This window comes from Zingiber officinale, chromosome 1A (genome assembly GCF_018446385.1).
Source record: "Zingiber officinale cultivar Zhangliang chromosome 1A, Zo_v1.1, whole genome shotgun sequence".
NCBI classification, from domain to species: Eukaryota; Viridiplantae; Streptophyta; class Magnoliopsida; order Zingiberales; family Zingiberaceae; genus Zingiber; species Zingiber officinale.
The window spans coordinates 131,037,160-131,109,248 of NC_055987.1; the positions used below are offsets into that span (position 1 = coordinate 131,037,160).

The window sequence follows — 72,089 nt, forward strand, 5'->3', positions numbered from 1 at the left end:
TTCAATTTGAAAGGAGAAGTAGTTGAACTAAAACAACTACTAGAAAAATTCACAACTTGATCCAAGTACCTAGATATGATACTTGGATTACAATGAGATGTGTATAAGTCTAGACTCGGATACGAGTCTAGCTCAACTAATAAAATATTTATATCTCTAGTCACTCAAAATAAAATTTAAACTAAGGTCTGGATTCCAAAAGCGTATCTAACTACGCAAGTAGAACCCAACCAATACTATGTACCAAAAATTAACATTCACTACATGAATCAAAATAAATCAAATAACTCACTCTCAATCCCCAAAACTAAAATTTTAAACTAAAAGAATAAAATCAAATAAAATAAACTTAAATTAAATAAAAAAATTGACCTAAACTTAAACTACAACCAAGTCTATTATAACTATAAAATAAATCGACATAAACCCAAAACATAAAAGGTCAATAATTTAGGGGGAGACTCGAAATTAACTGACACCTCCAAAATAACAGTTCAGGTAATTAGGATTAGGTCAAAAAGGGACAAAAATTTAACTTAAAAAATAGCACCGGAGAAGTTTTAGATGATTGTGGGTTAGGGAAGCTCTGTCTATGCAGGTCTAGGAAGATATGGCTTTGACTTGGTGTATTTGATTTAGTGGAACTAACTAAAGCTACCCCTTATCAATCCTAGCTAATTCAGCGGATAGAACTATTTTGAAAAACTCGAAGGCATGGTTATTATAATGATGTCCAAGTGACTCACTACAACTTAGAAGTTTATCCAAAAAATATCTGTTTGCTGAACTTAAAGCCAAATTTGAATCTAACATAAAATTAAATCAAACCCTAAAATTTAACTTAACTCATCTCACAAAATCATATGACTCCCTAATTGAAAACATAGATTGGGTGAGATGAATAATAATTAAATTAAACATATGCTAATTAATGTATTTTAAAAATACTTCTAAAATTATTTTAAAAATATTTTTAAAAATTATTTTAAATCATTTTAAAAATTATTATAAAAATTATTATAAAAAATCTTTTAAAAATTCTTTCAAAAATGTTTTAAAAATTATTTATAAAAAAATATTTTTAAAATCATTTTAAAAATTATTTTATAAATATTTTAAAAATGTTTTGAAAATCATTTTATCAATCTTTTTAGAATCATTTTAAAAATATTTTTAAAATAATTTTTAAATGTTTTAAAAAATATTTAATAAATATTTTTAAAAATTATTTTAAAAATTATTTTATAAATATTTTAAAAAAATATTTTGAAAATTATTTTTAAAATGATTTTAAAAATGTTTTAAGGATTATTTTTAAATTATTTTTAAAATCATTTTAAAAATATTTTTAAAATGTTTTAAAAATTATTTTTTAAATCTTTTAAAAATGTTTTAACATTTTTTGAAAATTATTTTAAAATCTTTTAAATCATTTTAAAAATTCTTTGAAAAATTATTGTAAAAATTATTTTTAAATTATTTTAAAAAAATTCTTTTAAAAATTATTTTTAAATCCTTTTAAGACTTAGGCATTAAACTTAAAACTTAAGACTTAATTAAATAAATAATATTAAATCAATTAAAATTTAATTAAATTAAACCTTAAACTAAATTAAATAATTAATAAGTAAATAATTAAAACTTAATTGAATTTAAAACTTAAAATATTAATCGAAATCTTAACTTTACTTTAATTAAATCATAATTTATCTTAATTAAAGATTGACTCAAATTGAACCTTAATTGACTTAACTTTGTTTATTAACTTTAATAAATTAACTCTAAATTAATTCTAAATTACAACTTAGTTAATCCTATCTCAACTTTAAATCAATAATTTGTTTAAGTTAAACCTAATCAAAACTTAAAATTAACTCAATCAATTTAAATAAATTAAAATAAAATTAAAACTAATTATTTCATTAGTCAATTAACTCAATTAGTTAATATGAAATGTAAGTTGTTTTAATCAAATATGTATTGAATTATTAAATTGAGTCAAGTAAAATTTAAACAATAAACCATTGGTAATGATTAACCATTATTGAGGTAGTAACAAATTATTTCATTTAATCTGAAACTTAATTTTAACTTAATACACCTAAATCTAAAGTTATTTTTTATTATTAATGATTAATAAAACTTAAGTGAACAATCATATAAAGTGTAAATAATATATTTGATGAATATTAGTGTTACCAATAGTAAATTCTCTAGGCATTAAGATAGAAATTCTTGTTGCTAACAAAAATAACCAGAAGGTGCTAAATTAAGGGGGAGCAAGAGCCTTAAAAATGTGTTACACAATTTAACATGCTCAAACCCTAGTATAAATTAAGGGGAAGTGTTAACTTAAGGGGGAGAAAGGGTTTAACTATCTTGAAAATATTTTGAAGCATTGATTTGAAAAACCTTTTCTTTTAAAATTTGTAACTTATGAAAAATTATTTGCTTTAAGAAAGTCTTTGAAAAATCAAATCATTTTTAACTTGAAAAATTATTTCTTACTTAAATATTTTTTGAAAGCATTTTTTTTAGAAAATTTTTCTTTAAAATTATTTTGAAAAATATTTTCACTTTATTCTAAAATATAGTTTGATAATATTTTCAAAATTAATTTGTTGAATTTCTTTGAAACATTAATCTATTGAATCTTGTTTGAAAAATATATAATGTTTCAAAACTAATTTGCTTAAACTGTTTGAAATGTTTTTCAAAATTATTGCAAAGTTTAATTTCTTTTAAAAATTGTATGTTTGAAATTTTAAAGAGACTAAACTTTTAAAAATTACAAAATTACTTTGAAAATGGATGACCTAGAAAGTGTTTTTGAAAACTGCTTTAACTTATCCTTTGAAAACCTTTTATTAAATTATGCATTCAGACATGTTTTTAATACTTTTTGAAAACTTTCTTGAAAATATTTCAAAATTCTCTTGAAAAACATTTGAATCTCCTTCATTCTTTGAACTTATTTAAAAATCTTTTGTAAATTTTGAGAAGATTGCTTTCAAATTACTTTAAATTTTTTATTTATTCCAACCTAAAATAAACCTGAGTTATTACCTTTGTAAAATTTTTTGCAAAGATAGTACTTTCTATTTGAGGTAGTTGGTTTTCAAAACCTTGTTTTCTAAATTCTTTGAAGTACTTAACATAATTGTTTGTAAATTTACATGAAAAACTAAGTTTGCAAAGTCATTTTTTTGCTAAACCTTTATTTAATTATTTATGCTTTATGCATTTATTTTTTGATGTATGCCAAAAGGGGAGGATAGTGGGTTAGGTTAGAAAAATTAACTCACTTTAAACATTTCATGCTTAATAGTTAATTACATTTATTTTTCTAACTTTAACCCAGGTTATTATCACAACAAAAAGGGAAAGATTATTGGTGCAGGTTGTACTAATAATCTGATTTTGATATATGACAAATATGTTAAAGTTAGATGTATTGTTTGTTTAACTACTTTACCAAGTGTGCAGGAATTGATGAGTCTGGAGGACCAGACATCAGGCTAAAATCTAGCTAGGTCTGCAGGACTAGATAGCTGGTGTGAAGTCCAGATAGGTCAACAAGATGACTTGATATCTGACAAGAAGTCCGGTGGACAACCGGCAGAAGTCCAATTGGGTCTGCGACCTGACAACTGGCATGAAGACTTGGTAGGTCAAGAGGCGAGTTAAACCGATTGCAAGTTGGTAACTAAAGGTAAGTCACTAGAGAAGAGTGACTTGGTGAGGGCGCGTCCCGGTTGAGGGATAGTAGACATCAGTCCAGTTTAGGACTATTTCGGTTCCTTAAATTGAAACTTTGACTAGATCTTGGTCTCAAGGAGACAGAGTCTAATTACTACTCAGTATTATTGTGCTAACACTTGTCTTACAGGTTATTATTTGGTTTCTTGGACTAACACGCTTTGCAGGATAAGAAGAGCACAAAAAGCCTTGAATGAACAGTACCTGAGGTGTCTTCCAAGGGATTCAATCACTGAAGGCGCTTTGGCACTATTCATAGAAGGCGCCTTAAATTCTTTGAAGGCGCCTTCCGCGAGATAAATTTTGGATCTCGTCGCAGATAAAGCACAACAAAGTTGGGATAAAGTTTGTCACATTGAAGGCGCCTTCCACACCCTTTATAAGGGGGACTCGACCAAGCTTCAACATACAACACTCATACAATCATCTACGCTTCCGATTGGACTTCCGAATGCTCCGGTTTCCTGCTACAACTCTGCTGTGACGCTACCACGCTTGTCTACTGCTAAGAAGCCGACCAAACACCAAGCTCAAGCCAACCCTATTGAAAGAGTATTTGGTAATATTTTTCATTTGTGTACTTAATTACTGCAAAGGAATAAGTGTAGTGTATTGCACTTGTTCCAAATTTTTTTGTACTTGATTCTCTCTTTCGGAGGTACCAGAAGAGGTATTTTAGTGGATTACTGATAACTATCATTTTATCATAACATTTTGATCCATATAGGCATACATTTTAATCTTCTCATATGTTAAAGTCATGTTTACACCATGTTTCATGAGTTAGAGTCATTTGTGGACTTAATTACAAATTATATCATATTTGTGGTATTTGATGCTAATATTTGGATATAATCTTTGTAGGCATCAAGGGATCATGGATCCGAGGTTGATCAAACCAGATTGAACTCAAATCCGAGCTTGAATGGGAAGATCAAGCTTTGAAGCCACATGAACCGTTCGTTCAAGATTAAGAGAGATCTGACAGATCCGTGAAGAATCTAATCCATCCAAGCCAAGGGAAGTAGATCACGGCCATCGATCAAGATCCAAAGCTTTTGGATCAGATTTTGAGCAACTTCCACCATTGGATCGATCATGAGAAATCTCAACCGTCCATTCAGATATCAGATCTGATTTAAAAGGGAGAAGCTACAGTGTTCCTTCGTTAACTCCTCTTTTCCTCGCGTCAAAAACAGAGGCGCGCGCCAGCGATCGGGATTCTGATCTTCCACCGCCGGTGATCTACGAGGTCAAGGGCGACCCTTCCTCCAACTGAGATCCGTCCGAAATCAATCGGCGATGCCACTTCATCCTCCTGTTCCAGATCTGACTGCAACTGTAGCCGCGACTTCGTGCAAGGAGGAAGCATCAAAGAAGGTGAAGCAATTCGGTGGTTTGAGCCAATCTCTTCGTTTTCCGGCCGGTGATCTTCCTTTCTTGAAGCTCCGCAACCATTTCTGTCCTTCCCTCTGATCCTGTTCCATTCTAGCTGAGTTTACATTCTCTGTTACCTTTATCGTCGAGTTTTTCATCCGATGCACACCGAATCTAAGCTAGGGTTTCTTAGTTTGATTAGTGAAAATCTTTTGGATGCTAGTTTTCTTATCTCTATTTGAATTGTTGTTCTGTTGTAGTTTATCATGGCATAGTTGATTCAAATTCCCTTGCTATTAGTTTGGAACCTTTGATTAATACCAATGCTCTTGATTCTTGATGTCTACACAATTTAGATTTGCTTAATTGTTGCATTAGGTTATTCTTGTTTACCATTTCTCCCAATGCAGTAGTTTAGATTAGTTAGCTTCTTTGTTTGTTAATTTCCATGAGTTGAATTTACAAATGTAGCATAGTTTGAGGTCCTTACTTCTTCTCTTTGTTCAAGAGTCAATTCTGAAATTTCCAAATTATCCAAAAAACCCCAAGCCAACAATAATCGATCCTAAGACTATCATCCTACTGTTTACATTCGTTGGGAGACAACCCGAGTCATCTTTATGCTACATTAGTGTAGAATGAATTCGGTCACTTTATTCTTTTGATACCCATTTCACGACAAAATTAGGGTGTATCAATTACCCATCGATAGGCTTGTGGAACCTGAGTCTTGGAGTAGGAGTCGCTGAAGGCTCAGAACCAAATACACCGACCGTGTCCGTTTCTGTCTTCTTAATTGCTTTTGATTTTCATGTTTTTACACTGCGTTTACTTTGATCTCAAAATGAAAGCAAAGTTTTTCAAAACTACGTGATTCACCCCTCTTTCACGTGTGTCTCAATCCAACAAGAAACACTCGACATTTTATACTATCCGTATATTAGTGAAGGAGGGCGGCATTTTCAAACTTTAGGAGATAGTCCTCTGGGTATGTATACCCTGTATATTCCCCTATCACCAAGGGATGGTAGTGTTTGGGCAACTTGTCTAGCACCCTATGGCAGAACAACGTACTAATCCGTTCGAGAGAGCTGATTGCCATCGAGGCTTTTCCTTTGCGTAGAGCTCGAGCAGGTGGGTCCTCAGAAGACGATCCTTGGGGTCGCTCCTCTTGTCCCATATGCTCGGGCGGTGTGTAAAATAATGTCTGATGATATGCAGGTGATTGGGGCATGAACGGTAAGTGGATTGGTGGGGCATACAAAGGCATCAAGCCAACTGCTGGAGGGACTAGCTGCGTTCCGTTGTGTTAGAGTGTATACTAAAAGTCTAGCTTTTGTATAAACATTTATTTTGAAATAAAAATTACATTGGTCAAATGTCTACATTTATGTTAAGTGTAGTTGTCTATTTAATTTATATTGTAGATAACATGGTGTGTGGTGCCACACAGAAGATCATGTTATCAGTTCCTTATAAATTATAAATAGTAGCTCACAACCAAGATGAAATGGGACAAACCATTGGAGTGGTTATAATGTAATTTGGTATTAGTTTATCTCGACTATAAAATTACACTAGTACACTATGAGTGTATTGAGCAGGACCATTTGAGGTAGTTTCTTTTTATACTGACTACATAAAAGAACAAAACCTATGTTATTATGGAAGTACGTACTCTTAATCATGATATAATAACAAGCACGTATACTTAATATTTATTTCTTTAATTTATCAAAGGATGAGATTTAGTTCGTTAAATCAATAGGCCCGATAAGTTGGGAAGTAATAGTATTTATATGGTGTGTTATTGATTATAGAATGAAACTGTGTCATAGTAATTTAGGTTGATGATGTCCCCTTGAGGAGCTCATAAGGATTTTCATGTAAATCCTATAGGTGGACGTAATCCAACATGATAATAAGGTTGAGTGGTACTACTCTTGGAGCTAGATATTAATTAAGTGAGTTGTCAGTAACTCATTTAATTAGTGAGCATTCGATATCTTAACCACAAGGAGACTAATGCACTCATGATAAGAAGGAACCCATATTGTAATATGGGATTGGTGCGGTAGTGCAATAATAACTCTTTAGTGGTATGAGTTATTATTGATGAACTTGAGTTGGGTGTTCGGGGCGAACACGGGAAGCTCAAGCTCATCGGGGGACCAAAACCAATTCCTCCTCTCGGTCCCTGTTGTAGCCTCTTATTTATAAAGTCTTATATCCACTTAAAGTCAAGCTTCTTACCCATCTTGTTGTGGTCGGCCAAGCCAAGCTTGGAGCCCAAGCTAGGGTCGACCAAGCCAAGGGATGGAGCCAAGTTGTGGCCGACCAAGCTTGGAACCCAAGCTAGGTGGCCGACCACATAAAATATAAAAAGGTATTTTAAATTTTAAAATATTTCCTTTTGTGGAAGTCATGGTTTTAAAAGAGAGTTTTAAAATTTTAAAATCTTTCCTTTTATAGTTTTCTACAAAGGATTAAGAGAGAGGTTTGATATCTTTCCTTATTTGTAGTTAAAAGAAAGATTTTAATTTTTTGATAAAACTTTCATTTTTTGTAACCATCCACATGCTTTAAAAAGAGAGATTTTAATTTAAAAATTTTTTATTTTATAACCAACAAGGGATTTAAAATAAAAATTTTTTATTAAAAATTTTTTACCGGAAACAAATAAGGAAGTTTTAATTTTATGTTTAAAACTTTCCTTATTTAGAGCACATGTGTAGGGCCGACCATGATAAGCATTAAAAGGAAGTTTTAATTTTTTATTTTAAAACTTTCCTTTTTAGTCATTGGCAAGTAAAATAAGGAAGTTTTAATTATATTTAAACTTTCCTTTTTTGCCAAGACCAAGGATTATAAAAGAGATGGAGGGGGTGCCTCATGAGATAACACATCTTCTATTCCTCTCTTCCAATCCTTTGGTGGCCAACCCTTATCCTTTTCTCTTCTCCTTTTGTTTCTCTCTTAGAGGGCGGCGGCATCAAGCATTGCTTTCTCTTGGTGGCCAGTTGCTTGAAGGAGAAGAAGGAGAGAAGGAAGCTCTCTTATCTAGCATCCCTTGGAGGTTAGTTGGTGGCCGAATCTTGGAAGCAAAGGAAGAAGTTTGGGTGGATCTCATCTTGGAAGATCGTCGCCCATACGACGTCCAAGAAAAGGAGAGGAATACAGCAGAAGATCAAGAGATCTATAAACTACAAAAGGTATAACTAGTTATTAGTTTCCACATCATAACTAGTTCATCTTTTGTATAGATCTTGAAAAACCAAACACAAGAGGTTATCGGTTTTAGGTTATCGTTTTGTTATCAATTTTATTTTTCAATTTCATGTTTCGATATTGTGTTTCTATTGAGTTCTCTGTAGTTAAACCTAGTTTACTGTAAGAAGTTAAATATCTGATTTCTTTGAAAGGCTTTGTCTTAGAAGTGGTGGATGATCTCATACCCAAGAAGGCCTAGTGCCTTGCCATGTTTAACCTGGAAGCCGATCTTTGAAATAGATATTTGATTGACTTCTGTAATATGGTTTAACTTAGGAAGATCACATCGGTTAAACTTGGAGTAAAAATGTTAAGTATCGTTTCCAATCCAAGTTTAACTTCTGAAGGACAATTTGGATTAATAATGTTAAGCATTATTTGCAATCCAAATTTAACTTCAGTAGAGTACATGGGTAGCTAGGATAGTTCTATGCTTGTACAAAATTTTTGTACAGGGAAACTAAAATGGTATTCCGAGTAGCAACTAACACGTTGAACCTCCCACCTAGGCCCCTCGCTCAGTATGAGGGCTGGTTGTCAACGCAGCGAGGTTGTGAGGAAAAGTACCACCAGTTGCTACTTGTTGTTGTTGCCGCATTAGTTTCTGCACTCAGGTGTTGATTAATATTTCTAGCTCCTCTTGTGTCAAGGTAACCATGGTGAGTCGTCCAACTTCCTCTATCTTTGAGTTTTATATTCAAGCAAAGATTTCCACAAACATCGCCAAATATGATCATGTCTGAAAGTTTAAAATAATGCGTTGGGCAGGTGACTTGAATGTTGAGTAGACGAAGACTTTAAATTGGACATGATATCCTTCCCACTGGAATGAAAAATCCTCTCTACATACAATAAAATGAGCAGACATACGTCAATGCCAAAAACTAGGGAAGGAGTCCTTGGTGAAGGTCTTCTGATGTTTAAATCAGTATAGCGTCTAAGCAGGAAGAGCAATAGTAGTTGAACAACGAGAGTTCACGCGTAGTGAAATATGTGCTAAAAGTGTACCTTCCCAATAGAGAGGGCCCCCCTTTATATATCATCTCTCATAACCTCCATAATCATGCATGAGGTGGTAGAGAATGTCGAGTGTCAGAAGTTGTCACACTATTAATGAGGTGATTCAAGGAATATACTGTCAGCTGATAGAAGAGGTATAATCACCTTCGAAAAAGGTTCTAATGGATACTCATATTACATAGGAGAATATTCTCTAACAAACAGTTGTTATTCTTTGATAAGGTATTATGATTCTCTGACACTGTTTTCTCCTGGGTATATCTTGGTCGAATGATTAGTCGTCTTGGTATGTATTGATAGAGTAGTGAACGAGTAGAGTTCCTAGTATAATAAGACCACCCGGTCCATAAGTCAGACGACCATGTGTTGTATCACACTGGCCTTTCTGTTAGTGAAGCAATACGAAGGTTAGTCCCTTAGGTCCGGTTGGTTCCATGACCAATTGGACACATACTGGGATACTTACCTTTGAGATAGCTTGAGTTAAGGCAGTTTAACTAGTCTTTTAGTTGACTGACTACATTTTGTAGCGGCAGATCGATATGTAGGTGAGATACTGGATCCCGTAGGGACACTAGACTTTTAAGGATGCCCTGATATATATCACATGACATATGAGGTTTAATTGTGGAGTAAAATAGAAAACCAAGCCCCCTAGATCCTAGCAGTTATTTGACCGAATGACCATATGTAGGGATATTATTCTTGAATAATGTGAAGGATCAAAGTGAAGCGATAGAGGGGAGGATGAATATTACTCGTTAAAACTTTTTCTTTTTATATTGATTCGTAAAACAAATATCAAAGCAGCAATGAAATATAAAAGTAAAAGCAATATAGATGACTCAGTTGGCTACTTGGTTTGGAGCCTATGTCGGCTCCGACTCTATGACCCGCGATTCTTGATTGCATCGATGAGTAATCCATTATAACTCTTCTTTCTGAAATCCTTTGGAAAGAAGCAATGCGTACAATATGAAGAATGTAAGATAGCAACTCACTACTATCTTTTGGAAATTAAAACAATGTAAGCTTTAGCTAAAATTATACCGATACTAGGTAGAAGATGAAGCTCGGTCGGTACTTATGGATGGAGCAACTTGCTTGTGAAGATGAAGCACAGAGTAACAGAATGAATAGGAGCTTTGAACACAGTTGACTTGAAAATTGATACCTTGTCTCGGACCTCGAGCTCTGCTTATATAAGTATTTATCGGTCGACTGATAAACCGTTCGGCCGACTGATAGGTTCGGTCAACTAAACCTCCGATCGATCAACTAAACTACTTTACTTCCTTCTTCGCCGAGATATGATCTTCGCGCAATTATAAGCAATTAATGTTCAGTCAACTGATCCCCTTGATAGGTCGACTGATCGGTGCAGTTTTCTTGCTCGCCGAGATTCTCCATCAATGAGCCTTTAATTGCATTTAATGTTCAGTCGACCAATCCCTGTGTTCGGTTGACCGATCAGACTGGCTTCTAACTTTTCTTTTGATCGATTTGATCTATGCCACGTCGACTTGGTTCGGTCGACCGATCAATCAACTTACCAACTTTGCTTTCAAGCTGATCTCTACTTTGTATCAACTTGGTTTGGTCGACTGATCCCTGGATTCGATCGACCGATCTGGCTGGTTCTTGTAAAACAGTGTTAAACATAACATTCTTGTAAAACAAAGTTAGGATAGTAATATAAGAGGCATGAGTAGTAAAATATAGTAGAACTGTCTTAATTTTAACTTAGAAATCTTCCCGATTTCTTCAGTTAGATCAGCGATCTAGGGTTTTGTTCCTTTCTGGAACACGACCTCACTGTTGCTACTCTGCAGTTGCTTACCTCAACCTACTTGCCAAACATTGGTCCTCCAGACCTGTTTGGACTTTGCCGCTTAGCATCGGATTGACTCACCAAGACTTTCTCTCGATTTTTGGTCCTCCAAACTTATCGAGCTTCCCTACTAAGAGTTAAATCTTTTCGATCCACTTGGGCTTTTGCCTGACTTCCACGATTTGCTAAGACTTTCCCGGTCGAGTAAATATTCTACACACTTAGTTTAACTTGTTAGATCATAACAAGATTTAACTTGAACCTTTGATAACATCAATACTCAAGTTCGATTCTAGTACACCCTGCACCAACATAATGGAGAATTAAACCTCAAGAGACTTGATTGGTGCTTTCAGCGATTATCCTTATATCTGGAGGCCTATCCTTGGCCGGTAAAGCAATATCTTGAGCTTTATGAACTCGATTGGGTTTCTTGGATAACACAGAGTCCTGTAACTCTAGTCAACTTTATACCCATCCACCTATACACAAGAGGATGAGGAAATGAATAGTGAAAGTCCATATGTGTGACTAGCTGTATATTAAATTGTGCTTTAAGTGGAAGGCTAGATCATTGAGACTCGGACGAATATATTCCTGAACGACCTTATGGTAGGCCGGTCCATTCTTAAACCTAAATGGATGATGGTTGACCGAATATATGCTAAGTGCCTTAATATAGGCAAGGAGCAATAAACCCTTTTGGTTCGACCGACACATAGGTCGGTCGTCCTTACATTGAGCATCTTAGCACTAGACGAGGAGCCAAGCCTGATTAAGAGTAACATTTTGACTATCATAATCCCTTGACTTTAACTATCTCGTCATCTTTACTCTAATTATCACATTATATTTAGATCCGCCTATAACATTCCTTATCAATGCATGTAACAAAGTGTTTGTTGATAGTGATTTCGGTGTAGTCTTTTTTTTTTTTTCGGCAAGTATTTATATTTAAGTAAAAGATTAATATTTTTAGGGAGGAAATGACAGGAAAATATATATCATAATTTTAATGAGAAATATACGATAAAGTTATACATGAACTTGAGAAAATAAACTTTAGCATTATAAATTGTTGCGGTAGAACAACAAATTCTGACACCATATAAATAGTTAATTTTAAATTTTATGATTTTATTGGAAAATTATGCAGCTATAAGACAACATTTTATTGATAATTTATATATAATAATAATCTTTTCTATTGCTGTAATTATTACTCCAAGCTTCGACCGGCCTTGGTTTAAAAAAAAAAAAATCGGTAGTACAAGCAACAAGTACAGCCACACGCTAATTCTCTAGCCGATAGGGATTCCTATACACCACTTTCTTATCGTACCCAAGCCTTACACATGACCAATACCTATATGACACGAAAGGAAAACCAAGTCGGGGCCATCTGAGGGTAGTTTCTGCGTCACGCGAGAGGCGAGGGAGACGTGTGTGAAGGAGGGGAGGGGGAGGGGAGAAAAGAACAGAAAAGAAAGGGAAAGGGAAAGGAAAAGGAAAAGGACGGAAGGCGAAGTCGGCGCATTTGTCTTTGCCGACCAATCATCTCATCGCTTCCGCCTCTCCTTCTTCGCGATTAGAAAGAAGTTCGAGATTTCGATCGCTTCCTACTACTTCCTTGCTTCTTTCTAATCTTCCTTCTCCTTCGACTGCACCCATCTTCCTTTCCGATAACCCGTATTTTTTTCCCGTTATCGGAAAGGCTTATACCTGATCTCATCAATCTCTAGATCTAGGGTTTGTTGCCTTTGTCCTCCTTCTTGAACTTCTTGTTTTTTTTTCTCTCTCCCTTTTCCGGTCCTTTTATTTGGGTTTTTTTTGGTGCCCTTTCTCTGGTGAGATTCAAATCGAGGCATGAAAGCGTTGGACGAGCAGGTGGCGGCTGCTGCTGCTGCGAAGGAAGTAGATAAGGAGAAGAAGCAACGGCGGCGGCGGCAGAATCGGCGCCCCACCAAGCCGAGCCTGGATATGCTACCTGGTTGGCTTCTTTTTATCATCGGTTTTTCTCCAGAGTTATTTCCTAGCGAGTTAAAGACGGGATTTTGTCGGCGATTTTCTTCTTGTCTGATGCCAGTTGGGGTGGTTGGGAAGGTGCAGGATGCAGCTTGGTGGACGCAGCTTGCGGGTCGGAGAAGTGGAGTGGCATAATCGGTTCTGCACCTAACAACGCATCTGAAATCGCCTTCAATTCACTGCCGACGATGCATTTTAATGGCACCGGCAGTGTTTTAGGCTTGGATATTGCATCCGGTGCTGCCGACAGAGGGGAGATTTCAAAATCCTGTCCTTTTCCAGGTTTCTATTTTCCGGTGGAGGAAGTTCCTTCTGGAGGGCCAGCTCTATCGGGCAATTCAAAGAAATATTTTGATCCGCATTGGTCGGATATGTCTGTTGAAGAAGCGATCAAGGTAAACTTTTGACTTTGTAAAGTGGGATCAGAATTAAAGTGAGAAGCATGGTGCTCAATCGCTTGTTTTTTCTTTTTTATTTTAATTTCACAGAAGGGTCGAGCGTTTAAAGCAACATTTCGTGTCAATGCACACAATCGGCTTGAGGTGATGAACATGCACTTGTTTTTGAAAAGTTGCCCTAAAATTTCAAACATCGTGGGATTCATTATTGGAAATTATTTTCTCTTTGCTTTAGGCCTACTGTACCATAGATGGCCTACCTGTGGATGTTCTTATCAACGGAGTTCCAGCCCAAAATAGAGCGGTATGTTTATTTTAGACCATTTCACAGTTTCCAACCAACAACCTAAATATTGAGGCTTCTGTTTCATTTGATTTCCATTTTTGCACCATCAGTTGGAAGCTCAGATAAAGATTAAAATGAAGTTTAGCAATGTGGATATGCTATGTGAATGATTATTAGTTCATCTTTGTTGATTCATAGGATCCCTCCCTCTAATGCCCTCTAATGTTATGTTTTTAAGTATTTATCGATTGTGTATTTTGGTTATCCAACCTAAACTGATTGGTTAGAAGACAATTAGTAGTCAAATTTTGGTCTGTGTCATGGATTGTTTTGGTGAATTGTCAAATCATAAACAAAATTTTAAGAGGCATCTAGTTGGTAGTCATTATATCTGTTAAGGATTTCGTTTATTGCTGTTAATATGCTTCTGATGTTAGATGTTCAAGTTATGCAGTAGCATTATATGCAGTTCCTTTTATGACAGAAGTTCGGTATTTTTACTTACTTATCTAAAAAGGTCATCCCATCAATTTCATTCTTCACAGGTTACTGAATCCTGTTTAGAAATCTGGCAAGCGCATGGTTTTTTTTTCCTGTATGTCTACCTTTTGTCAATTAATTGCTTTACATCTTAACCTGCAAAGTAGTCGGAAGTTGTAATTGTTGATTTAAATTCTGTGTGCATCCCTAGGCTCTTTTCTTGATTGATGAATCATCTTCTCAGATTTGTGTGTTGTATTTTGTACATAGAATAACTAAATAATCTCTCATGTGTATATTACCTTCAAGATTCATGGAAAGACTCATCTTTAATGGTTATCCTTCTTTTAGATAGAAGGTGATATTGTTGCTATTGTGTTGGATCCTGTTGCAAATTGGGTAAAGTTGAAAGGAGTAAGTGTTCGTAGTAGTCTTATTCCGTCAGATGGTGTTGACAATATAACTGAGGCCAGAGAAGTGATTGACTATAATGATGTACATAAAGAAATAGTTGATCTCTACTGCAAATCTTCTATTCCCAGTACTAATACTCTCCCTTCAGACAATGGGTACCATAATCATGAAAACAGTGGTTTATTTGAAGCTGTTATTAGTGATTTTGAAAATGGATCCGTCGTGTGTGATAAACTGTCAAATTCAGTTAAAAATTGGGAATTGGAACACAGAGAAGCTGCTATTGCTTTAGAGAGAATATGTGCAATGATTAGTTCTAATCAGTCAAAGCGTCCTACTGGTAGGGTATTGTCCATCATCCGGAACTCTCCTCGACGTGATGCAGTGATTGGTTTTCTTGCTTTGAAGCCATGGGTTCCTGAAGGGGAAGAAAACAGAAGGCAGAGTAATGACCAATTGCTTAAGAAAAGTAAGGAACCTGTACTCTTAGCTGGTTTGGACTATATACAATTGATACCTTTGGATTCCAAGTTCCCAAAGATGGTGGTTAATGTGGAAAGCCTTCCAGATTGTGCAAAGGACAGGCTTAAAAATGGCGATCTATCAATTGAAAGGGAACTAATAGCTGCTCGAGTAGATGACTGGAATGAAGAAAGCCTTTGCCCCAAAGCCCAAGTTATTCGTATGTTGGGGCAAGGTGGGGAAACTGAGGCACAAATGAGTGCTATATTGTTCAAACATAGAATAAACTATTTTGACTTTTCTGCTGAATCTTTGGCTTGTCTTCCAGATCTACCTTGGAAGGTCCCTGAGGAGGAACTTAAAATAAGAAAGGACCTTAGGAATATGTGCACATTTACAATTGACCCTTCTTCTGCAATGGAGTTGGATGATGCATTTTCCGTAGAACAGTTATCTGATAAAACATTCAGAATTGGTGTTCACATTGCAGATGTTTCATACTTTGTTCTCCCAGATACAGCATTAGATACTGAAGCCCAAGTGAGGTCAACCAGTGTGTATATTCCACAATGTAAACTGTCAATGCTGCCTTCGAAACTTTCTCAAGAAGTGTGCTCACTTTTACCGGGTCTTGATAGGCTTGCCTTCTCAATTATTTGGGAAATTGATGATTCTGGCAGCATCATGCAACATTGGATTGGCCGATCAGTGATTTGTTCTTGCTGCAAACTATCTTATGATAATGTAGATGATCTCATGCACATAGGATTTGGCATTGATAGACTAATTCATTTTGAGAAATTATTTCCTGAATTGCATGGACATTTTGAATGGAAGGATGTTGTGGACTCTCTTCGAATTCTTCAGGTTATCTCTATGAAACTGAGGGAATCTAGATTCAGAGGAGGAGCTCTCGAGCTTGAGAATCCTAAGCTTGCTATCTTGTTTGATGAGAATGGATCTCCATCTGATAGTTTTCTTGACAAGAGGAAAGAATCTGGTTCTCTTGTTGAGGAGTTTATGTTGCTGGCTAACAAATCAGTTGCAGAGGTTATCTCTAGGGTTTTGCCAGATTCTGCTCTGCTTCGCAGGCACCCTGAGCCCAATTTAAGGAAGCTTAAGGAGTTCAAAGTGTTTTGTGCAAAACATGGTTTTGACTTGGATGCTTCAACTTCTGGCAAACTGTACCTCTCATTATCTAAAATCAAAGAGAAACTAAGAAATGATCCAGTTCTGTTTGATATTGTTCTCTCCTATGCGTCAAAAGCTATGCAGACTGCATCCTATGTTTGTTCTAGAGATTTCAGGGGCAAGGAAGATGAATGGGCTCATTATGGGCTATCATTTCCACATTTCACACATTTCACTTCTCCATTGCGAAGATATCCTGATATTGTTGTACATAGAACTTTATCAGCAATACTTGAAGCTGAAAATATTTATGCGAAGCTAATACAGACTTCAGTTACGGCTAGCAATGAACAAATACCTGAGCAAAAAATTGCTTATGGATTCTTTACCGGCCTTCTCTTTGATAAGGATGCTGCAGAATCTGAGCAAGGTGGAAAAGCGTTATCCTTGGCTGTTTTGAAACATAAAGTTCCAGGGTCTGAAATGCTTGCAGAAATTGCTTCATATTGCAATGAGAGACAGCTTGCTAGCAAGCATGCTGAGGGAGCTGGAGTGGAGCTGTACCTTTGGACTCTACTGAAGAAGAGGGAGGTAATTTCTATTTTGCTCTTATGTACTAGTATCCTAGTAATTACCATTTCTTGATAAAGGCTTCGACTAGGGAATAAGCCATTTATGAAATGATAGGCATATGGATAAGATGTTGCATCTCACAGGAACAAGCTGTGTTTGTCACAAATGTTGGGGACATAAACTCAAGCGGGATAAGGTTCATGTAGAGTCAAGTAAGGAATCATGTCTTGAACGAGTTGATGTATTAGGGTTGTAGGTATCAGAGCGAAATCTAGTAAAAATTTAAAGATTAGATGTTATCAGTGATATAATCTTTCACATAGTTTTGATTATATTTTCAATTTTATATATTAACCAATACCTTTTGATTTTCATAATCTAAAATTGTTCAAAATGATTGTGCTTCTGCTATCTTTGCATACACTGGTGGGGATTCACATTAGTTCTTGCAGATCATTGGCCATGTTCACATATAAACACTAATAAGTAGTTATTCTCCATTTCTATCTATGTTTGAGCTTTTTTCCCATCATTATTGCAGGTGCTCTTTTCCAGTGCTAGGGTTCTGGCATTAGGACCCAGATTCATGACAATTTACATTAACAGTTATGCTGTAAGAATTCCAACCTCACCTATACCGCACTTCTTATCCAAACTTTCTCATTGTTCTCTCTCTCTCTCTTTTTTAACAGATTGAGAAGCGGATATATTATGATGAAGTTGAAGGATTGGTTGTCGAGTGGCTAGAGGCTACCAACACATTGGTTCTCAACCTATCGAAGACTAAACCTTTCCAACGGAGGGGTATTCCAGGGAAGTCTCGTGCCATGGAAGATGTAGCATTAGTGCTTAACACATCTGAGCTAGTGCTAGTAGAAGAAGATGATGAACACCCTACTTTTGGCTCTGCAACTTCTAGTACTTCCTCCACAGAAAACAAAATTTTTCCTTCGTGCTTCCCTTTGGTGCTTCAAACTTTTTCCACTATCCCGGTGGCTCTCTATGCAGTTGGGGGGTACGATGGTCCCATAGATGTCACTCCAAGGCTTTACATGTGCTCATACCTCAAGTAAGGCTAGGTTACTCTCAGAAGATAAATGAATAAGCTCAAAGTGGAGGCATGATTTCGTCAATACTCCATTAAGTTAAAAAGGGCTCTTATCAATAGATATAGCACCCAAGTGTAGTAGTAGCAATATTAGGAATATTGTAAGCATAGGGAGGTGGACTAGATCGATTGTCTTGTTGACAATTTGCTATGGAATTGTTAGTTCATGGATTGAGGTAGGAGTTAGTTTTGCTTTTGGGGCATTTTAAGTGGCTTTGCTCTATTTTTAATCAGTAAGCTGCTTTCTGGAGTTGGGATTTTGCCTTAATGCTATGTTTTTAAAAGCTGGGCAATGATCCACCAGGGATGCTCCTGGCCCCTCTCTCTCTCCCCCAGGATTCAAGCAGTCAACTTGTGGTCCATTTGTGCTTTTTTTTTTTTGATTGTGGCCTTGTGGGTCTTTTAATGTAATTGTTCTATTTCACAAGAGTTTGGAAGTTTGCATGATCAGGCAAGACGGTGCATGGTGTTACTTTTATGTTGAGATGCAAATTTAGTGCTTGATGTGGCTTGATAGTGTGCTGATCAAGTTGCTGCTATTTTACGCTTCTTTGGTGGGATGTTTGCTTCATTTGTTGGTCAATTCATTATATAGGTTTCTTATTTTTGTATAAATAAGTTTGTTTTTATAAATCATTCTTCAATAAATCTTTTAATAAGAAAATATTGATGATTTTTTCTTTCTTTGGTTAGATGTAAGGAAAAAAAAAGTTCATTACTCTCTTCCCCACCTCTCCTCTTTTTCTTGCCTTTATTGTTGTTAACTCCCAGAATCGTTCAGAATTAGCGTCCTGCTGAATCGATTGCTCGTGGCTTTGCTTACTGGCCTTTCCTGAGATCCAGCGATTCATTCCCCACCACGCCCTGTCACAGTGAAGGATCAACAGGACTGGAAGATTCCTCCTTGCATCTCAAATTGGAAAACCCCAAAAGGTTATACAATTCCTTTGGACAAGCGGTTGGCGGCGGATGGTAGGGGTCTTCAGGACGTTCAAATCAATGACAACTTTGCTAAGCATTCTAAGGCTTTGTATGTAGCCGAGCAGAAGTCAAGAGAGGAAGTTGAGGTCAAAAGTCCAGAAGGAGTTGACGCTGAAAGAGAAGGAAAGAAAGGAGCAAGAGCTTCGTGCCTTGGCGCAAAAGGCAAGGCCTGCACCAGCTCAGAGAAAGTCGGTATTGCTCCAGCACCTGCTGCTCCTTGTCTACGGAGAAGGCTATGTTGGATGATGTTGAAATGGGAGAACCTCAAGAACAACGGAGGGAAACTAGGGAGGAAAGAGAAGAACGGCTGCAGCCTGATAAGATTCGTGAAGAGCGGAGGCGTGAGAGGTAGCGCGAAAGAAGGTTGGCGAGCAGGGATGCTGCAATGGGGAAAAAGAATAAGATCACTAGGTATAGGGACCGTGATATTAGTGAACAGGTTGCACTTGGCATGGCTAATAACGGTGCTGGACGTACCAAGGAGGTCATGTATGATCAGAGATAAAGGAATAGATTCTAGGTTTGCGCATGGTTATCAGTACAACGTTTGCGATAAGGGTGTCTTTACTGCACAGCCCACGCTTTCTACGCAGACCCAAAATAGACGCTGATGCAGATATGTATGGAGGTGCAGACAAGCAGCTTGAGAAGGACCTGAAGACTGAAAGATTCAAGCCTGACAAGGCATTCACGGGTGCTTCTGAGAGGTTATCTGGTAGCAAGAGAGAAGGGCCAGTGGAGTTCGATAGGCATGAAGAAAATGATCCTTTTGGTTTGGATCGTTTATTGACGGAAGTGAAAGGGGGTAAAGAAAGCACTCGATAAGATTGGTTTCTCCCCTATTCCTCCTCTCCTCTTTCTCCATTTATTTATCTAAAAGTTGGAGTGATGGTGCTTTGGGTAGATGATTGTACGGTTGACTAGGAAAAGACCGTGAGTCGGAGAAAAAGGGATATCTTTTTCTTCTCTATACACACCAAAGAGAGTAGACAAAATATCAGTGCCAAAACCAGGAGAAGGTTCCTTAGCATGGGCTCTTCGACGTTCAAATTAGTACGGTGTCTAAGCGGAAAAATGGATAGATGAATATTAAAATGTGTGCGTAAATAAGACTACAGTAAGACTTGCACCTCGCCAATGGAGAGCATTATCTTTATATATCACCTCTCATAACCTCCATAATCATGAGGTGGTAAAGAATGTCGAATGTCAGAGGTTGTCGGGTAAGGAAAGACGTACATCTTTGGAGATATATAGTCACCGCCCGAGGAAATCTTCTAGTACCCATATGTACATCTCTTTTATAACTTACGTCATTAATAGAGTGGTTGAAGGAATATATTGTCATAATATGTCAGCTAATGAAAAGTGTAAAGTTACCTTCGAAGAAGATTCCAGTTAATGCTCATATTACAATATAGAAATATTTTTTGACAATTAGTTCTTATTTTGACAGGTTGTTATGATTCTCTGATCATGTTGTCTACTAAGTGTATCTCGACCGGATCTTTAAACCAGTTGACTATATAACCGTCCTTCCCTTAAGTCGTTCGATTATACATTAGGTGATGCTGGGGATTTGCTATTGAAGTAATATGAAGTTAAGTCCTCTATGTCCAGTCGGTTCTATGATCAACTAGTCATATACTGAAATACTTATCTTTGAGAAATGAGGAATTGAATCTCAAGATATTTGATCAGTACTTTAAGTTAATCGTCCATATAAGATCTAGAAGTCCGACCGAGTTTATAAGAAAAATTGCTTTACACTTATCTTGTATTTGCATAAGCAATGAACATGCTGAGCTGTATAAATCTAACCAGAGTTATTATCGACCGACTATATGAAGGAGGAATGACATGTGAGAAAATCCATAGGTCGACCGACAGTAGAGTCGACCGGTCATATGATAAAAGACTTGCATTGAGAGTGGGAAGCTGGATCCCCTTATTTTGATCGGACATATCTTCAACCGACTTTGTGGTAGGTCAGTCATCCCTTAAACTTGGTCGACTATCGAATGATCAGATATATAATAGATGTCTTAATGCAAGAATAGGACACTATGCCCCCTAGGTACGACCGACTCATGGGCTGGTTGTCCTCGTACGAAAAGTCTTAGTGTTGGGCGAAGAGCAAAGTTCTATGGAGAGTGATATACTGGCTGTCATCTTTTTTTTGACTTTGACTGTCATATCACTTTAATTTTAACTATCACTTCGTACTCGGATACCCATAACCTCCTATATTATCTATTGGTAAAAAAAGGAAAAAAAAACAGAAGTGTAACAGCCCTCCCCTTCTCAAGCATAGTAGCTCTCTGCTCCATCTTCCTCTTCTCCATTAAGGAGCAACAACAAAAAGCAGTCCTGCCTCTGTTTTCTTCTCCAACAGCTCCAACAGCAGCACCTAGGAGCTGCCGTTTTTCCAGCCCACAACCAGCAGCACCTAGTTGCTGCCCTATTTCTTATAATTAGCGGCAGTAATGTTGGATTTTATACATGGTTAGTATTTTGATTATTTAAGTTATTGTTCTATTATATTTTAGATATTAATTCGGGTTGAGCCTGGTGATCTGACGGCACGTGCAATGACAGAGCTAGAAATTAAGTTCTACTCGGGATAGAAAGACTACGGGCTGATGTGATGGCGATATTGGACTCGAGCTAATAGTGTGTAATTTTCTTAAAAATTTAAAAAATATGGAGGAATAATTAATAAAGTAAAGTGGTATTTGAGTGGACCCCGATTAAAGCCCGAGTACAGTAAAACCTAGCTCCATCTTTGAATTTGTCGTCTGTTTTTATTTAAGTGTTTTAGATTAACAGATAAATCAAGGATAACTATTAATTATTAATGTAAGTAGCTAAGATATGAGAAAAGATATACTTTGACGTCAAAATTTTATATGATAATATTTCATACCTTAACTATTCCATCATTTTAAGGATACTTTGGGCACATAAAACTTTAGCTATATATAAAAACGGATATATCTATACTTTGACTCTTAAATAATTATATTTTTTTTATGAATAAATAAAGAAATTAATTATATATATGTATATGTTTATATAATTTTGTAAAAAAGAATTTAAATGATATTTAAAATAATGAAATAAAGATTTAAAATAATTAAATTATTGATGGATAAATGATTGATATTATTTTTTATTTACATGTTATTTATATAGAGATTAAGATGTGAAAACTTATTTTAAAAAATTAAATAAATATTGTAAATTACTGTGTTCTAGATTTGTTTGATATGTTCGACTGTTGATATTGTGTATTGTTGGTATTTGTATTTTTATATTGTATAACTTTTACTTGTAAATTTTTCTACGATACCTTAGTAAACTAACAGGATGCACCGTAAAGTTGACTTGAATCGATCATTTTGACTAATCGATCAGATAAAAAAAATTAAATAATTGTGATAAATGAATAAAATAGAATTTTAAAGTATAGCCTTATATATATATACTAGACCACCGATATATTTTGCTAAGATAGTGTTCGCCCATGATCCCAAGCATCTGACTGTCCACATATTATGTGATAATATGTTCGTCCATGCATAATGTTTATTATATGCGTTCTATCGGTGAGGGACTGTTAGTCTGTATATGACTTAGTTGTTCACTTCATATTGAGACCATTGATATGTATTGTATGTCGATATTTATATGGTGGTCAGCTGATTCTATATGATTTATTTCTTTTTATATAATTAAATTATAAGCAATATTTGAAATGAATATTTATTAAAGTTGATATTATACGACCTGTTAATTAAATAACAAGACTTAAAAATTATATGATTTTAATTTCAACAAATAAATACTAAATGATTATATATATATATATGAATTGAGAACTTTAAAACAATGAGAAATAATAAATTATATTTTCTTCACCTCTTCAAGAACGTCTCCACCAGTTGGGAACCGCCTTTGGCCATCAGAAACTCCACCCCAGGTTGTGGCTATGCTGCCTGCTTGTCTGCTTGTTGAATTTGTAGTTAAATATCACTGTCCACTTGTTGAATCTGGGCTTATCAGTGTCACTTCGTTGAATTCTGCCATCAAATTTGTGGCTAGTTATTATCAGTGATGTTAGTGTAATCAACGTGGATTTGTGTTTATAAGTCATATAATTTTGTTATTTAATCCTATCTAAAATCAGTGGAGATGAAATGTTGGATTCGTGACTCGGATATTGACGAAATAAAAAAATCCTCACTATCTAAAGATAACTTTGAAGCACTCTTATGTATCAAGAGGAGTGTTAGTGATCGAGTTAGGGAAGGGGTTTCCAACATAGATCTTCTGACGCTCAAGTCAGTGATCGGTAGAAGATGATGAATAGTAATATGAATGAACAGTAAAAATTGCGTAGTCTCTCGTAATATGAGCGTATCTATGCCTGTAGATGGAGACCCCATTTTATAATGTTACTGTTTGTCTATACACGAATCTCAAAATATTTCCAGCAAAGGACAGGCCATAAAGATGCTCTGACCCCTTTCCCAAAATGAACCCGTAATCTCTGCATTTGGCAGATAGGAAACTTCTGATGTATATCTTGCATAGAGAATATTCGCTATCTTTCGTGACACAAAACGTCAAAAAGAAATATGAGGTTGTTGGGCTAGGGGGCCCACAACCCGCTTACCTAACAAACTGTCAGAGCATTTCCCATGATATGATCGACAGTCTCTTGGCCGATCAGGCATATAGAATGTACTTAGGGACTCTTCCTTGACTTGGCTTATTGGTTTTAATCAAAGAGTTCAATTAGACCGAGCGCCCATTTTGACCAATCAGACCGAAGTTCTGATCGGTTGGACTGCTCGACCGAGCTATTCAGTTGTGCTATCTTAAAGATGTTATGGTCGATTTGTAGCTAGAGAGGGGGTGAATAGTTCGTCGTGCTTCGTTTGCTTGCTTCGGTGTTGTTGATTTACAGCGGATAGAACTCGAAGCAACACTTACAATGCTAACACAAGGATTTACTTGGTATCCACCTCAAGAAGAGATGACTAATCCAAGAATTCACACACGACACGCTCTCCACTTTGAAAAATACTCCTTTGTAACTACTGGAGGTGGAGAAACATCGTACAACACTCACACAACAAGATACAACATATGCAAGAAGGAAATACAAGTATACAAAAGAAAAACCTCTTCTTACTTTATCTCTTGTTGATGAAGACGCCTCTGGCCCCTTTGGAAAGTACAACAACATTTCTCTTCCAAACTCTCAGTTCGGCGGTGAGTAGGGGAGAAGAATAGTGTGCGCTGAAGGAAGGCTCGAGTTGAAGTCGCTCCGAGGAAGAAAGCTCGCCACAACTTTATACTCGACGCTTCTAGGACTCTCAATCGATTGGGCTTACTCCCACTCAATTGCCACGTCACATCCACGCAATCACAACCATCTATCGCTCGCTACCTGCGTAACAGTCATATCCCAATTGATTGGTAAATCGATTGGGGAGGCTTGAATCGATCGGTTAATCGATTCAGAGTGCCTCTATGCTCTGTTGGAAAAGGCCTGAATCGATCGCTCGATCGATTCATCCTTTCTCGCGTCACGCCAGATTTCCAACCCCAATCGATCGCCCGATCTATTAGCGGTGCCCAATCGGTCGGCTGATCGATTGGGAAGGTTTTTGTGCTCGCAATCCTGGCTCCCAATAGATCGACTGATCGATTGAGCTATTGTTTATCATACCACTCTCCAATCGATCGACTGATCGATTGGGATTCGGTCTAATCGATCGGCTGATCGACTGGGTTTCGATCTAATCGATCAGCTGATCGATTGACCACCCTTGAATTGCTTAACTCAAGCTCAAGGGATCCTAAATCCAACATCCGGTCAGCCGTGACCTGTTGGAATTTCTCATGCCGAGCATCCGGTCAACTTTGACCTGTTGGGACTTCTTTACCAAGTGTTCGGTTAATCCTTTGATCCACTTGGACTTTTCTCCTCATGCCAAGTGACGGTACGATGATTAAGACAAAGGGTGTTATCATTGATGGATCGAAATGAAATGATAGAAGGGAGTGAATATCGCTCGTTAAAATCTTTTCTTTTCGTATTGATTTGTAAAGCAAATATCAAAATAAAACAGCAAAAAATAAGATATCAAAAGAAAGACAAGTGACTCGGGTAGTTACGTAGTTCAGAGTCTATGTCGACTCCTATTCTAAGACTAGAGATCCTTGATCACACCGTTGGACAATTCACTATAACTTTTCTTTCCGAAATCTTTGGAAAAAAACAATTTGTACAATGCAACTAGAAGATAGTAATACACTACTATCTTCTTGAAATTAAAGCAATGCAAGCTAATAAAAAATATACCGACAAATAATAAGAAACGAAGCTCATCAGCACTTCTTGATGGAGTAGCTTGCTTATGAAGATGGAGCGTAGAATAGCAGGAGCGAACTGATTCAGAACAGATGGCAGAGTTTTTTCAGCTCAAACCTCGAGCACCCCTTTTATAAGTCTCATTTGGTCAATTGAAAAGTCATTCGGTCAACTATTCCTCCTATAGGTGATTTGAGCCCCATGTTTTCCTTCTTCACTGAGATCCGATCTCCGCACAATTATGAGCATTAATTGATCGGTTGACCAATCATCTTGTTTGGTCGATCGAACCATGTAGTTTCCCTATTCACCGAGATTCGCCATTAATTCTTCATTAATGCATTAATCATTCAGTCAATCGAACCCTCGGTTCAATCGACAGATCACCTTGCTTCCATATTTGCTTTGGCACGATCTTATCGCTGTTCTGTATCAGCCTAGTTTGTTCGACCGATCCATGTGTTCGGTTGACTGATCAGACTGATTCCTACAAAGTAGAGTTAAACATATATTCCTGCAAAATAAAGTTAGCACGGTGATAATATATGATGCATGAGTAGTAAAATGTATGGGTAGTAATTGATAGTAAAATTGTCTTGATCTCAATTTAGAAATCTTCATGATTTCTTCAGTTGGATCAGTGACCTAAGGTTGATCCTTTCTAGAACACGACCTCACCGTCACTCTTCTCTAGTTATTTATCTCAACCTACTTGCCAAGCATTGGTCCTCCAAACCCGTTTGGACTTTCTCTACTCAGTGCCTGATACCTGATCCATTAAGATTTTTCTTGCAATACTACATTAATCAGTAGTAATAATAGTAATGCAAAACACTATGGTTAAACTAAACTTAAATTTACCAAGATCCGTTGGTCCGGGTGACCGCATTCACTCCTTTAAGACTTCTCGTTATCTAAGGTTACCTCCCCTTATGATTTTCTCCATCTGGCTTTACTCACCAGAACCTAGAGTTACCTACTTCTAAGGTTTTCTCGCTTCACTCACCATGACCTAAGGTTGCCTCTCCCTAGGATTTTTTCCACCTGACTTTACTCACCAAGACTCAGCATCGAATCAATCTGCCAGAGATTCGATATCGGGTCCTCCAAACCTATCAAATTTTTTTATCTGGTTTTTATGATCTGCTGAGATTTTTCTTGCCCAGTCGTGACTAGGATTTCCCTTGCCTAACGACAGTTAGAATTTGTTACTTGGTAAACTTATCACTCTTTCCCTTGATCAAGCTCTATTAAACATATTTATTGGATATTAAAACTCTGGATGTCGATTGCACCAACAGTCACATGAGGTCTTGGGTTCCAAACTTGACGCGAATACGCTTTCCTCCATGTCTTGACCATCTATATTAATAATTAATAATTACTCATAATTTAACTCCTCATATTAACATAAAAGAAATTTAAAACTTTTATATTAATTTCGGGACGGATTAGCGGCCATGATTGTTAATGGGCTTCTCCTTCCACATTAATTTAGGGATGGATTAGCAGCCATAATTGCAGATGGGCTTCTCCTTTGGAAGGAGGCCTGATAGTGCATTATAACGTTGTGCGACGAACCCTAGTTCCTATAAAAGGCGGAACAGCGAGTCCGCCGACCAATTGCCAGTTCGCAGCGATTGCCTTACTCAAGCGCCGCATCGACGATCGAGAAAATGGTAAGCTATGCCCTTCTCCTCTTCCTTTCTACTGTTTCGATGCTCCGGCGATTCGATTTACGAATGGGTTCTTCCATCTACCGTCAGGCGCCGAAGAAGGACAAGGCTCCGCCTCCGTCTTCGAAGCCGGTAAAATCTGGCGGTGGCAAACAGAAGAAGAAGGTGCGGCACCCTTTCTAGGGTTAAACATAGGGCTCTTGTGTGTGTGTTTTGTTACAATCTTGGTTTAATAGATTTGTGCCCTTGTGTGTGTGATCGCAGAAGTGGAGCAAGGGAAAGCAGAAGGAGAAAGTGAATAATGCAGTTCTATTTGACCAGGCGAACTACGACAAAATGCTCTCCGAAGTCCCCAAATACAAGCAGATCACGCCTTCCGTGCTGTCCGAGAGACTACGGGTAAATGCTCTCTCCTTTTTAAGGTTTTCTTTTATCTGCGATGGAATCCAGATGAAACTTCATTCACACCTATTTTGGAGTTTAGTTTATTTCTCTTGGATGAATGTTTCTACGGCAATCTGATGATGCGTTTGTTTGGTCTATCATGCCATCTACTCTTGCAAACTGTGGATCTACCATCGCATTACAGTTTATTCCATTAGTTTGGCTCTTATCGAACTTAGATATGGTAACTTTGTTTAACTGACGATTGTTCTTCGTTGCATATTATTGATGATCATTTAATCAGTGTTCGGAAATCTATTCTTTCGTATCACCTTCACGGCATTTTATTTTGTTCCATCGAAGATCCTCGTTATCTTGTGTTCTTTTGCTTCTGTTCTCATAGCTCAGCTATACTAATCTATTATAGATTGACAGAATTACATGAATAGATTATAAATCAATTTAGAAAAAAAAAATAGGAAATAGTGTACTCACTGTTCTTAGGGGGCGTTTTGTTCTTTTTTTCAGAATAGGAATCGGAATGAGAATATTACGAAATGAGAATGAGTATGAGCATTGATATCACTAATTAATGTTTGGTTAGTTGCATATTTTTTATTGGAATAAATCAAAATTTTCTTTTTTACCCTTAAAAGGAAATAAGAGAAAAAATTAAATGTGAGAAAAAAATGAATGTGAGAAAAAAATATGATGAAAGAAAATGATGTAAGAGAAATAATGATGAGAGAGAAATTGTGATGAGAAAGAATGAAAAGAGAAAAAGTGTGATAAAAGAAAATGAAAAAATAGAGTCTGATAGGAGAGAGGATGATGAGAGAACATAAAAGAAAATATGATGTAGAGAAAATATAATGGAAGAGGATGAAGAGAGAGAAAATATAATAAAAAAGTATGAGAAGAAAGAAAGTATGAGGAGAGAGAAAGTATGATGAGAGGGAAAGTATGGTGGGAGGAAAAGTGTGATGAGAAAAAAAGAGAACAGTGAGTGTGATAGGAGAAATTAAGGAGAGAGAAAGTTTGATGAGGAAGAAAGTATGATGAAAAAGAAAGTGTGTTGAGGGAAAAAAAGGAGGGAGTGACAAGAGAGATTGAGGAGAGAGAAAATATGATGAGAGAGAAAGTATGATGAAAAAAAAAGAAGGAAGAGAGTACAATGGAAGAGATTGAGAAGAGAAAAAGAATGATGAGAGAGAAAGTGTAATGAGAAAAAAAAGAAAGAAAAAGAGAATATGATAGGAGAGATTAAAGAGAGAGAAAGTGTGTGATAAAATGATAGAGAGAAAATATGATGATTGAGAACAAAAAGAGAAGTGATATGAAAAAAAAATATATATATATTTTGATGTTTGATATTAAGGGAAAAAATTTTAGTTTTAGGTCAAGGATATTTTTGGAATAAGGAAAGAGAAAGTGTGATAAAATGATAGAGAGAAAATATGATGATTGAGAACAAAAAAAAAGAAGTGATATGAAAAAATAAATAAATATATTTTGATGTTTGATATTAAGGGAAAAAATTTTAGTTTTAGGTCAAGGATATTTTTGGAATAAGGAAATATTTTGATTGATGAAAATAGGGTAATGACTCATTGAAGGAGAGTTTCATGAGAATGAGTTATTATCTAATTGAAATTATTCATTTCTTTATTTGTATTCCTATTTTTATAATTTAAACATTAATAATGATAATCAATGATTTCAATTCTCTACTTCTATTTTTCTGAATCAAACACCCTCTTAATTTTTCTTTTTTTCCTTAGAGATGTGGGCATATTTTACAGAACGTTTGTAGAGATTGAAAAAATGATATTTCTCTACAGATTAATGGATCCCTTGCAAGGAGGGCAATAAAGGACCTGATGGCCAGGGGTGCCATTCGAATGGTATCTGCTCATTCAAGCCAGCAAATCTACACCAGAGCCTCCAATACTTGAGTGCTAAATTGCTGCGTGTTTTATTATATATTTGCTCACTATGTGTATTACAATTCTGCAGGTATGCTGATTTTTTAGTTGTTCAGTTGCGATAATTAAAATAGAAAATGGCTTTAAAAAATTATTTCAATTTCGTGAGTAGCAATTGCTACTACAATTTGATGGTGATTCTTTTTTTTTTTTTTTTGGTGAATTGCAATAACTAAAATATAAAGAATTTTAAAACTTTGTTTCATTTTTTTTTTCAGTAGGAATTGTTACTAGTTTCATTCTCTTTAAGCAATGCATCCCATTTTAAAGCACATAAATGTAGCTCAACTCGGGATTAAGGAATTCGGAATTGGTGAGTGTACAGTCTAATAAGCACATTTACTCAATAGGCAAACTGATCCACTGAGGTCCATCAAACGACCTTTAATTTGCAACGACATAGCACATTTACGCACTATCAGGCCGACAGTGGGCCCTCAGTTTGGCCTACTAATGCAGCGTAATTGATTCTCAGAATTAATCATTAGTCTAGTCTATTGCGGACAGTTATAAGCCCGCATGGCCCATTAATTTTGCATAGGATCGGTGATCTAGAAGTGTAGTCAGTGGCCCAATAGATATTCTATCCAGTAAAGCCCATAGAAGTCAGTGGCCCATTAATAATAGTGTTGTCAAGTGTTAGCGTAGTAGATACCGTTAGTGGCCCATTATTTTAGGTTCATTGTAGTTAGATCCGGTAGTAGTCTATTACGGTCCACTAAAAGCCTAACAAAGTCAAGTAAAAGCCCATCACGGTCCAATAAGAGATCGCTTGCTTAGTCTACTTAACAATCCCAGGGCCTCCAATTTTGAGCCCATTAATCTTCACCAGCACGTCCCATTATTGGCCCAGCATTGCACATGAGTGGCCCATTCATGACTGTTGGCCAGACCGATAACGGTATTTAAGAGCCAATTAGCCGCCCAATGGATCCATTAAAAAACAGATAGATCTGTTACTTTAACCTACGTGGGGCATAGCAATCTATTAAAAAAAATTAAAATTGTCACATCAACTATCTCCTCATAGAATCGGTCCCATAAATATAGACGGAAATAAATATAGATACACAGTTAAAAACGCATCTCCTGTCATGACACCTCAAGGATCGAATCCTGGACCTCTCGATTATAAAATCATGCATCTCTGACTGTGTTCCGCCTTGAGGATTACATAACAATCCATTAAAGTAAATATAATCTCTGGACAACTCATAAGCAGGCCTGCCTGAGCCCATTACGATACGAAGTGCAGCTCGTGTAGGCTCTTGTTGAGCCTCTTACATGTGCCTCCCATGCCCCTCTAAATGGCTCTACAGAGGCAACAAAAATGTACGGACGCTGGGTTGGTTAATGGGGCTCAGTTAGTCTTTGTATTGGGCTCACCCGGCATATGTCCCAGCTCAGCTGTCGCTACATTTAATATGCCGTGTTGAACTCCTAATGACATGGCATATTAAATGACGAGGCCTACATTGACTAACATAAACTGACCGAAACCGAAATAAATGAGGCGTGATCTCTTGGACCATTTTTTATGATTTAGAAGATGTATCATTCATATTTATGATTAGATCGAGATCATGATTTGATCGCAATTAGTGGTGATCCTTTTCTGGGTTCATCGTCCCCATCAGGTTATAATTTGGTTCGGAGCAGGTGGCTAGAGGCCGCCCAGAGGATACCCTCGCTCAGCGCCCAATAACCTGGTCACTTATCCACCACCGAAGGCCTTCGGACGGCCTCCGGCCGTCCGTTCCAAACCAAAACCTAGTAGAGACGGTGAACCCAGAAAGGGATCGCAACCAATTACGACCGAATCGCGTTCACAATTCGACCGTAAATATAAGTGGCACATCTCCTGGACCACAAAAAAGTGGTTCAGGAGATCTGCTCTCGAAATAAATGGGTTCGTACATTAACCAAACATTACTATGTATTTCGAGACCATCAAACTTATCATTATATGATGCATGGAATTAGCATAAACATACAGTTATTGTTATTACTGCTGCTGGCCTCGGGCAGGATTGAGTTGATTAATACGGGACAAAATTATTCTCTTAGAATAAGAGTTTGAATCTTGGTAAATCTTAAAAGAAAAACTCTCGCTGTATTGGTTAATTATAATTTTTCGATTTATCTTAATATAGATGATCATGAGGTTGATTGTGTGAGACCACTAGAATAGAGGATTCCACTTTTTTTTTTTACTACCATTGTTATTACTGCTACTAGTCTCGGGGATAGGGTTGTTAGAAAGACAATTTGTTGTCGGAGATTTACAAAGTATTAGCTGAATTTAAATTACACTAAATTAAATTCACTTATATGTCAAAATGATCTGAGTAGATAATCTCAGGCTGTCAATGGGGGGCTAGTTTCTACGAAGTGCTGAAGGTAGTCTGCACAGTGGCGGCAGAGTGGGATGAGATATCGGGCGGGTAGGTCGGTCAAGCAGAAAGATCGTGCAAGAAGATCAGCAGGACGGGTAGAGCGGTTGATCGGGTCGAGCGACCGAGCAACCAAGTGGTCGGTAGGACAGAGTAGCGGAGCGATCGAGCAAGTTGAGCGGTCGATCGAACAGTACAGTTAAGCGAGCGTGGAGCTGAGCGATCGAATGAGCAGTACGATCAAGTCACAGATAGAGGACAGAGTCTGATCGGGTAGAGCAGCCGTCCAATCAGAGAGACCGATCGAGCAGTGCGATCGAGCAGGCAGAAATGTCGACTGGGTGGACAGAGAGGCCGATCGGGCGGATAGAGAGGTCGATTGGGCCAACAGAGAGACCGAGCGGTCGGACGGAGAGGCCGATCGGGTGAGCGACCGAGCGGACGTAGAGGTCGAGTGAGTGTGTGACTGGCCTGGTAGTGAGGCCGAGTGAAGCAGCCAAGTAGTCGATCGGGCGGAGAAGTTGAGCGTTTGACCAGGCGAGCCAGCCAACCGAGTGAGCAGAGAAATCGAGCGACCGAAGAATCCAAACGGGCGAATGGACCGAGGCTTACAAGAGTCGCAGTTTCCTTGAAACAGATTCATCCCACCTTCGGTTGTGCTTTGAGGTTTTCTCGAGTCGTCTATTTCTCAGGATACAACAGTTAACTGTGGCGCATACTAAGTACTGGTGATCACGACGAACTGAGTGGTACTCGAATGCTATCACATGCACTTCGCTGAGCAGAAGTTTGCACAACAGAGAAAGAGGGAACGTAGGTGGAGAACTTCTGTTGCTTTTCTGTGTGTCTCTTTACCTATAATCGTAGCCTCCTTATATAGGAGCTCAGATCAACGACAACGTTAATAATCGATTAATGATCATTACTCACCGAGCTATGAAACGACAGTGTTTCACTCAACCGTTTTGATTCTGCATTAATCTTACTTTAGTGCATCCGTTATACAAGCAGCAAAAAGGTTTATGTGGTAAAATGTTAGTTGTTCCACTTGGGCAAATTTTACCCCGACTGGTTCAGTATTTTGCGCGTGTTGTGCTCGCACACGAGTCAATATGGTTTAGTACAATTCGGGCCCTGGATTTGTACCCCCTGCACACTCACGCGTGAGAGAGAGCCTCTTCCCATACATTTGTTCACATTATCAATGCATGTGAATTAATATAAACCAACCAATATGCCTTGAAACTTCCAATATGGGACTAAAGTCTCATTCACAATGGAGTCTCTTTCTTCTTCCACATATTCTCTATTCACATCACTTATATCTAATAATCCCCCACATGAATGGAGATAGGGTATGTGATAGCATTCAATAGTTGAGTCTAGTATATGACAAGTAGGTTTTACTCTTTGAACCTTCCCTTGTGTTGATCTGTTTGCTTACTAGCTGATAATAGACACGATGTCCTTGAACTATTCTGCCGTCTGTGTAAGCATTTACATATCTCACCCAAGACTCTTCTTGAAATAAATCAGTTCTCATGAATGTGTTTGTTCTTGGTTATAAACATGCTTAGTTCTGTGAAAAGCTCTAAGAATTGTACCTCCAATTTTCTACGAAGCAACTCTACTTCTTTCTCACATAGGTGATCCCTCGAGAGTAGGCATCTACTCTTCTTGATCATTAATAACCCATCGGCTTACTCTGATCCGGTCACTATTTTATTGGATTTTTCTCCACATTGTATCTAGTCAGTGCAGATTAGTTATCCCTTTGAACTTAATTCTTGGGATCTCCAATTAGCATAGGTTGGGTGTCTTCTATACTAATTGCTGACAACGACATCAAGCTCATCCCTCGCGATGAGTTTACAACTAACTCTATGTTTAACCCCTTGATTAGCGGATTTGTTAGGTTATCCTTTGACTTTACATTGTCAATAGTACTGATAACTCCCGTTGAGAATAGTTGTCTAATGGTATTATGTCTGCGACGTATATGCCTAGACTTACCATTATACAGATGACTCTATGCCCGACAGATTGCTGATTGACTATCACAATGTATGTAAATTACCGACACAAGTTTCAGTCATCTCATAATATCTTCTAAGAATTGTCGTAGTCATTCAGCCTCTTTACCACATTTGTCAAGAGCTACAAACTCATATTTCATCATAGATCTAGTTATTACCATTTGCTTAGAAGATTTCCAGGATATGGCTGCACCTCCAAGAGTGAATACATATTCACTCGTAAACTTAGAGTCTTTTATGTCAGATGTCCAACTCGCATCGTTGTATCCTTTGATCACAGCAGGATATATCATATAGTGCAGTCCATATTCATAAGCATACCTTAAGTACCTCAGTACTCTTGTTATCCCGTTTCAATACTCAACATAGGATTACTCGTGTATTTACTCAGTTTACTTACTATGTAAGCCAAGTCTAGTCGTATACAACTCATCAGGAACATCAAACTTTCAATCACTCGAGAGTACTCTATCTTTTTCGATAGATGTTGACTCATATCTATCGACGTTCGTGCCAACACAGTATTACCCTTGGTGAATTTCTTAAGAATTTTATCCATGTAATAAAACTAACTAAGAACAAGTCTTTCTGTTGTTCTAAGAATTTTAATTCTTAGAATCACATTAGCTAGCCTCATATCTTTCATATCAAATCTTGAGTTCAACATATCTTTAGTAGATTTAATTATCTTATCATTACTCCCAATGATAAGTATGTCATCTACATATAGATACAAGATGACATAATCATTCTTTATGGCTTTCATGTAGACATATTTATCACATTTATTAATCTTGAATCCACATTCCTTTATGACATTGTCAAATTTCTCATGTCACTGCTTTGGTGTTTGTTTTAAGCCATATAACAACTTCACCAATCTACAAACATTATTTTTTTGTCCTAACACAGAAAACCCCTTAGGTTACTCTATGTAGATTTTCTCTTCTAAATCCCCATTTAGAAAGACTGTCTTTACATCCATCTGATACATTTCGAGATTCCATAGAACAACTATAGTCAACAATACTCTTATGGAAGCTATTCTCGACATCAGAGAATATGTATCAAAGTAATCAAGGTCTTATCATTGTCTGTATCCTTTGATTACCAATCCGGTCTTGTACTTATCAATTGTGCCATATGATTTTATTTTTTTCTTGAAGATCCGCTTGCACCCTAGTAGTTGACTTTCCGGAGGAAGATCCATAAGTTCCCAAGTGTGATTTTGCAAGATAGATTTTATTTCAAATGTAATTGTCTCTCTCCATTGAGATCCATCAGAAGAGCTTACTGCTTCTGAGTAACTTCGGGGCTCACTTTCTAACATGAAAATGATAAAATCCTATCTGTAAGATTTTTCTATCTGAGCACTTTTGCTCTGTCTAAGCTCAACCTCAACTAGTGTTGGAACCCCAAGGTTATTTTAATGTGATCAAACAAGTTAAGTTAGGTCATGTGATTTTTGATCCCTATGTCTAAGTGTGCAGGAGCTTAGGAGCACAGGAAGTCGAGTAGAAGACGTGGCTAGCGAGAAGGACGATACAGGAGAGAGCCAACGGGCTCGGTGCGTCTGAGGGATGAGGCACCGCGGAAGAGTACACCAATGAACGAGAAGAACATGCGCGACGTTCGAGGGACGAGAAGCCATAGCGGAAGCCTGCTCGAGGAGAAGGCCGAAATTGAATTCGGGTGAGCCTTATTTCGGTTGGCCGAAATCACCCAAGCGAGCGGAGCCGGAGTGGAAGGCTCGGACCGAGGCGAGCAGTATTGGAGAAGAGGGTCTGGATTGAAAAAGTCAACCATGTTGACTCTAAGGGTCCGAACGCGCGGACCCATTCCGGGCGCGCTCGGAACGATTCCGAGCACCCGGAACCTGATTCTATCCAGATCACGTTTGACCACGATCCGTTGCAAAGGGGATAAAGTTTTATCCCCCTCTAGGCGCCTGGAACCCTTCCGGGCGCCTGGAACCCTTCTAGGCGTCCCGACCAAGGTTATAAATATAGTCTTTGTCCAAGAAGCTACAATAACAAGCAATTTCATTTACAACACTTGTGTACTTCTATTTGTTAGTTTAGCTTCATCTTTCTGTGCTTTCACTGCTATAAGAGGCTTCTCCGCCTAAAGGAGTATTTAGTATGCTTCACTTCCTTGAATTAACAAACTCCTCGGTTGTAACCAAGTAAATCCCTTGAGCCTCTATTTTTGTTTATTTTAATTATTTTATGCAAGTGTTCATTTAAGTCCGAGAAGGGTATTTTCTGTTTTATTTTGTGCAGGGCTATTCAGCCCCCCTTCTAGCCGGCCTAACGGTCCTAACAAGTGGTATCAGAGCCCGGACGCCTCAGAAGGACTAACCGCCGACTGAAGCAACGAGATGGCCGGAACTAACATATATCCACCAACATTCGAGGGGGAATTCAGTTTTTGGAAGCAACGAATGGAGGTATTTCTTAAAACATATTTTAATATTTTATTAATAATGAAATAGGGTTATGAAGCTCCAAAGGACACAAACAGAGAAGAAATTGAAGAACACCTCTGGACCAAAAAGCAATGCGACGATTTCATGTCAAACGGAAAGGCCGAATATCATTTAATAAGAGTTCTACCAGCTGAAGATCTTGACAGAATCGGCAACTACCAAAGTGCAAAAGAACTTTGGGAAAAGTTCTTGAAGCTCTACGAGGAACCAGATGAAGTTGATTCCAACTCCTCGATGGTCACCGAGTCATCATTGTTGGTGCAACCTTAGGTCAAGGTTGACCTGGGTGACCCGACTTGAGTTGACCTGACTCGAGGTATATTTTGATGTTTGACAAGAATAGAGAAGTTATATTTTGATGTTTGACAAGAATAGGAACTTGGGGGATTGTGGGTGCAACCTTTGGTCAAGGTTGACCTGGTTGACCTGACTTGAGTTGACCTGATTCGGGAAAAGTCCAAGTATGCAGACTTGGCACGGAAAAGTCCAAGGATGGAGATTTGGCACAGAAAAGTCCAAGCAGGGAGCTTGGTACGGGAAAAGTCCAAGCAGGGAGCTTGGCACGGGGAAAAGTCCAAGCAGGGAGCTTGGCACGGGGAAAAGTTCAAGTATGGAAGCTTGGCATGGGAGGTCAGAGAGGGCTCGGTAGCTCGTTCTCCGGACTAGGTCAAAGAGGGCTCGGTAGCTCGTTCTCTGGACCGGACGTGGAAGTCGGAGAGGGCTCGGTAGCTCGTTCTCCGGACTAGGTCAGAGAGGGCTCGGTAGCTCGTTCTCTAGATCAGGAAGGCTTTAGGGTTTAAGGCTGGGAAATTGGATCGGTCTACTGACCGATCCAGTGATACACTGGGTCATCTGATCGATCTGGTGACCGATCAGTAACCAAACAGATTGGGAGAAGGAATGGCATGATCGGTCCACAGACCGATCAGGGCTCTGGCAACCAACTCTCTGTGACCAACACATAAAACTCTCTAACCCTAAATTAGTTATAAATAGCTAAATAACTCTCTAACCCTAAATTAGGGCAAATCCCTGACCAACACATAAACCTAATTCAACTCATACATGATCAATAGCATATATCAAATTCCTATGCCTTACCTGAAACTCACAGCCGTTTATCACTGTTGGAAGTAGGATCGTTTGCTGCTGGAATCTACCTACTGTCGGAGATCAAACGATGCTACAGGAAAACATTCACTACCACAGTGATCAATCCCACAATACAACACAACATTCTAATAAAAAAAACAGTAGATAATCAAAAGGGAAGCAATTCATCAAATCCTTGAGTCTACATAATTCCCAACCAACAATTGAACCTCACCATGGACTGATCAAGAGTAGTGGCAAGTTTGGTGGCCGGCACAGAGGTGATCGTTGAAAACTAGAGGGAAGAAGCAATTTCGCTCGGCAGTGGCAGCAAGCGGAAGAACTAGGGCTTAGATTCCACACTAGGGCACCCTCATGAGAAGTGTGTCTGCGCTAAGGCACAGATAGGGCCGACTGTGCTCGGATGTCGCCGTAGAGATGGGTGTCGCGGCTGAGGCTAGGGCACCGGCAGCAGGGAGAAGAAGACCGGCCCGACGCTAGGGCACAGGAAGTCGGCTCGCAGTGTGCAACGGGGAGGAGCGGCGGTGGTGGCTCACTGCTCTCTAGGGCACAAGAGAAGAAGAAGAAAGGCGCGGTGAGGACACGGGGGGAAGAAACCGCCAGCTGTTAGGGCTTTTCGGCATCGGGTTCGGGAGTGAGGGAGAAGAGAGGCACGGGTGAGGGGCTCGGGCACGCAAGGCTTTCGGCGAGGTAAGAAAAAGAAACAAATAAGGAAAATAAAGAAAAAGGAAATGTAATTATAAACATTTCCTCGCTTAAATGGGGTAGCCAAAACAGGTTTTTCCGGGCCCCATTTTTATCCCCGTCAACTCGTCCGTACGAGCTCCGAAAAATTCCCGAAAAATTTCCAAAAATTCCCTTATTAATATTCTCCTATTTCCGGTATTTTATATTCTCCCCCACTAATAAAAATTTGGCCCCCAAATTTCATTATCTACCATCAGCAAATACTAATAACAGGTAAAGAGTATAAATGCTGAACGGTAAACTAAATCACATACCTCAAGGGAAAAGATGGGGATATCGAGCTCGGATCGTATCCTCAAGCTCCCAAGTAGCCTCCTCATCTGAATGATGCTATCATCCGACTTTAACCAGTCGGATAGTCTTGTTCCGCAACTGACGCTCCTTCCGGTCGAGAATCCGTACCGGAACCTCCTCATAAGTAGCATCAGGCTGAAGGGGAACTGGGATATCTGTCAGCACATGCGTCGGATCAGGTACGTATCTCCGCAGCATAGATATGTGGAATACATCGTGGACGCCTGCCAGGGACGGTGGTAGTGCTAGCCGGTAAGCTACCGCTCCGATCCTCTCCAATATCTCGAAAGGGCCAATGTACCGCGGAGCTAGCTTACCTCTGAGGCCAAATCTCTTCACCCCTTTCGTGGGTGAAACTCGCAGAAATACATGATCGCCAACAGAAAACTCTAGTGGTCTGCGTCTCCGATCAGCATAACTCTTCTGGCGGTCCTGCGCCTCTGACATCCTCCGTCTGATAGTACGGACCAACTCTGCATCCTGCTGAACTCTATGAGGTCCCAACATCTGGGCCTCTCTAACCTCATCCCAGAGGACGGGTGTCCGACAAGGTCTACCATACAACGCCTCAAACGGTGCCATCTGAATAGACGAATGAAAGCTGTTGTTGTAAGCAAACTCTACTGACAGCAGATGTTCCTCCCAACTGCCTCCGAAATCCATAACACATGACCTCAGCAGGTCCTCTAAAGTCTGAATGGTCCGCTCTGACTGTCCATCTGTCTGTGGATGGAAGGCTGTACTAAAACGGAGCTGTGTACCCAAGGCCTGCTGCAGACTCTGCTAGAAATGTGATGTAAACCGTGGATCTCTATCCGAAATGATACTCAACGGAACACCATGTAATCTGATGATCTCTCGGCAATACAGATCTGGCAATCGGTCTAGAGAATTAGTCCTCCGGATCGCTAAGAAGTGCGCGGATTTGGTTAATCGATCAATGATTACCCAAATCGCATCATGACCTCGTCGTGTCCTCGGCAAACCTACCACAAAGTCCATGGTAATGTGATCCCACTTCCACTCAGGAATAGGAATCCGCTGAAGTAATCCTGCAGGTCTCTGGTGCTCAGCCTTCACCTGCTGACAGACAAGACATCTAGCTACGAAATCCGCGATGTCTTTCTTCATGTCGTTCCACCAATAGGAACGCCTCAAGTCTCAATACATGCAAGTCCCGCCTGGATAGATCGCAAATCGAGAGCGATGAGCCTCCTGAAGTAGCTCCTGTAAGACCGGATGAGACTGAGGTACGCATAATCTGCCTCGAAAGTATATAATACCCTCCTCGTCTCGTGTAAACTCGGTCTGCTGCCCGGAAACTATCTGACTTCTAATGAACTGCAAATGCTGATCACCAGCCTGTGCCTCTCGGATCTTCGTCCTGATCGACGACTGAGCAACCATAGTAACAAGAATACCCTGCTCTGTAGATCCCTGCTCCTCAAGGTCTAACTCAGAAAAACTCTGAATCAAGTCCGTGACTGAAGTCCGGTGGCAAGCCAAAGTCCTCTGGACTTCCTGCTGAGTGCATCTGCAACCACATTAGCTTTCCCCGGGTGGTAGCTAATGGTACAATCGTAGTCCTTCAGGAACTCCATCCATCTCCTCTGTCGGAGATTAAGCTCCTTCCGGGTAAAAAGGTATTTGAGACTTATGATCAGTGAGAATCTCAAATGTAATGTCGTACAGATGATGACGCCAAATCTTCAAAGCATATATGATGGCGACTAACTTCAGGTCATGAACTGGGTAGTTCTTCTCATGCTCCTTCAGCTGACGAGAAGCATAAGAGACCATTCTGCCGTGCTGCATCAGAACAGCGCCCAAACCCTAAATTGACGCGTCGGTGTAGAGTACAAATCCGTCCTCTCCAGAAGGTAAGACCAAAACTGGAGCCGACACTAATCTCCGCTTCAGCTCCTGAAAGCTGGTCTCGCAATCCTCGGACCACGTGAACTTCACGCCTTTCCTGGTAAGGCGGGTCAGTGACATCGCAAAACCCTCGACAAAGCGTCGGTAATATCCTACCAATCCCGAAAACTACGGATCTCGAGCCGACTTTGCTCCCAACCGGTGATGCCTCGATCTTCTGAGGATCAACTGAAATACCTCTGCTGGAAACCACGTGTCCCAGAAAACTAACTGAGGATAACCAGAATGCACACTTGCTGAACTTCGCGTACAGCTGATGTCGTCTAAGAATCTCCAAGACTATGCGAAGATGCTGTGCATGCTCCTCCTCAGAATGCGAGTAGACCAATATGTCATCAATGAAAACGATAACAAACTGATCCAGATACTCCAGAAAGATGCGGTTCATCAAGTCCATAAACACCGCTGGAGCATTGGTAAGCCCAAATGGCATTATCAAAAACTCATAATGACCATATCTGGTACGGAAAGCTGTCTTCTGAATATCTGAGTCTCTGACTCTCAGCTGATGATATCCGGATCGCAGATCAATCTTAGAATACATTGATGTACCTCTGAGCTGATCAAACAAATCCTCGATCTGTGGTAAAGGATATTTATTTATGACGATAACTGCATTCAACTGTCTGTAGTCAATACATAACCTCATGGTGCCGTCTTTTTTCTTGACAAATAATACCGGAGAACCCCATGGAGAAACACTAGGGCGAATAAATCCCCTATCCAAAAGCTCCTGAAGTTGAACCTTCAGCTCGTTCAACTCTTTTGGTGTCATACGATAATGAGCTTTCGATGCCGGTGCGGTCCCCAGAATCAGCTTAATAGCGAACTCAACTTGCCTTCTGGGAGGCAAACCTGGCAACTCCTCTAGAAATACATCTGGGTACTCCCGGACTACAGGAACGTCGGAGAGCTGCAAACTACTGCTATCCTCAGTACTAATCAAAGATAACAAAAAACCCTGACAGCCATGTGACAGCAGCTTCTGAGCCTGAATCGCCGAAATGATCGATATGCCGTCATCTCTGATGCCAATGAAATCCCACGAGGGTTGATTCGGAGGCCGGAAGGTGACCACCCTCGTCTGGCAATCAACGGTAGCATGATATATTGACAGCCAATCCATGCCAAGAATGATATCAAACTCGACCATCTCCAATACTAGAAGATCTACCGTAAGTATCATGTTGCCAAAGTCTAACGGGCAACCTCTGACCTCCTAGGTGACGTCCAAAGTATCACCGGACGATAAGGAGACGGTCAGTCTTTGCGGTCTAGACTCAAACAGTATAATGATCATTAAATGTGAGAGCACCGCTCCATCACAAGAATATGTCATATGTGGGAGCTACGCTCCACCACAAATGATCCACAAGTATGTGGGAGTTATACTCCACCACAAACGATCCACAAGTGACCAAAATATTAATTGAATAGACTGTGCTGTTTATTCATTGGACCATGCCATCGGCTTGTCATCAGTTAACTAATTCATTCCAATATCAAGTAAAAGAGTCCTTAGTGTAGTTACTTGAATCATTAGTTCCTGAAGCACGACACACCATTTGTCAAGTCATTGCTAAGATTGCATCCATTGAGATACCTGACGTGGATAGCAGGAGCTTATAGTGAAGCTCCGGAACAACATGACTCAGCCAGATTCCTTTGCTCCATTTAAGCAAGCACTATTGGAAATATTGGGCTAATACCACCTCAGCTTGAACTGTACAAGCAAGGTAGTCAGACTTGTTTTCCAACATAGGATCAGACTAGGATTTGCATTTTCCTACAGTAGAAAATGCAAGGAGATAAAATCAATAGGTGGTCTGTATTAAAAGAAACTGCAAATTTCCAAGTCAACTTGGAAGGAAAATAAAACACTAAAAATAGCACAGATAGGAAATGTCAATGCATCAATTAGAACAGAAGAGCTCCTAGAGTTGGTGAAGCCAAGATATATAGACTAACCATTTTGGTTGACCTTGAATATATGTAAAGTGTGTCGAGTGCGGGCATGTCACATCTACTAACAATGAAGCTAATCTCAATATAGACTACATATCTCTTATAACCAATAAGGATATCTATGCTACCCCAGTATTAAATACAGGTACCAAAGTTATAAAAATTAAATATCTTACCTTATTACCTATTTGACGTCTGGAGATGTTCCGTCGCTATCAGCCCCCAAATTGATCTCGGAATTCCATACGGGAAAATCATCGTAAATCCATAATAAAATCCGAAACGAAAGTCCAAAACATATACATAATGGAAAACCCGGGCAACCAAAATAACTACCCAGTTTGATTCGCAAACTAGGGCTAGCACAACATATCCAGAATACTAAAAGCAAGTATCACACTCTGCTCTGATACCAATAAATTGGTATCAGATAAATCTCAAAAATCCAACACACAGAAACCAAACAAGTATCGCCAAACTTTGGCGCTCTGACACCATATCAATAGGTATTAGGTTATCTCAAATATCCAAAATACGAAAACAACGATCGTAAAACTTAAGCTCTGATACCACTAAATTGTCACGCCCCAGAGGAGTCCCTGCCCGAGAAAACTTCGACAACATCTTCCCTGTACGACGGACAATCTGAAACTTTTTTACATCCTCATATATCTCAACCACATGCGGCTGGAATAATAACATGTAAATAAACCATCACCATGCAGTTTATCTAAATATAAGCAAACCAAAGCAGTAATACCATGACTCAAAATCAACCCTACTCAACTACACTCGTAAAGCTCAAATCTGATGAACTCACCTCTTCTGCCGTCCAGGCAGGCATGTAGTAGAGTAAATCCAAATCATACCAAAAATCCATCAAACGATAAGAATCCATACAATATCCATAAGTAAAACAATACAAGACTAAAAACAAAGTCTGATAGAGAAACTAAGATAAAATAACAACTCAAGACCAGCAGAGGACAAGCACTACGTGCAATGGGGACTAGCGACTGGAACTGCTCCGGACAACCTCAACCTGAAAATATAACAACAATGGAGGCGGGGTGAGTCCAACACTCAACAGGTACAACTGATATGCAAAATAAAGTAAATAACAGACAACACTAATCATGCGTACAGTCTCCTGAATACGAGAAGGATAAATGCAACTGAAACAAAACAGAGAAAAGCATGCTAACCAGGATCAAGGTATAAAGGTAATCGGGTCGTCGAATCGAGAGTCTCATAATCTCGTATGCGTCAATCATATGTCCAAATAAATGCGCAAGTAAATGCAAAGAACACAAACAATAAGTCATTATGCGTATGATGCCAATGACATGGTCACCCCCGACGCTAGTCATCCACATACAATGATGAGTCCGAGTGGGTAGAGCTGTGACAACCGTGCACTCGATATCACTACGCCTGACGAGTGACCGAGTGGACGAGATCCGTCGAGTACACACATACTCCTACCGGAATAATAAATGGGGAGCGATACTCTCATCTCCTCGTACACGATGACGGGAGGACTCTCGTCGACTACCACCGAGTCACACTACCCATGAGGCGGACCAGCGGAGCCAAACAAAGTCCAACTGCTTGCCGGCTACAACCTGCTACACTAAACAAACAGAGCGGAACTGTCTGCCGGCTACCACGCTGAGTCACCAGACCAACGGAGCCAAACAGCAGAACTGCCACACACCTGTCTGATATACCACTAACTCATGAGTGGTGGTGTGTACAGATACATGTAACTGACGATGCGCTCTCAATAATGGAGCAGACAATCGCACAACATGCAATCATGCAAGATGATGCATGACACTAAACATGCCAATATCATGAATAGCATAACAAGATCCATATATAAATAAAAGGTGTACCACAAGTCAATGTATCAGATAGAAGGTACACAAACAGATAGGGTATCAAATAAACCCTAGGTCCTGAACATAATGTATCATATGGTTGGGTCACTACCTAAAGCATGTATGATCAGGTAAATGGTAACATACAGTGCATAATGAGTAAACAAGCAAACATGTAATAAGTCATGTAGTAACCAACCGAAAACAGATGGAAAACACAATCATGCTATATATTAAACACATTATTATGCATATCAAAAGACATAAGTCAAAGTACCCGCCTCCAATAAAGTGGTCCAAATCTGACTCCGAGATACTCGTCTCGCGTCAAGATCCTGTATTACCAATTGCATATATTTTTATTTAGCTACATTCTCATAAATAGCTAAATAACTCTCTAACCCTAAATTAGGGCAAATCCCTGACCAACACATAAACCTAATTCAACCCATACATGATCAATAGCATATATCAAATTCCTATGCCTTACCTGAAACTCACAGCCGTTTATCACTGTTGGAAGTAGGATCGTTTGCTGCTAGAATCTACCTACTGTCGGAGATCAAACGATGCTGCAGGAAAACATTCACTACCACAGTGATCAATCCCACAATACAACACAACATTCTAATAAAAAAAATAGTAGATAATCAAAAGGGAAACAATTCATCAAATCCTTGAGTCTACATAATTGCCAACCAACAATTGAACCTCACCGTGGACTGATCAAGAGCAGTGGCAAGTTTGGTGGCCGGCACAGAGGTGATCGCTGAAAACTAGAGGGAAGAAGCAATTTCGCTCGGCAGTGGCAGCAAGCGGAAGAACTAGGGCTTAGATTCCACACTAGGGCACCCTCAAGAGAAGTGTGTCTGCGCTAAGGCACAGATAGGGCCGGCTGTGCTCGGATGTCGCCGTAGAGATGGGTGTCGCGGCTGAGGCTAGGGCACCGGCAGCAGGGAGAAGAAGACCGACCCGACGCTAGGGCACAGGAAGTCGGCTCGCGGTGTGCAACGGGGAGGAGCGGCGGTGGTGGCTTACTGCTCTTTAGGGCACAAGAGAAGAAGAAGAAAGGCGTGGTGAGGACACGGGGGGAAGAAACTGCCAGCGCCGGCGGTTAGGGCTTTTCGGCTTCGGGTTCGGGAGTGAGGGAGAAGAGAGGCACAGGTGAGGGGCTCGAGCACGCAGGGCTTTCGGCGAGGTAAGAAAAAGAAACAAATAAGGAAAATAAAGAAAAAGGAAATGTAATTATAAACATTTCCTCGCTTAAATGGGGTAGCCAAATCAGGCTTTTCCGGGCCCCTTTTTTATCCCCGTCAACTCGTCCGTACGAGATCCGAAAAATTTCCAAAAATTCTGGAAAATTCCCTTATTAATATTCACCTATTTCCGGTATTTTACAGTTTCCCCTCACATAAACTCTGGCAGTCCATAGCTCATTTATCATCTCCTTTAGAGTTTGATTTTTCCACTCAGCAACTCCATTTTGTTGAGAAGTATAAGGAGTTGTTGTTTTGAGTATGATCTCATGTTCAACACACAACTCAGCGAACGGTGATACATATTCACCGCCTCGGTCACTTCAAACCACCTTAATCTTTTTATTAAGCGAGTTTTCAACCTCATTTTTATAGAGTGAAAATTTCTCTATAACTTCATCTTTACTTTTGAGAAGATACATGATAAGGGGCCCATCTTGCGGGGGATAGCTGTCATGGTGGGGTCAAAGTCAAGGTGGCCAACGCTCAGATATCATCGACCGGTCGGGCAAGTAGGTCAATGCTCAGATATCATCGGTCGGTCGAGAGAACAGGTCAATGCTCAGATATCATCGATTGGTCGGGCGAGTAGGTCAACGCTTAGATATCATCAGTCGATCGGGCGAGCAGGTCAATGCTCAGATATCATCGACCGATCGGGCGATCATGCCCCGACCGAGGGAGAAGGTTCCTGTCCGATCCCGCCTTTGACACTGGGAGGTGTTAAATGACCGACGCTCAAAAGAATTTTGGATGCCAGACAGGAGGAAACAATATGCAGAAGCCGGGCCGAGCAGCTATCCCGCTTGGCCAGGCAACAGGACTCGGCATTAGCACAGTGGAGCTCCGGCCGAGCGAACGTGTCGTAAGCACAGTAAAATTCTAGCCTAGCAGACGCAACACATGAAACGAAGTTCCGACTGAGCGGGCAGTACACAGGAACAGTGAAGTCCCGGTCGAGCGGCTATCCCGCTCAGCCTAGCAACTACCTCACTGTGTTATCCCTCGACATCCTTTTGGAAGTTAGTGCCGCTGACATCAGGCATGGCCAACCAGAAGATCGTACGGCGAAAGTTTCTACTATCACATCAGAGATGTGCTCAGCTTGTTAAGGTATTATGTCAGGGACACTTTACTGACAAATCTTTTCAGGAGAAACTTGGGGAAGCGTGCTCGCCTTGGGGAGCGTGCGCGTGCTACAGGAGCTCTATATAAAGGAAGGTCCAAGTATCGACGGAGGTATGCAATAGACACTACTCGTGCTACTGTTCATTCTTGTTGTTGCTCCGCCTTCTACATCATCGTCGTGACTGACTTGAGTGTCGGAGGGCCAACACCGGGGACCCCTTCCCTGGCTCGGTAATGACGTCATCTGTGTTGCAGTGCGGAGCAAAGTCTACAGGTGGTCAGCGGGAGCGCCACATCCCCAGCTTTCCATCTCATTGACTTTCGGATATGATCAATATACATAACGGTATTTTGTATTATCATTTACAAAAGTAATGAAGTATTTATTCCCACAACGTGTTGGTGTAACTTTGAGGTTGTACACGTCGGTGTGAATTAGCCCGAGTGGTTCGTTGCTTCTTTCAATATGTTGAAAGGATGATCTTGTCATTTTTTACTTCAACACAAATTTCACACTTGTGTTTTGGGTCAAGGTGGAATGCTTATTAATCTACACAATACATCATAGTTAACATGTCCTAATCTGTCATGCTACAAACAGGAAGACTCAAGCATATAAGTAGAAGAGCTTTCATATTTATTTATTTTAGACCTAATGGTCATTACATTGAGCTTGAACAACCCATCAGATATATAGCCTATTCTTACGAACATTCTATTCTTAGACAGTATAATTCTGTCTGACTCAAAGACAATGTGAAAGTCATGCTTGCTTAACAGTGATCCGTATATTAGATTCTTTCGAATTTTTGGAACATACAACATATTGTTCAGAGTAAGGTCCTTACCCGAGGTCATCTTCAGCACCGCTTTTTCTTGGCCCATGATGTCCAAGGTTGCTGAGTTCCTTATGAACAGCTTGTCTCCATTGACTTCTTCAAAATTATGGAGCAACTCCTTATTGCAGTAGACATGTCTGGTGGCTCCAGTATGGATCCACCATTACCGTGGGTTTGAACCCACCAGGTTCAACTCAGAGACCACAACACAGAGGTCGTCCATTTCTGGTCCCTCATTCAGGTTGGCTTCCTGCTTCTTCTTCGGTTTTCTACACTACGAAGATTTGTGAACGACTCAGTCACAGTTGAAGCACTTTCCGGAGAACTTCATGTTGTTGATGCCTCCTCTGGGTCCCGTCTTAGAAGACTTAGGGTTCTTCCGTTTCAAACTTTGACCGTGCTAGACCACGTTGGCTTTCATAGTAGTCTGAGTGAACAACTTTCTCTCTAAACTCTTGTTGTCGTCTTCGATGTGAAGTATAACAATGAGTTCCTCCACATTCATCTCCTTCCGCTTGTGCTTTAGGTAATTCTTGAAATCCTTCCAGTCGGGGGATAACTTCTCAATGATATCAGCCACCTGGAAGGTTTCACTCAGAACCATCCCTTCTGAGTGGATCTCGTGCAAAATCACCTAAAGCTCTTAGACTTGGCTGATCAGCATCTTGGAGTCAACCATCTTGTAATCCAAGAATCGACCCACAATGAACTGTTTGGCCCCTGCATCCTCCGTCTTGTACTTCTTGTCCAGGAACTCTCACAATTCCTTAGTCGTTCTCTTCATGTTATACACAGCATATAGCGAGTCGGCAAGGCGGTTAAGGATGTAGTCTCAGCAAAGGAACTCAGAATGAGTCTATGCCTCCACTGCACTGATGACCTGTGCATCAACATCCTCAGTACGCTTAGGAGGGTCCTCGGTCAAGAACTGAGCCAGATTGAGCGTGGTCAAGTAGAAGAGTATCTTCTGCTGCCACCTCTTGAAATTTAGTCCACTGAACTTCTTGGGCTTTCCCCATGATTGAATGACACAATTTTAATTGGGGCGGAGGGGGCCTTTATATGTTGAGTCTGTTGTACCTCAACATTCTATTTTGTGACCATCTCAACATAATCGAATCTGTTTCAAGATTGTTGGAAATACAATATGCTGCTGGAGATTTACGAGGTATTAGCTGAATTTAAATTACACTGAAATAAATTCACTTATCTGTCAAGATGACCTGAGCAAATAATCTCAGGCTGCTAGCGATGGTTGATTTTTGCCAAGTGCTGAAGGTAGTCTACACAGTGGCGCCAGAGTGGGTTAAGAGGCCAGTCGGGCAGGTCGACTGAGCAAGAAGATCGTGCAGGCAGATCAACCGAGCGGGTAGAGCGACTGATCGGGTTGAGCTATCGAGCAACCAAGTGGTCGATAGGGCAGAGCAGCGGAGTGGCTGAGCAAGCTGAGTGGTTGACCGAACAGTACGATCGAGCGAGCGTAGAGCCGAGCGGTTAAGTGAGTAGTGCGTTCGAGTTGTAGATAGAGCACAGAGTCTGATCAGGCAAAGCAGTCGTCCGATCAGAGAGGCCGACCGAGCAGTGCAATCGAGCGGGCAGAAAGGCCGACCAGGTGGACAGAGAGGTCGACCAGGCGAGCGAAGAGGTCGACCGGGCGAGCGAAAAGGTTGACCGAGTGGACGGAGAGACCGACCGAGTGGACGGAGAGACCGACCGGACTAGTAGAAGGGTCGACCAAGCGAGCGGCCGAGCGAACGTAGAGGTCGAACGAGCGTGTGACCGGCCAGGTAGTGAGGCCGAGTGAAGCAACCAAGTAGTCGGTCGGGTGGAGAAACCGAGCGTCCGAGCAGACGAGCCAGGCGGTTGAGTGAGCAGAGAAACTGAGCACCTGAAGAATCCGAACGGCGAATGGACCAAGGCCTACGAGAGTCGCAGTTTCCTTGAAATGGATTCGTCCCACCTCCGGTTGTGCTTCGAAGTTTTCTCGAATCGTCTATTTCTCAAGATACAATGGTTAACCGTGGTGCACACCAAGCACTAGTGGTCACGATGAATTGAGTGGTACCGGATTGCTATCACGGACACTCTGCCGAGCAGGAATTTGCATTACAGAGAAAGAGGGAGTGTAGGTGGAGAGCTTCTGTTGCTTTTCTTTATGTCTCTCTTTACCTATGATCACAACCTCCTTATATAGGAGTTCAGATCAACGACAACATTAATTATCAATTAATAATCATTACTCGCCCAGCTGTGAAACCCAGCGTTTCACTCGATCGTTTTGGTTATGTATTAATCTTACTTTAATGCATACGTTACATTAGCAGCAAAAAGGATTACGTGCCAAAATATTGGTTGTTCCACTTGGGTAAATTTTGCCCTGACCGGTCCAGCATTCGGCGCGTGCGGGTCGTGCTCGCACAAGAATCAACATGGTTCACTGCAATCCGGACCTTGGATTTGCACCCCCTGCATATCTACGCATGAGAGAGTCTCTTCCCATATATTTGTTTACATCATCAATGCATATGAATCAATATAAACCAACCAATATGCCTCGAAACTTCCAATGTAGGATTAAAGTCCTATTCACAATGGAGTTTTTTTCTTCTTCCACCTCTTCTCCATTCACATAACTTATGTCCAACAAGGGTGTCATGGTTAGATCCTCTAGTGATAGATCAGGGATCTAAAGTTTGAGATTCAGTTGTGGTATATTTTAGAGAATTTTTCTCCTTCATAGGTAATAGGTAGCAGACCTAAGAATACTGGTTGTCGGGATGAGCCTCCATGGGCACTTCCCAAATTTACTCTAGCAGTCAATGAAAAACTTCCGTAGGGTCAGATCGGTCGTCCCAGATTCAACGTTACCTGACTTGGTTAATCATTTTTTTTCGTCCTCAGGCCATAGTTGATCATTTTTTTTCGTCCTCAGGCCATAGTTGAGTTAGTTATCATATGACAGGTTTACAAAATTGAGAAAGGGTCGAATCTTACCCAGACCGAGGAATTACTCTCTCATGTAATGATTAGCTTTGATTTTTTGATTTACTCCCTCCTAATGATATAAGACTATCATAAGGGACCGCTAGGGTAACGGATTTCACTTTTACACCATTATTATTACTGCTGCTAGATCCGCAAAGAGCTACCATTAAATTTCATATACCTGCAGTATACAACGTTATGGTGATGCTTCATTGTGAAATTTATATTTCACTGATCAGGTTGCTACCAGTTCCAAAAAAACAAGATATTCCAAAGCAAAAGCCTTCGATGTTTCTTCTGGGGATCAGAGCAAAGAACAAGAATAAAACATGTCCTAAAAACTTGAACTACCTTAAAAGTTTCATCCATGTCCCACTGCCGAGGATTCAAGATACGTAGCACTCAGAATGCATTCTGGAAAGAACAAATATCAATGTTTTTCATGTTTCAGAAACAGTGCTACAATGTGGTTGGATTGCACCAATTGAGTTCAGAAGATACAGAAAAGCTTGAATCTTTAAATAAAAATGCTCAGAAAAGGGAAAGAACAAGGAACCAACATTGAACTAAAACAATGTAGATTTTACAAAAGAACTTCAACCGAGGATTCTAGAAAGAAAAGGCACCAAATATGTCACTAACCTGATGTATCTCGTCGAGGCATTTTAAAGGAGCCGGCATTGAACTAAACAATACAGATATTACAGATGAAGTAAATTGTGATCAAGGGATTCTAGAGAGAAAAAGGCACCAAATATGTCACTAACCTGATGCATCTCATCAAGGCGAGTCAATTGAGATCCCTCTGCTCTTCTTCTTGTTGCCTTAGAGGCAAAAAAAGATTCATGAAGAAAAACAAAAACTATACATCACAATTATAAAGGAGGTGCAGAAACTTATGGTGGTTTGATATTCCAGTAAAAAGAGCATTTTGCCACTGCAACTATCAGTTAAATAAACAACAGCATGGTGTCAAGGCAGAATGATAAGGCATCATCGCTGAATTTCTAACAATATCCCCTTCACAAAGAAAATGTAACTTGATTCTAATGACCGAAGACATTTAGGACTTAACCAGCTAGCCACTTGAAGTATCTTTTGTACTAGATTCAGGTCTTGCTTCAGCAGAATCAAATGTTTCTAAAGCCTCCAAAAAGAACTTATTTGGAACAATACCCTGAGCACCCATATGCTTTAGCAAACTATTAATAAGCTCTTTCATGTTAGCTTTCGCATAAGCCCTTGTAAAGTAATTTATAAGTGGAAGCATTTGGAACCAAATCCCTTTTAATTGCATGATCCAATAGCTGATCTTCTTCACTGGGCAAGCCATTCCGACAACGTACTGTTCTATGGTAAATTCATTGGCACATTACAACTGATATTAGAAACTAAACCGAAGTTCATCCAAATAAGATCCTTCAAGCAATTTCGGAAAATGTTTGGCCTGACAAGCAACAATAAAATTAACAATTCAAAATAAAGGAAGGCAAACACAGAATCTAGATACATTAATTCCCAAAGATCAAACCCTACCCCTCTATAATAAAATTTATGGGCCTAACAAGAAACAGTACGATTGACAACTAAAAAATAAAGGAAGGAAAACACAAATTTATATACATCAGATATTCTATAATAACATCTATAGATCCAAATCTAAGTTTAACATCCAATCTTCTATAATAACATCTATAGATCCAAATCTATTTTTTCAGTACAGAGACCGAACTGCTGGAAAATAAACGAAACCATTTATTGAAGAAAAAACTAACAAATTCGACACTAGTAGGATGGAGCCAATTGGTACCTATTTGAAAATCCACGAAACGCCAAATCTAAAATGGAGAATCGCCTCTAGGTACTGGAATCAGCGATCGCGATTCCCGAGCTCCTGGAAGAGCAGGAAGAAGTGCTCGGTGCGAACGACCCTCACGAACTTGCTGATCGTGACCTGACCACCATGGGTTGGTTCCGTTCGCCAGACTTACGTAGGATTTGGTGGACGAGCAACGCCGCTTCCTCGGTCGCGTCGCTGCTCTTGACGGGGGAGGCTCTCCTCCTCGGCAGGGCGGAGATGGAGCTGGCCACGCTGGGGGCGACTGATTGGAGTGTGGGGAGGGAGAAGGGGAGAGCCGAGGGATATGAGCATCGGAAGTGGGTTGGGATTGGGTGTATCAGCATCGACAGGAGCGGGGGCAGAGGAAAGAGTTCGGGCGGAGGATTTGGGTGGGTGGTTTTCTGGCTGATGCAAAACAAAATTCTTGAACCCCACATTGGTTGGAACTTGGAACGGGTTGAACAGAACGGGCGAGCTAGTTTTTACTATGGTGGCTTTTGATTTAGAGATTTGGGACCGTGGAAATCAATTTATTCTCAAAACTTATGTTTTATTGATGGGAATGGAATTAAGGTTTTGCAATGAAATCTAAAAATTTGGATATGGATAAAATCCACCCCCTCTTTTAGGTTGTGATGGATTGAGAATAAAAATTAAATTTTGAAGGAAATTTTCCTTAGTATATTTGTTCAATTTTTCTTTCATTTCACTCTCTCTCCTTGTTCTCTCTCATCATACTTTCTCTCTCCTTATTCTATCATAATATTTTCTCTCATCACACATTCTCTATCATTTTATCTCTGTATTCTCTCTCATCACATATTCTCTTTCATTATTTTCTCTTTCTTTATTTTTTATCATACTTTCTCTCTTCTCAATCTCTCTTACCATACTCTCTCTCCATATTTTATCTCATCGCACTTTCTCTCTCTTCATTATCTTCCATCACACTCTCTCTCCTCATTCTCTCTCAACACACATTCTCTACCATTTTCTCTCTATATTCTCTCTCATCGCGCACACTCTCTCATTATTCTCTCTCTTCATTCTCTCCTTATTTTTTTTATCATATTTTCTCTCTCATCATACTTTCTCTCTCCTCAATCTCTCTTACCATACTCTCTCTTCGTATTTTCTCTCATCACACTTTCACTCTGTTCATTCTCTTCCATCAAACTCTCTCTCCTCATTTTCTCTCATCACACTTTCCCTCTCTTTATTTTTTCCCATCACACTTTCTCTCATCACAGTTTCTCATTATACTTTCTCTCCTGAATCTCTCATTTTCTCTCATCACACTTTCTCTCTTTTCATTTTTTCCTATCACTCTTTCTCTCTCAACACACTTTCTCTCTCATCATACTTTTTCTCTTCTTAATCTCTCCTATCATGCTCTTTCTCCTCATTTTCTCTCATCACACTTTCCCCCCTCTCTTCATTTTTTCCATCACACTTTCTCTCTCATTACACTTTCTCTCTCATCATATATTTCTCTCACATTCAACTTTCTCTTCCATTTAATTTTTCTCTTATTTTCCTCTAAGGGTAAAAAAGGAAATTTAGGTTCATTCTGATTGAAAATATTCAACTAACCAAAGATTATTTTTAAGAATGATAGCCAAGCTCATACTTATTCCCATTCCATAGTAATATGATATACATTCCTATTTCGATTCCTAGAAAAGAACTAAACACCGCCTAAATAAATAAAATCAACCAAGCATTTACGTCAGCGCTTTTGAGTGCGTTGAGTGTATCAAAAATAGTTCTTTACTAATTGAAAATATTTTACTGATATTTGTACAACCTATATAATTATCGAGGAGAAAGAAGTAAAAGGTACCGATATTTATATTACTTCCACTTGATCAACTACCATTTCACTTCCATAAGTATATTATGTTGGATAAACAATCTGTTATTGGAAATTTATAGGATTTTAGTGTTAAAGTATATACTAAAAGTCTAACTTTTTGTATAGTATAAACATTTATAAGAATCACATTGGTCAAATGACTATATTTATGTTAAATATAGTTGTCCATTTAATTTATATTGTAGATAACATGGTGTGAGGAGATACATAGAAGTTCATGTTATCAGTTCCTTATAAATTATAAACAGTTGTTCACAACCAAGATGGAATGGGACAGACCATTGGAGTGGTTGTAGTGTAATTAGGTATTAGTTTTTCTTGGCTGATAAATTACACTAGTACACTATGAGTGTATTGAGCAGGACCATTTGAGGTAGTATCTTTTTATACTGACTATATAAAAGAACAATACCTCTGTTATTGTGGAAGTGTGTACCCTTAATCATGATATAATAACAAGCACATATACTTAATATTTATTTCTTTGATTTATCAAAGGATGCGATTTAGCTCGTTAAATCAATAGGTCCGATAAGTTGGGAAATGATATTATTTATATGGTGTGTTGTTGATTATAGAATGAAACTGTGACCTAGTAATCTAGGTTGATGATGCCCCCTTGAGGAGCTTATAAGGATTGTCATGTAAACCCTGCAGGTGGACTTCGTCCGACATGACAATAAGGTTGAGTGGTACTACTCTTGGAGTTAGATACTAATTAAGTGAGTTGTCAGTAACTTATTTAATTAGTGGGCATCCAATATCTTAAACACAGGGAGATTAAGATACTCGTGATAAGAAGGAGCCAATATAGTAATATGGGATTGGTGCGGTAGTTTAATAATAACTCTTTAGTGGTATGAGTTATTATTGATGAACTCGAGTTGGGTGTTCGAGGTGAACACGGGAAGCTCAAGCTCATCGGGAAATCAAAACCAATTCCTCCTCTTGGTCCCTATTGTAGCCTCTTATTTATAAAGTCTTATATCCACCCAAACCCAACTTCTTACCCACCTTAAATGGCCGGCTAAGCTAAGCTTGGAGCCCAAGCTAGGGTCGGCCAAACCAAGGTTAGATGGGTTCAAGTTGTGGCCGACCTTAGCTTGGAACCCAAGCAAGGGTGGCTGACCACATTGAATTCAAAAGGAAGTTTTATTTTGTAAAATCTTTCCTTTTATAGAGATCTATTAAAAGAATTTAAAAGGATGATTTTAATATAAAACTTTCCTTTTTGAGATCGATCATAAAAGGAAATAAAAGAGAGTTTTTATTTTGTTGAAAACTTTCCTTTTATGTTGGTTTTAAAAGAGAGTTTTAAATTTTAAAATCTTTCCTTTTATAGCTTTCTACAAAGGAATAAAATAGAGATTTGAAATCTTTCCTTATTTGTAGTTATCTATAATGTGAAAAAAAAATTAATTTTTTGATAAAACTTTCCTTTCTTGAAACCATGTTTTATTTTAAATCTTATCTATTATAAATATCCATAAAAGTATTTAAAAGAGAGATATTTTAATTTATAAAACATTCATTTTAGAACTATCCACAAAAGAAATTTTTAAAAGAGAGATTTTAATTTTTGTTTAAAATCTTTCCTTGCTTGGAGAACAAGCATGTGGCCGACCATGACAAGAATAAAAGGAAGTTTTAATTTTTTTAAAAAAAAATTTCCTTTTTAGTCATGGGCAAGGAATATAAGGAAGTTTTAATTATGTTTAAAACTTTCCTTATTTGTCAAGACCAAGGAATATAAAAGAGATGGTAGAGGTGTCTCACCTCACAATAATACATCTTCTATTCCTCTCCTCTCTTCCTTAGTGGTGGCCGACCCTTACTCTTTCTCTCTTCTCCTTTATTTTCCCTCTTGGTGGCCAGCGACATATTGGTGTGGAGATCCATTGATGGCCGGTTGCTTGAAGGAGAAGAAGAAGTGAAGGAAGTTCTCTTGTCTAGCATCCCTTAGAGGAAAGTTGGTGGCCAAACTTCATCATCTCTTGGAGAAAGTTGGTGGTCGAAACTTGAAAGGAAGAAGAAGGTTTGGGTGGATTCTCGTCTTGGTAGATCGTCGTCCACATGACGTCCGAGATAAGAAGAGGAATACAATAGAAGATCAAGAGGTCTATAAGTTACAAGAGGTATAACTAGTTATTAGTTTCCGCATCATAACTAGTTTATCTTTTGTATAGATCTTGAAAAACCAAACACAAGAGTTTATTGATTTTAATTATCATTTTTGTTATCGATTTTCGTTTTGATTTCATGTTTCGATAATGTGTTTCTATTGAGGTCTCTATTAGTAAACCTTGTTTACTGTGAGAAGTTTAAATATCCGATTTCTTTGAAAGGCTTTGTCTAGGCAGTGATGGATGATCCCATACCCAAGAAGGCCTAGTGCCTCACCATGTTTGACCTGGAAGCCGATCCTTGAAATAAATATTTAATCAACTTCTGTAATATGATTTAATTTAGGAAGATCACATCGGTTGAATTTGAAGTAAGAATGTTAAGTTTCGTTCCCAATTCAAGTTTAACTTCTAAAGGGAAAATTTAGATTAATAATGTTAAGCATCGTTTGCAATCCAAATTTAACTTTAGTAGAACACATGGGTAGCTAGGATAGTTATATGCTTGTACAAATTTTTGTACAGGGAAACTAGGACGGTATTCCGAGTAGCAACCAACAATTAGTTGAATTTAAATTACACTAAATTAAATTTACTTATCTATTAAGATGACCTGAGCAGGTAATCTCAGGCTGTCAGTGGGGATTGATTTCTGCCAAGTGCTGAAGGTAGTCTGTATAGTGGCGACAGAGCGGGCTGAGAGGCCGGGCGGGCATGTCGGCCGAGCAGGAAGATCAGCCTGGCGAGTAGAGCGGCTGATCGAGTCGAGCGACCGAGCAACCAAGTGGTTGGTCAGGCAGAGCAACCGAGTGGTCGAGCAAGCTAAGCGGATGACTGAACAGTACGACCGAGTGAGCGTGGAGCCAAGCAATCGAGTGAGCAGTGCGATCGAGTCACAGATAGAGCACGGAGTCCGATTGGGCAAAGTAGCTGTTCGATCAGAGAGGTCGACCGAGCGAGCGGAGAGGTCGTCTAGGCGAGCGAAGAGGTCGATCGGGCGGACAGAGAGGCCGACCAAGCAAACAGAGAGGTCGATCGGGCAAACGGAGATGTCGACCGGGCAGACGGAGAGGCCAACGGAGTAGTATGATCGGGTGGGCAAAAAGGCGGACCGGGCAGACAGAGAGGCCGACCAAGCAGTACGATCGGGCAGGCAGAAAGAAAAAGGCTGATTGGGTCGATAGAGAGGCCAATTGAGCAGTGCGATCGGGTGGGCAAAAAGGTCGACCGGGCGAACTGAGAGGCCGACCGAGCAAGTGGAGAGGTCGACCGGGTGAGGGAATCGAGACCTGCGAGAGTCGCAGTTTCCTTGAAATAGATTTGCCCCATCTTCTGCTATGCTTCGAGGTTTTCTCAGGTCATCTATTTCCCAAGATACAACGGTTAACTATAGCGCACACCAAGCACTGGTGGTCATGGCGAACTGAGTGGTACCCGACTGTTATCACAGGCACTCTGTCAAGCAGGAGTTTGTACAATAGAGGAAGAAGGATTACTCATGTATCTACTCAGTTTACTTATTGCATAGGTCAAGTATGGTCGTATACAACTTATCAGGTACATCAAATTTCCAATCATTTGAGAGGCCGACCGAGCAAGTGGAGCGGTCGACCGGGTGAGCGAATCTGAGAGATACTTTCACCTTGATTTTTTGATAGATATTGACTCATATTTATCGATATTCGTGCCAACAAAATATCACCCCTTGGTGAATTTCTCAAGAATCTTATCCACATAATGGGACTAACTAAGAACAAGTCCCTCTATTGTTCTAAAATTTTGATTCCTGGAATCACATTAGATAGACTCATGTCTTTCATGTCAAATCTCAAGTTCAACATATCTTTAGTGGATTTGATTATCTTATCATTACTCCCAATGATAAGTATGTCATCTACATATAGGCACAAGATGACGTAGTTATTCTCTGTGACTTTCATGTAGACACATTTATCACATTCATTAATCTTGGATCCACATTCCTTCATGGCATTATCAAATTTTTTATGCCACTACTTTGGTGCTTGTTTCAAGTCATATAATGATTTCACCAATCTATAAATCTTATTTTTCTATCCTCGCATAGAAAACTCATCCGATTGCTTCATGTAGATTTCCTCTTCTAAATCCCCGTTTATAAAAGGTTGTCTTTACATCCATTTGATGTATTTAGAAATTCTATAGAGCGGCAATAGTCAGTAATACTCTAATGAAAATTATTCTCAACACCGGAGAATATGTATCAAAGTAATCGATGCTTCTTGTTGTTGGTATCCTTTGATTACTAATCTGACCTTATACTTATCCATTGTGCTATCTGACTTCATTTTCTTCTTGAAGATCCACTTACTTCCAGGAGGAAGATCCATAAGTTTTCAAGTGTGATTTTACAAGACAGAGTCTATCTCAGATGCAATTGCCTCTCTCGAGTGAGGTCCATCAGAAGAGCCTACAGCTTCTGAGTAACTTCAGGGCTCACTTTCCAATATGAAAGTGATAAAATTCGATCCATAGGATTTTTCTACCCGAGCTCTTTTGCTCCATCTAAGCTCAACCTCCATTGGTTTATCATCATCATCTTCACCTTATGTTTCATATGTCTGTTTTGAGAAGCTAGCATCCTCTCGGGTCTTATACGGAAACACATGCTCGAAGAACGAGGAATTTCTCAATTCTATTATTGAATTCTTGTGTATCTTCTGTAGGGAGATAGGTGGTCGACTTGAAGGGGAGTTGGATAGACGACACCCTTAAATCGATTGCTTCCTACAATCGTTAGTATGTGCAGCGGAAATACAAACTAATTACAAATATGAAAGCTAAACACTAAAGGAAAGAAAAACAAGCAAACCGCTAACACGTTCGTTTAACGTGGTTCGGAGATTAGGGCTCCTACTCCACGGCGTGTCCTTGAGGTAGGCGATCCCGATCAGTCGGTGGATTAGCCCCCAGCAAACTCCGGCTATCTCAAGTAGCTCCTTGTGGGTGGAGAAACCTCACTACAACACCCACAAACACTTGAGAACAAGTAGACTACTAATTAGGGTTTACCACCACTAATTTCATCAACTATAATCAAGTTCCCAAGCTTTGGTTATATAGGCCGCGGGTTGAAAACCCCGCCTACCAGTCGACTGCCAAAACATGCAGTCGACTGCCCTCTGTGGAAATTCGATCGTTATATCCCAACGGTTCGATACCAGTCGACTGCTCCACACTGACCGAACGAACAGAAGCATTCTGTTCGCTCCTAGTCGACTGCCCGGTCGACTACACCAGTCGACTTCTAAAACATGCAGTCGACTACTTACAGTAGCGCTACAGTACTGCTACAGTAACGCTACAGTAAAATCCTAAGACTAGGATTTTACTCCGAGTACAATCTCTCGTGCACTCGTACCCTCACCCTTATGACTCACTTGACGCTTCTTTGTAGCCTTGACATCTTGCCTTCAAGTCTGCTTCCTTTGGCTCTCGTCCATCGGATGCATTCAAGCCCGCGGCTCATCCCTAATGTCATCTTTCGCGTATGCCTCGAAGTCGCTTCCCTCAGCCCTTGTCCTTGCTGCCTTATCCATGGTCCCTCGGATGCTCCATCCTTCACCGGAGCTGAAGCCGTCAACCTGAGTCACATGTGTATCCTGCAGTACTGCACAACTCAAGTACACATATCAAATAACAAGGGTGAAACTAACTTAAACCATTTGCCCAAACACCAAAACACATGGTCACACGAACCATTGGGATTGCTCCAACAATCTCCCCCTTTTTGATGTTTGGCGATACGTTTAAGTTAGGGAAAACAAATAGCAAATAAACATACTAAAAACAATGGACTTACGATGCCAAGGCTACACACTTGGACTTACACCGCCGAATGGACTTACGTTGCCAAGGCTACACACTTGAACTTACACTGCCGAATCAAAAATAATGCAACATGCATTTAAACCTATCCCAAGGCTCCCCTTGCACCTATGCTCCCAATTGAGCTAGGAATTTTCACAAGGCTTTTTAAGAACATATCCTAAGACTCCCCCTACATCTATGCTCCCCATTGAGCTAGGAATTTTCCCACAGGGAATTTTAAGAATCTATCCCAAGGCTCCCCTACACCTAAGCTCCCCAATGAGCTAGGAATTTCCAACAGAGATATTTAAGAACCGATCACAAGGCTCCCCCTACGCAAAGGCACTAAGGTTTTCCCAACTAAATCTTACTTCTCCCCCTTTGCCTAATATCTAAAAAGTTTTCCAACAATATCCCAAATTGTTGAAAAATTATTATCCAACTAACCCTAAACTCATATATTTATCCCCCATGGATCCCATACATCTAAACGAGCTGACCCGATCAAAATCCAGTGCTGAAAGCACTTTCAAAATGGTATCAGTCGACTGCAAGAAGTATCAGTCGATTGCCCTTATCGAAATGAGCTTACAGAGACATTCTGTGCTCAAAAACACTGTTACCAGTCGACTGCTAACTGTGTCAGTCGACTGGTACACTATTCATGCAAAAACCAATCTTTTCTGGCCAACTTCAGAAATGCGCCAGAAATTCCATAGACCTCCAAAAATTCTCAAATTTTGTGGAGAGGTCTATTTTATAAATGTCTACTTGGGAAAATATATATAAAAATATATTTATCACAAATCCCAAGATTGACACAAAACACAAAACTAGCTAAAAAGTTCAATTAAGCCTTGACCTAAAGTCCTAGTTTTGGCTTCCTCTTGATGTATTTGCTCATACTAACCCATAATGCATCCCTAGCATTGGTTTATATGGCATCTATACATCAAAAACTAATTATCATGCTATATGACCCTAATGTCATATTTCTAAGCATGAAACACAACCCATGTGTGCCAAATCCCTAGGTTTGAGACTCAAGTCCATCTCCAAACCACTTGGTGCATTCCATGGCTCCTCTAGACTCCCAAGTAAAACTCACTTGAGATCCATTTGCCATGGGTCCCAAATTAACTCTTAGAGCTCCCCCTAGAGTCATTAACCTTAGCCACCTCCCTAGGTGACTCATCTACAATAGCTAGACCACATCGGTGCACCTCCGGTGACACTTGGCCTACAAACCTAACCTTCTTAACCTTGGACACATTGTCCTTAGTTAACTTCTTCTTATCTTTAAATGACTTTCCCTTCTCATTTATTGGTTTCTCCTTGCTATAATCATATGTGACCTTAGTATATGACTTTCCCTTAGCATTAGAGACATTAGATCGGTATCCCAAACCCCATCAATCATTGTTGGGTCTTTGACTACCCAACACCATACCTAAACCCTTAGATCCAATATTGAATCTCTCTAGGGTTTTCTCTAATTTTTCAAGCTTTGCCTTCAAAGCTTGATTTTCCCTTTCTAGGTTTCTAAACCTAGAGTCAACATGTCCACCATGGACATTCCTAGACCTACCCATTTTTCTAGGCATATGTCTCCCTTTCTTGGGATTAATGCCTTGGGTCTCCTTAGGTCTATCATTTCTAGAGTTATCATGAATTGGACTCCTAGGATTATGATCTACCTTTACCCTATTCATATCATAATATTTAAAACCAAAGTTATGCATGGGTAAATAATAACAATTATTTCTAGCATGCATGGAGGAGTTTAAATTTGAATTAAACTTCAAGTTAGGATATACCTCCCTTACCCTTGAAACTCCCCCTTGATTTGAGCTCCTCTTCTTCTTCTCCCACTTCTTTAAATGCGCAAGCTTCTTGATCTCCCTCTTCTTGGGGCATTTTGTGTGGTAGTGTCCCTTCTCCCCACATGTAAAGCATACAATGGGCATTCTCCTTCTTTGAGCTTCTTCATTCCTACAACCCTTGTTAGTGTTTAAAATAACTTGAATGGGTTTAGGAGTTACCTTCTTCTTACCCAATGGACACCTACTCTTGTAGTGCCCCTTCTCATTGCACCCGAAGCAAATGATGTTGTCTTTTGACTTTGCTTCGGTGGAGGTGCTCACTAGGTTAACCTCCAAGACCTCTTCTTCGCTTGTCTTGGATTCTTCATCAACTCTTGAGGATGTGGATGATGTCTCATTTTCCTCATCCACACTTGTGGATGGCCTCTCTTCATCCTCCTCCTCCTCGAACGTGACCGAATTCACTTCCTCCTCTTCTTTTGATGTTGAATTGGTCTCCACATCCGATTGGTCCTTCTTCTCCTCTTGGACCACTTCATCCTTTTCTTCGGATTTTTCTTCTTCGTGTGTAGGCATGAGTTCTTCCCATTGAAGCTTCTTTATCTTGCTCCACAAATTGTGAGCATTCTTGTACTCACCTACACACCTCATCACATTAGAAGGCAACATATCAATTAAAATTGATATTACCTTATTGTTTGCCTTCGATCTCGAGGTTTGCTCCTCCGTCTAATATCGTGGTCAGAGCTTCTTCCCTTTCTTATCTTTTGGGACTTCGAACGGTTCCTTGATCACCATCATGGTATCCCAATCCGTGTTGAAGAAGACCTTCATCTTCATCATCCAATAGGTGATGCCCCATAAGTCTCCACCTTCAAACTTCGGCGGTTCAGTCAAGTCGGTCATCTTCTTGTATTTGCTCTTCTCGGCGATTAGTCTGGTGAAGTGCGACCTCGGCTCTGATACCACTTGTAGGGAGATCGGAGGCCGGCTTGAAGGGGGGTTGGATAGACAGCACCCCCAAATTGATTGCTTCCTACAATCGTTAGTATGTGCAGCGGAAATACAAACTAACTACAAATATGAAAGCTAAACACTAAAGGAAAGAAAAACAAACAAACCGCTAACACGTTCGTTTAACGTGGTTCGGAGATTAGGACTCCTACTCCACAGCGTGTCCTTGAGGTGGACGATTCCGATCCGTCGGTGGATTAACCCCCGACAAACTCTAGCTATCTCAAGTAGCTCCTTGTGGGTGGAGAAACCTCACCACAACACCCACAAACACTTGAGAACAAGTAGACTACTAATTAGGGTTTACCACCACTAATTTCGTCAACTATAATCAAGTTCCCAAGCTTTGGTTATATAGGTCGCGGGTTGAAAACCCCGCCTACCAGTCGACTGCTAAAACATGCAGTCGACTGCCCTCTGTGAAAATTCGACCGTTACATCCCAACGGCTCGATACCAGTCGACTGCTAAAACTAGCAGTCGACTGCTCCACACTAATCGAACGAACAGAAGCATTCTGTTCGCTCCTAGTCGACTGTCCGGTCGGCTGCACCAGTCGACTGCTAAAACATGCAGTCGATTGCTACAATAGCGCTACAGTACTGTGTTAGAGTGTATACTAAAAGCTTAGCTTTTGTAAACATTTATTTGTTGAAATAAAAGAATCACATTGGTCAATATCTGTATTTATTTGTTAAATGTAATTGTTCAATTAATTTATATAGTAGACAACATGAAGTGTGGTGTCACACTCAGAAGATCATGTTGTCGGTTCTCTATAAATTATAAACAAGTTGCTCACGACTAAAATGGAAAGGAACAAACCATCAGAATAGTCGTAGTGTAATTAAGTATTAGTTTATCTTGATTAATAAATTACACTGATACACTTTAAGTGTATTGAGTAGGATCATTCAGGTAAGTTCTTTCTGTACTGACTTAGTAAAAGAACTAGACCTTAGTTATTATGGAAGTGTGTGCTCTTAATCCTAATATAATAACAGACACATATATTTAATATTTATTTCTTTGACTTATCAAAGGGTGAGGTTTAGCTCGATAAATCAGTATGCCCAATAAGTTGGGAAATGATATTACTTATAGTGTGTGTTGTTGATTATAGAAGGAATCTGTGTCCTAGTTATCTAGGTTGAGAGTGTCCCCAAGAGGAGCTCATAAGGATTGTCATGTTAAACCCTGCAGGTGGACCTAGTCCGACATGACAATAAAGTTGAGTGGTACTACTCTTGGAGCTAGATATTAATTAAGTGAGTTGTCAGTAACTTACTTAATTAGTGGGCATTCGTAATCTTAAACACAGGGAGACTAACACACTCATGATAAGAAGGAGCCCATAATGTAATTTGGGATTGGTGCGGTAGTGCGGTAATAACTCTCTAGTGGAATGAGTTATTATCGATGAACTTGAGTTGTGTGTTCGGGGCGAGCACGGGATACTCAAGCTCATCGGAAGGCCAAAACCAATTTCTCCTCTAGGTCTCTATCGTAGCCTCAAGTACATCCAAATGTAAGGCTCTTCTTGGTGTCCAAGAAGGGGGGCGGACCATTGCTTGGTGACCAAGCAATGGTCGGCCACATCCTCTTATAGGGGCCGGCCCTATAGCTTAGTGACCAAGCTTGTAGGGGTCGGCCAATATTAATTCAAATAGGAGGATTGTTTTGAATTTTTAAAATCTTCTCTTTGTAGAAAACTATAAGTTTTAAAAGAGATATTTTAATTTTTAAAATTTTCCTTATTTGAATTTGACCACATGTTTTAATAGAGAATTTTAAAAGTTTTAAAACTTTCCTTTTTTAACCATCCTCATGGTTTAAGAAAAAAAGGTAGATAAGTTTTAAAATTAAAATTTTCTATCCTCATGTTAAAAAAGGAAATTTTATAAAAGAGTTTTTAAATTTTAAAACATGGTTTTAATTTTTAGAAACTTTCCTTTTTAACTCCTACTTTAGGAAAGAGAGCTTGTAAAATTTTATAAAAGTTTTTCTTGTAAAATTTTATAAAAATAAAATTCTTTTTTCCCCTTGATGAGGTGGCCGGCCACCTTGCTTGGTGCCCAAGCAAGTGGCCGACCATATTAAATTATTTAAAATCATCACAAAATTAAATTTGGTGATTGATTCAATCAAGAGGAAAGAAAAGGAAAAATAAAAAGGAAAAAGGAAAAAACTCTTGGATGATTTTATTTTTTGTAAAAAGTTTTTCCTTATTTGTCTTGGGAAAGTAATATAAAAGAAGGGGTGAGGGGGCTTCATGAGACACAACTCTTATTCTTTTGCTTGGGTGATCTCTTGGTGGTCGGCCCTCTCCTTTCTCCCTTTCCCTTTGCTCTCTTCTCCTTGGTGGTGGCGGTGGTCGAATTCTAGAGGAAGAGGAAGGACTCTTTTGGGTGGTGTTCATCTTGGAGGATCGTCGCCCACACGACGTCCAAGGCGAGGCGAGGAATACGACAGAAGCTCTCGAGGTCATTAGTGTTAGGATCGGTTGAGCTAGAGGGGGGGTGAATGGCTCACTTCATTTTCTTGATCTTTGATTATGCACAGCGGAAACTTGAAGTCAATGCTAACTCCGGTATTTACTTGGTATCTACCTCCTCAAGGAAGTGACTAGTCCAAGGATCCACGCCACTCACCACACTTCCACTATCCAAAAACCCTCATTCTCGGAATCACACCGAAGGTGGAGAAACCTTACAACACTTACAATACTTCCTCTCCAAAAGGAAATAGCTCACACTCACTACAATGAGGAAGAGAAGAGATTTACACTTGAAATAGCTTCTTCCTTGTGGCGTGAGATTTGAAAGCTTGGAGAGATTGAGAGCTTTTACTTCCAACGCTTGAGAGATCTTGAGCACTTCAAGGATTCTTCACACCAGAGCAATAGAACAGTATTTTTCGTTGATAGGTGCGTATTCCTCTTTCTTCCAGCGTTTTAAACATCAAGAAAACTAGCCGTTTCTCACGCTGTCGTCGCCGTGAATCGATTGAGATTATGTCCCAATCGATTCACAAGTATCCGTTGGAGGCCATCGCGTCAAGATCAACGGTGCAGATTCTTTTATTTGACTTGGATCGATTGGGGCAGAGTTTGAATCGATTCAGCCGCTTGCTCATGAAATCGCAGCTTTGTGAATCGATCGGCCGATCGATTCAATACCTTGAATTGATCGGTTGATCGATTCAGGATGATTCTGTGCTTCGCACAGAATGTTCACGGATCGATCGGCTGATCGATTCAGAAGGGTTCTGTGCTTCGCGCAGATCCTTTCCGATCGATCGGCCGATCGATTGACTTACCTTCAATTGATCGACTGATCGATTCAAAGGCATTATGCTTCACAGCCATGTCTGAATCGATTCACCAATCGATCTCTGATAGTGAGCCTAACACACATATAATCTTGTGACCTGCAGGAGCTTCTTTTGCCAAGAATCCGGTCCCCGACCTTCTCGGACTTCTCTTGCATCTGGTCTTCTGACCTGCAAGAAACCTTTTTACCAAGAATCCAGTCCTCGACCTTCTTGGACTTCTCTTGCATCTGGTCTTCCGATCTGCAAGAAACTCCTCCTGCAAACTCACAATGCATGTTAGTTCCAACGTATTAACCTAAACTTAAATAATTGTCAACACATTGAAACTTCCAGGGCATGATTGCACCAACAATCTCCCCCTTTTTGATGTTTGACAATCTATTTAAGTTTAGGCTAACTTTCAAAATATCATAATGATACAATGATAGATAATGATTGCAACAACGCTGAAAATCATCTAAATTAAACATAAGCAATAAACATGAACATATTTAAGCAGTAAGTTTGATTTTAATTATCTTAAGCGTAAACTTCAACATATATCTCCCCCTTTGTCAAAAATCAAAAAACAGAACTCCCCCTCAATAAGTGCACGAGGCAAATACGATAAATCCGAGGGGTGCTCCCCCTAAAACACATATATCCATAGAATAGAACAACATTGAAATAGAGACATATATATATAAACAAAATGAAATACATCATAAGGAGTATATCATCCATTCAAAAAGAGACGAAGTTCACACAGGGACTCCATAACAACAACCATCTATATAGCATACAATAACATGTCATAGCGAGACAAAGAACTCGATAAGATCATCGCCCGAAGGAGGGGGATCAGCAACAGCAGCAGGAGGAGGAGCCGAAGTAGTAGCTGGAGCAGGAACCGCCTCAGTGTCAGCACCAGCAGCATCCTCAGCCTGGGGAACGGGAGTAGTGGAGGGAGCAGACTGAGACGGATTACCCGTCACCCAAGAGCTCACTAAATCCACTAATGTATCCATTGTCGCCTGCATCAAACTCTGTCGATGGACCATGGTCTCCATCATGGAACGCAGGTCGGCTACCTCCATGGACAGCTCCTCCAGTCGAGTGTCGACAGTCTCCTCGAATGTCGGAGAAGCCGACTCGGGAATATCCTCCTCAGCATCATCCGCCGCAGGGACCAAGGCCTGTGCATCCCCCCTGTGGCGAGCCCGGGGTCCCTCACCAAAAGCACGGCCATCGATCCATCGAACTCCAGCTGGACCACCAATCAAGCCCGTCTTCTTGAAAGAGCGAGAAGAAATCCGAGAATAAGTCACGGTCATGTGCTCCAGCCGTCCCCGGGAGACATCTATCTTCTGGGACTCCAGCCAATCTGTGATAGGATGCCCGAAAGGCATATGTATCGTCTGCTGCACGGGCTGGGTAAAATGAATGATGCAATGAAAGATGTTCAGAGTGATGTTGATGTCAAGGGAATGACGAATGACATAGAGGGTAAACATGTGAGGAGGACGTAGAGCGGCTAAGGCACGAGAGACAATGGGGAAAAGGCAGTTGATGATCACTTTAAACAAGGCATTGTTTTCAGCCGACAACTCAAGCGAAGAAAATTTTATGATTTGAGCATTTGACCCATCCGGACGAGGATGACCAAAGAGGAACTGATGCATGGATGCAATGCTAATATGCTCAAAAGGTGGAGGCAACTCATCGGGAAGATTGGGATAAAAGACAAAATCATTGTTTGAAGGTAGACATTCGAGATAAGATCGAAGAATCTCATAGGAGAAGTCCAAGCTCCGTTTCGCAACACGAGTGCGATAATTTACACCATCTGAAGTGTGTAAATTATTATAAAATTTGAAGACAAGACCTACATTGATATTCCTCTCACAGGTCAACAAAGAGTCAAGTTTATAGTGCTTGAAATGGTTATAGGTATCAAAACAGGATGTCCTATAGTATTACAAATCAACGGATCTAGGGGTTATGAGTTTGAAGGCGTGTTTGCTAAAGGCGTGCAGCATTACAGCATTTGGAAATCTCGTATCAGTAGGAGGTTGAGGACGTGAGGAAGGTACAGACGATCCTTCGCCCGATTCACGAACCTTTCTTTCTGTGGGATAGAAAACAAATACAAGAGATGCACACGGTTTGACAGTGAACGGGAAGGATATGCAAAATTTCAAGGGCAATGCAGATAATGCAATGCATGAGGGATAATGCAATGCACAAAGACACACAAGAACCATATAAATTAGGTCAAAAATAGGAGCAAAAAGAACAACAAAGAGTAGAGCAAAGAAATTTACTTAGGGTTAGGGTTTGGAGTCCGCATGTTGTGTGAGGACGCGGAGATGAGGAAAAGAGCTGCCCAGTGCGTCGAGAGAGAACTAGAAGAGAAGTGGAAGAGCTCCCCTTCGCCGGAGAAGCATGCTGGAGTGAACGATTGAGGCAGACGAAATAGTCGCCTGGGAAATCGAGGCAAGACAGCGTCGAGAGAGAGAAAAGGAAGAGATAGAATAAGTGGATCGATTCGGATCTAAGGGTTTAAGACGGGTTTTAAGGTCTCGATCGATCGGCCGATCGATTGAGAGTAAGTGAATCGATCGGTCGATTGATTCACAACGCTTCTGCGAGAATGTGAACAGGCGTCTCAATCGATCCAACGATCGATTCAAACGGGATGAATCGATCCATTGATCGATTAAAATGCCTTCTGTGAAAATCGAATAACGTTGTCCAATCGATCCATTGATCGATTGAAATGGTCTGAATCGATCCATTGATCGATTCAGATGCCTTCTGGAAGAATTCGAGTACGCGTTCGGTAGTTAAACGAAAAAATGTCGTAATCGATCCATTGATCGATCCAGACGATCTGAATCGATCCATTGATCGATTCAAATGCTCTCTGGAGTGAAACGTGAACCTCCCAATCGATCGACCGACCGATTGGGAAGTCTGATATTTCTGCATTTCTGAAAACCTCTCAGATCCAAGATTTGAAAATGCACAAATAATTGTATATTCCTCTAAAAATCACGAAATTTGGTGTAAATACTATTCATGTCTCATATTATCAAAGAAAAATAAAGGTTGACAAAAAGTGACACTCCCTAGATAAGATTTACACAAAATTAAAAATTGTTGAAAACATCAATGATTCGAGTGAGTCTTATCAAGGTTTCAAAAATAAGTATGGTGCCTATGGTGATTTTAAAAATTTCCAATCATAATCGTAGGACAACGTACACATGATTTATACACGTGCTTTCCCTATGATTGGACAAATGAATGTTTCATATGAAAACCATTTTTCTTGACCAAAATAATGCATCATAACAAGCATTATGATCAAAATAAATGTCCCTAACCTCTCACCCCCATCCAAATCACATTAAGAGGACAATCCTATGTTTTTGTGAGAGGCACAGCTTAAGGTGAATAAAACTTAAAGAGCTTTACTTATGAAGTGATCATGGAGGATATGATTTAATCAATACAACACATTCCCAATTCCCTTCTAAGAAAGCTAAATTCAACTTCGGGAAGAGGTTTGGTGAAGATATCGGCTAAGTTTGATTTTGATCCAACATAATTTAAAATGATATCACCTCGAGTTACATGATCATGAATAAAATGATGTTTAACATCTATGTGTTTCGTTCTTGAATGATGAACGGGATTTTTGGTTAAGTTGATTGTACTCACATTATCACAAAGAACTTGAACATTGTTATAGGTAAGTTTATAGTCTTCTAGAGTATGAGTCATCCACAATAATTGTGATACACACTCTCCCATGGCAATATATTCCGCTTCGGTTGTGGAGAGAGCTACACAATGTTGTTTTCTACTTGACCAACTTACCAAAGAGGACCCTAGAAATTGACAGCTACCACTAGTGCTTTTGCGATCCAACTTGCATCCGGCATAATCGGAATCGGTATAGCCCACTAGGTCAAAAGTTTCGGTTCTAGGATACCAAAGACCAACATTTTGAGTCCCCTTGAGATAACGAAGAATTCGCTTAACGACACTCAAATGTGACTCCTTGGCACAAGATTGATACCTAGCACATATACCTACGGCGAAAAGTATATCCGGTCTACTAGCCGTGAGATAGAGAAGACTTCCTATAGCACTACGATACACCTTGGAGTCAACTTCTTTCCCCTCAATGTCTTTATCCAACTTAGTATTTGTGGCCATGGGGGTAGATATTTCCTTTGCATTTTCCATCCCAAATTTCTTAAATAGCTCTTTGACATATTTGGATTGATGAATGTAAATGCCTTCTTTTGTTTGCTTAATTTGTAATCCTAGGAAAAATGTCAACTCACCAACCAAACTCATTTCAAATTCACTCTCCATGTGATTTATGAATTCATTTAAAAAATCTTTATTTGTGGAACCACAAATAATGTCATCTACATATACTTGGGCCACAAACATATCATTACCACTATTTTTCAAGAAAAAGTAGGATCAATTTTTCCTCTATGAAACCCTTTTGATATTAGAAATGTTGACAATCGTTCATACCAAGCCCGAGAAGCTTGTTTTAGTCCATATAAGGCTTTTTTAAGTTTATATACATGGGTTGGACACTCCAAATTCTCAAATCCCGGTGGTTGCTCAACATATACTTCTTCTTTTATAACACCATTTAAAAATGCTGATTTTACATCCATTTGGTACAATTTGAAACCCTTGTGGGCGGCAAAGGCCAACATCATTCTAATTGACTCCAATCTTGCTACGGGTGCATAAGTTTCATCATAGTCCAACCCTTCTACTTGATTGAAACCCCTAGCGACCAATCTAGCTTTGTTTCTCACCACTATCCCTTTATCATCAAGTTTGTTCCTAAAGACCCATTTAGTATCAATAATTGATTTGTTGTTAGGCCTAGGAACTAAATCCCAAACTTGACTTCTCTCAAATTGAGATAATTCATCTTGCATTGCTAAAATCCAATCCGGATCAAACAAGGCATCATCAATGGTTTTTGGTTCTATTTGAGATATTAAGGCAACTTGACTTCCTTCATTTCTAAAGTAAGATCGAGTTCTCACTACTTGATCTAAGGGATGATTTACATGAGTCCTAGTAGGTCTTGAGTCTTGATTTGTTATAATTTCGGGTTCAAGTGGCAAAGGTTCATTTTTCTCACCATCACTTTCTTGATTTTCTTCTCCTTGATGATTTACCTCATTTAGTGTTAGTTTCTCTAACTCAAATTGTAATTCTTCATCGTTTGTTCTTATAGAGTTTAAAGAAGGATTTTCTTCAAATACAACATTTAGTGATTCTTCAACTAGTTTTGATCTTTTATTGTAAATTCGGTATGCCTTGCTATGACTTGAATAACCTACAAGAATCCCCTCATCCGCCTTAGCGGAAACTTTCCCAAGTGATCCTTGGTGTTTAGAATATAGACCTTACACCCAAATACTTTAAGATGCTTAATTGTAGGTTGTTTACCAAACCACAATTCATGAGGTGTTTTTCCTAGAAACCTATGTATTAAAGTTCGATTTTGGACATAACAAGCCGTATTAATTGCTTCGGCCCATAGGAAACTATATAGTGAATATTCATTTAACATGCTCCTAGCGGCCTCTTGCA

The 72,089-nt window shown here is 39.6% G+C and overlaps 2 protein-coding genes, 1 long non-coding RNA gene and 1 pseudogene across 4 annotated transcripts; 3 read left to right on the forward strand and 1 right to left on the reverse strand.

Moving 5' to 3' along the window:
• The first annotated feature begins 12,745 nt into the window (after positions 1 to 12,745).
• Positions 12,746 to 18,584, forward strand: LOC122033489 (DIS3-like exonuclease 2). Of its 2 annotated transcripts, none has more exons than XM_042592529.1 (7): positions 12,746 to 13,247; positions 13,361 to 13,677; positions 13,771 to 13,824; positions 13,916 to 13,984; positions 14,798 to 17,044; positions 17,568 to 17,639; positions 17,719 to 18,584. In XM_042592529.1, exons 1-7 carry the CDS (start codon positions 13,124 to 13,126, stop codon positions 18,097 to 18,099), a joined length of 3,264 nt encoding a protein of 1,087 aa, XP_042448463.1. In that variant the 5' UTR covers positions 12,746 to 13,123; the 3' UTR covers positions 18,100 to 18,584. The 2 variants fall into 2 exon arrangements, with proteins under 2 accessions (XP_042448463.1, XP_042448471.1); XM_042592537.1 differs by having other exon boundaries at positions 13,367 to 13,677.
• A 53-nt stretch (positions 18,585 to 18,637) lies between these two features.
• On the forward strand, positions 18,638 to 19,992 carry LOC122002983 (annotated as a pseudogene).
• Positions 19,993 to 27,047: 7,055 nt separating this feature from the next.
• Positions 27,048 to 29,639, forward strand: LOC122009944 (40S ribosomal protein S25-4-like). The gene is made up of 4 exons (XM_042566267.1): positions 27,048 to 27,179; positions 27,267 to 27,341; positions 27,441 to 27,575; positions 29,402 to 29,639. The coding sequence occupies exons 1-4, from the start codon at positions 27,177 to 27,179 to the stop codon at positions 29,513 to 29,515; spliced, it is 327 nt and encodes a 108-aa protein (XP_042422201.1). The 5' UTR covers positions 27,048 to 27,176; the 3' UTR covers positions 29,516 to 29,639.
• Positions 29,640 to 43,496: 13,857 nt separating this feature from the next.
• On the reverse strand, positions 43,497 to 52,873 carry LOC122033504. The gene is made up of 4 exons (XR_006126565.1): positions 52,418 to 52,873; positions 51,375 to 51,431; positions 51,250 to 51,292; positions 43,497 to 43,558 (listed from the first exon to the last, which is right to left on the reverse strand). It is a non-coding gene; the product is annotated as an uncharacterized LOC122033504 (long non-coding RNA).
• Positions 52,874 to 72,089: the final 19,216 nt, after the last annotated feature.

Bases quoted from the DNA above. Each gene is read 5' to 3' on its own strand.
- LOC122033489 (XM_042592529.1), top strand. From the start codon at position 13,124: ATGAAAGCGTTGGACGAGCAGGTGGCGGCTGCTGCTGCTGCGAAGGAA. The intron at 13,825-13,915 runs GTGATGAACATG...TCTTTGCTTTAG, and splicing joins ATGCACACAATCGGCTTGAG to GCCTACTGTACCATAGATGG. The intron at 17,640-17,718 runs GTAAGAATTCCA...CTTTTTTAACAG, and splicing joins TTTACATTAACAGTTATGCT to ATTGAGAAGCGGATATATTA.
- LOC122009944 (XM_042566267.1), top strand. The intron at 27,342-27,440 runs GTGCGGCACCCT...GTGTGATCGCAG, and splicing joins GTGGCAAACAGAAGAAGAAG to AAGTGGAGCAAGGGAAAGCA. The intron at 27,576-29,401 runs GTAAATGCTCTC...ATTTCTCTACAG, and splicing joins TGCTGTCCGAGAGACTACGG to ATTAATGGATCCCTTGCAAG.